Consider the following 72,089-nt stretch of genomic DNA (forward strand, 5'->3'; position numbering starts at 1 on the left):
AACACCTCTACATAGCTTATCTTCTTTCTTCCATTCATTTGGATCACATTCCCCATAAACTTGCAAATAAACTTCTAATAAACCCTAATTTGGGATCTATTCCTGAAAAATAATTCAAGTTGGTATAAGTGTTTTAGATTCTCTTTTCTAGGAACCTTGAGAAATAAAGTTAAACGTCATTCCTTCAATTTTACATGTAAAGAAAATAGTTCTAATAGCATTTGAGAAATATACCTATTTATAGGCTATGGATAATAAAAGATTTAGAAGGAATCTGACCAAAATGACATATAATATAAGCAGCAGAGGGGTCTTTAAGTAACACTGTCTTATCTAAAGCAAAGTTCTTTGGCCTGACTCTAATTCCTATTGAGGAATTTTTCTTTATTTGGTTTCCTTTATACTTGGAGTAGAAGAAAAAGGAAAAAAGAAAACTGGAAATGTAAAACAACCCTTCAGTCTACTTCCAAGAACATCTTGTGCAGCTCACAAGATAACATCTCCACCTAGTGTCATTTTAAGGATCCTACAGCAACTCCTTAAAAAATGATTAAACTTTTCAGACTAATACGTCTAACACAATTTTAGTTAGTTTAACCTTAAACATGTGTTATTTAGAATTAATTAATTGGAATTGAGGAGGCATCAGCATGAAAATTAAGAATGTAAGGAATCTTTTTCTTCAGAGAAATAAAAAGAGCAGCCACAAATAGTAATCAATATGATAGAACAATTATCATCCTTGTAGTTCCTGAAGTGGAGAAATGACATGTTTAAAAAAAAAAAAGCTAAGTAGGTGTATCCCATCAGTCTAGGTTTTCTGGTTGCTGTACTTTGAATGCATGCAGCCTATATAAATGAGATTGGTATTCATTGACTGAAAGGCAGAGAGTTTAGGGAAGAGTATTTGTTGAGCTTCTAGTATGCATTGAGTATTATGCCACTTGTTTCTGGACACACTTTGAGACAGTATAACATAGTGGTTTTGTCTGCAGGTTTCAGAGACAAACTGGGGCTACTTATCTGCTATATGACCTTGAGTAAACTACTTAAGCTCTGTGTGTCCCAGTTTCCCCAACTGAAACGTGGGGCTACAGGGGGCTAGCATGTTTGCCAAAGTTACTGGGAAAAATAAATGAACTAATATGTGAAAATCCCTTAAAGTTGTTTCTGGCACATAGTAAGTGCTCATTATTAACATCATCATTTAAACCTCATGAACCCCATTTTAAACTGGGGCTCAGAGAAGTTATTTCTCCAGGGTGTCATAATCACAAAATGGTAACATAGGGATATCAGCCCAGATCTGTATGACTCCAAAGTTCATTGCTCATTCCTCACTGTTGGAGTATGTTAAAAAAAAAAAAAAAAATTCGTTAGTGCCTCGAATATATGGAGACAACAAATTGAAATCACAAATTAGTGTAGAAGAAAGCAACACGAGGTTGGGAATTAGGGGGCCTGTGTTACTGTGTTAACTCAGTGGATTATTCTGGGCATCAAGTTCCTCCTTTGTTAAAGGAGAAGCTACATGATCTAGGTTCTTTTCCAGTTCTAATATTCCATGAATCTATGGAGTTGGTTCCTAAAGTCATCTTTTTCTTTCGTTGTCTGCCATATAAACCCAAGCTCTATCTTTAAAGGAGGCAAAATTCAGGGTTATTCGTGCAGAATGCGACACAACCGTATCCATGAAAGCTGGTTTTACACGAGTACAATCTGGTTCTTCAGCTCCACCACCGCCAAATCACTCTCCCAACTGATTAGCGGTAGAGTCCGACCTGTTACTACTAAGTCTCCGATTCAGCCCAACCTCTTGCGCACTTAAACTACTCAATCTTTACAAGTCTAGTCTATTGCAAATCCTCCTTTTCGGCTTATACCTCCCCACCCCCACCCCCACCCCCAAGTCCTTATTTAAAGAGGTCCATAGTTAGTATATATGACTGTCTTGGGTCAGACTAGCAGTTTAAGACTTGAAAACGCTGAGAAAAAGAACCTTTACAATGCATCCACATTCCCCCCAAGTAAGAGAACTACGGAAGTTCAAATCACAGCCCTTGTTTTTAAACGTCTCAACAAAACACGCAGGACCCTTTATTGGTATCAGTCTCTGCCCAACTGCGCCGACAACTGGCTCTTCTCGCTCCAATTGGCTAAAGCGTCTGTCACTCCAAGAGTTTTTTTCTCCCCTTCCAAGAGCCACCTTCGGATTTAAACCTTGGTCCCGCCCGCTCCCCCGCCCTCCCTCCCTGGGGCTGGTCACTGATTGGTCGAGGCGTCATTCCGCGTGGGCTGCCAAGGCCGCCAAGCGCTGCGCCAGCTAGGCGCGAGGACCGCGCGAGCTCCTCCACGTTGGCTCCCCTCCCCCCTGCGGCGACTACCGCTCCGACCGACTGGCTCCGAAACGGTGGCGGCGGTTTGTGGTCGTTGGTCCCAGGGATTTAGGACGAACATTTGAAGACTCGAGGGGTGAGGAAGGGATGGGGGCCGCGGGGACACTGCCAAACCGCTGGTAACGGCTGGAGACCCTGCCTCCTGGCTGCAGAAAGCCCTGTCCGACTCCCTGCCCCGGCAATTGCGCAGCGTGGACCCAAGCCCGGCGGGAGGCGGTGTTTGCGGGTTGCCCCAGCCCCGTCGAGCAGCGGGAGGGCAGGTGCCCTCGGCGTGGCTTCCCGCCCCAGGGGCATCTTTTGAGCAGACTAGTCCCGCCGTCGCCGCTCGCCCCGCGTGGCCCCGCAGGCAGTCCGGCCCCAGCCCCGCGGTCCCGTCGGGGCCCCTCTGCGGCTCCTTCCGTACGCGGCGCCCTGCCCTCTCTCCGCCTTATTTCCGCTCTCCCCCGCCGCCTTCCGGCCGCTTCCCATCCGCTTACCTCCATGTTCTTCTCCTAACACTCTTCTGTCGATCGCCGCAGGTCCAGGCCGCCCGCCTGACCTCCCGGCCGTGCAGCCGTTGTCGCGCCCGCGCGTCCCCTCTGGAGGCTTTGGGACGACTCCCTGGGCGTCCGACTGCTGGGTGAGGTTTGGCAATTACGTCGTTCTTTTCATCGAGTTGTAACGGGGATGAGCCTCGAAGTTTCTTCTCTGCCTTGGACTCTCTTCTGTTCCTCCCCAAGGGCTCTCTTGTGTGTCGCGTGTTGACAGTGGCGGGCTGCGGGTGGAGAGGGCGATACCGACCCCTCTCCCTCGCGACAAGCGGTGTGCAGCCATGGACGGTGTACACGCGCGAATACCCGCACAGTATCATCTTTGTTTCCTAACGCCAGATGATTTTAATTACTAAGTAAATAAAAATATTTTTTGGAGGTACCGGAAAGACCGCTGAACCTGGAGTCAGGAGACCTGGGGTTTCATCCTTGCATTGGTTTGAATTCTGAGATCCTTGTGAAGCTGCTTGGTTTATTTGGGCACCGTTGCTTCATATGTGAATTTAGTTTAGCTAATGTTGACGTTTCTTTAAGCTGTCTCTTTACATTCTTGATGAATACTCTATAGCCTTTATCGTATATGGTGATTCTAATATAGGCCAATATCATGGAACATCAGCAGGTGCTTTTAAAGACTTGCCTTCTTTTACACATCTGTACCACTTTGTGTTTGAGTATGATGCTATAGAACCAGGAAGCAGGATATGTTGCATGTATAAGTAGACTAACATATAAATAACATTCGCGTGTTAATAGAATTTTGCTAATTTAAATAATTAGAAGGTATTTTCCTTTGAAGAATCACTGCAGTGTATAGTTGAGTTCGACAAACTTCCATTTAGAGCTTTTCAGAATTAAAGTTCATCATGGGCTCTAATGATATATTCCTTTCCAGAGTACACATTAAAGATATTCTATTTTAAGAATAGCTTGTTTGCAATTATGTGCCATTATAGACATAAAGATTACTATTAGTGCTGCTGTTATTAAATATTAGCAGTGCCGTAATTAGCACTGCTTCAATTGCTAATTTTCACTTAAGAAGATGGAGTATTCAACTTGAACATAATTACCTAAGATTATAATACATATCAACACTTGAAATATAAAGTGAAATGTAAAGTATTATTTTATTGAAAAATAAGATGTAGCATTACTAGATATATAATGAGGTAAAAATTATTAGTAACAAGAATATGCCCAATTTGTGGACAGAAATTAAGCCTTATATTTTTAAGGGTGTCACTTTTGTTGTTAGGAAACTTAGACATGCTAGTTTAAGGAGGGTTTGGTGTAAAATCTGTCCAGATATGCATATTAATGCTGGGTGTTGTTTCTCATTTTATTACCTGAGAGTTGGTGAAGCACGAAAATGAGGGAAGAAAATATGATCTCTGTGTTCAAACTGTAACAGATTTCAGGTGACAGATTATAGAAAACCTTATGTAAGCAATAGTAATGCATAATTTTGTAGTAGTGTACAAGAATTTTGGTCCTATCATGGATAGCTTTATCCGAAGTTCAAAAAGCATATTACACTTTTGTATCCAAAGCACTATTGTAAAAATTTATTTTTAGTTACAATTATTTTTTAAAGTAGTTCAATTTTTAAGTCTTTTCTGAATTTAAACCTGCCCTCCACAGTATTGCTAGAGGTTGTGAGACACCTAGTACTAAAACTTTTTATACTTTATGTATTTAGCTTCTAGGAATAAAAATGTGCTCTCATTCTTTTATAAAAGTAATGGAATTGAACTAATCCATTTATATACCCTTTTAATGTTAGACTTACACATCCATACATTTTTGACTAATCCTTCTCATTTTTCCAACCATGTTCCTATAGTGCAGTCTGTCACTAAAATGAGTTGTTGCTAAAAAACCTCCATTGACCTGCTAACCGTGTACCATGTACCACACTCAGTAACAACTGAACAAGTGAGGAATTTAATGCCATGTAATTTAAGGGATGCCTTAAAGATCTAATGTGCTTTCTATAAATGTATTTTGATATTTTCAAAATTAATACTTTTTCACTATTGCATTCAGTTTTTAAAAATCCAAATAAAATTTATAAAATGTTCATTTTCACAACTTCATAAATTTTTACAGTAATTCTGAAGATGAAGTTTCAATTTAAGTAGTTTGAACACAACTGACAAGTTCCTTTAGATGAATGATTAATTTTCATTTATATTTTGCTAAAATTGTGCTTGTTATTTTTTCATTAATATATTTTCTATTTTGAAAGGCAGTAGGAATTTGAAATTTTATATTTTTGTTAACTTATTAAGATGTTTAATATTAATGAAGATATAGTTAGCATTTCAAGCTAAAGGCTTGGTTCAAATTGCTGCTTGAATATCTATCCTGTGATTGCCTATGCTATCTTGGACTTTTGCTTTATAGCTTAGTGGATTTTTTTTTTTTTTCTTTTTCTTCTACTTTTGAAACTGAGATGGAGAGGAATCTTTGAAAGTCCAAAGTTTAGGAAAAAAAGATTTAGCTGTGAAAGCTAGAGTTTATAGGGTACAACAACTTTTAATCTACCCTTCCCACTTTTTTTTTTTTTTTTTGCATAAACCATGTATGCCATTCTCATGCTCAGGACCCTCCTTCCTTTACTCAGATTCCTTGGGTCAGCAGGGTAGGAAGAAAGTTTGTAAAACACTTAGGACTGTGAATACACAGCTGAAAGTGGCAGAGGACTAATTGAGCCTTGGAGGCTTCAGTTGGTATGTCAGCTTTGTCATAATGTATTGGACTGCTATGCTTCCTTGGAATTTTGGTAATTCTCAGATTGATTCTGGAACATTTTGGAATGAATATAAAGATATTGTATGCCTGTTTTAGATTTGATTTATAATTCTCTGGTTGAGGTTCTTGAATTCTGGCTCTTTTAGAAATGTATTTTGGTTAAATTAAGTATGGTCTTCATGTTAGATATTTTTAAACTTTCTTAATTGTGACTTAGATATGTGTATATGTTACTTGTGTTTTGGAGACTTTAAGATAAGAACATACTCCTTTTTAAAGAGAGGGTAGGATTGGTGACTTTCCAGTATATCTTATACTTCTGTAATTTCAAGTTTTTATATTTTGATTGAGATTTCTTGAAATGTACTGAATATAATGTACGTTTCTAGTATTTCTTTAGTGAAAAGAGTCTTTAATGTGGAGTCTGGCCTATTGGGGGCTTTAGATAATGTCTTCAAAAATATAACTTCAGTGACATGGATTAACCCAAAATATATGTCTATAAAGTAATTGGAGGGGTGAGGTGAGTTGCAGAAATCAGCCATTTAGAGCAGGCTACGCATTACAGTAAAAAAAAAAAAAAAAAAAAGTCCAAGACTTCTTTGGATAAAATGGAAGCAGAAGCAGTATTTATCTATTATGTTTATAGGCAGTAAATTTCATGTGTAAGGTAGCATATTAAACTAGAGTCTTTTTTTCCTCATCCTTCTTCCTGCAGCCTGTTTTAAAAATGGAAATCTCACACTTTGCTTTTCTCCACATTGTATCAACATGATGTCTTTAGTGTAGTGGGCCAGTATGATGTCCTGTGGGATGTTTATTCCATTAAGGTTCCTGTAGACTAAATGATAGAAGAGAGCCAGAGTTTATAAATCTCTGAGGGCTTGAGCCTCAGGTCTTTTCAGTTACTAGTTTTGTGACCTTAAGCAAATTTCCTTACCTTACTTTTGATTTTCCAATGTATAAAATTGGAGGCGGTTTGAGGTCCACTTGCAATTATAATATTTTCTTACTGTAAAGTCTTCAGTGAAGGTATAATGGCAGAACATAGAATAAAAACCATCTTAAACGGAGAAAGGTAGTTATATCATTTAAAATGCTTTTGATTTTAAAGGAATGATAGTAGAAAAAAATTGTGTTTAAAGACAAAAGGTTGGTTAACTAATCTTTCTCTCATTAATGATTTTGATTGTCAAAGAGTAGCATCTCTTTTATAAGAATCTATTAATAATACATTGATTTATTTATTGGGATTTGATGTCACATTAATAAAATATATTCCTGAAGTGTAGTGTAAGGTACACAGCTGAATATACAGACTTAAGACTTTTCCCTTGATAAGACTTCTTTCCTACTTCTGCCATTTAGTAAATATATGAGGCCAGTAAATTAAAAGAATCTGAAAATTATATAAAGAGAAATGAGACGTTACTAGCCATGATGAAATGAACATGGAAGGAGGAATCGAGGAAAAGCTGAACAGCTTTTTACCTTTTCTGGAGATGGGTCTTTACAATGTAGCTTTATTATTTAAAACAAAAGTTCTTTAGGATATCACATATACCTGTTCTTCAAGTGTAAATACATTTTTAAAATGAATTATCAGTACCCAAATAATATTAATGGGTGGACATTCTGTTTTATTACAAGGATGACAGAATGTTGACTATTGAAGCCAATGTTGAATTCTGTTACTATTCACTGGTTAGACTAGGGCAGATTTAAGTTGTTTTTTTATTGTATTTGGAAAGATAGCTCTTAATTAAGCTTGGACATATGTGAAAGTTGTGTCTTGGAAGAGGGGGATAAGTTAGGTCATTTCATGTATGGAGCACCAGTTGGATTAGAGAGGAGGGTGGGAAGAACTGGTGGGTTAAACCTAAGAAGGTGAAATTCAGTATGACTCTAAAATCTGGTTACGTGATATAGTCTAGGACAGATTTGGGTTTTTTGGTTTTTGTTTGTTTTTTTGACAGTTTGCTTAATTTGAACTGTGAGTGTCATGCAGCTGTGTAAAACATGTAATCTTTCTCTGTACTGGTGGACTTTTCAGTCTTGGCCATCATGCTTTCAAAGGAAAAAGAGGATAGTGAGGGAACATGAAACTATACAAGAAGCAGTTAATACACCCATTTTTCCAAATGGCTCTATAGAAAGCTAATAGAGGTACTAAGGAAAGTTAGGGTATCATATTGAAATGTTTGGAAAACACTGAGTTAAACAAAGCTGAAAGGTTTGTTTAACTAAAACTTTTTGTGGGCTTAAATATGCTGGTGTTCCTTGTGATGCTCTTAAGAGGAAGGTATAGTGATTCTCAGATGTTTTTAGGCATTGAACACAATTTTGAGGCCTATTTGTTAATAACTCCTGGAATAATCATTTTAGGGACATCAATTTAGAAGATGTTGGGTTAAAGAAACTGATAATGTTTAGCCTAGAGAAGAGAAGAATCGTTTTTCAAATGCAGTTGTATGAAAGAGGCATGTTCAGTTTGGCCAGAAGAATAGAGTCAGAACCTATAGGTGAAAGTTACAAGGAAAGAGATTATGATCCATTAAAAGGAAGAACTTTCTTAAAGAGTTAGCCAAACTTACGTTGCTCTAGTGGATAGTGAGTCTGTTGTAAGAATTCAAGAATAAGATGGATGACTGCTCTGCAGCAATATTATAAAGAAGATGTAAACATCAGGTGGGTGGTTGAATTAGATGATTTTTAAGGTCTCTGATAAGTTTGAAATTATTTTATTAGGGGTTTTCCAAAAAGTTTTTGTTGATGGATTTTTTTTTTTTTTTTTTAAATTTTATAGCTACTTTTATTTTTATTTATTTATTTATTTTTGGCTGTGTTGGGTCTTCGTTTCTGTGCGAGGGCTTTCTCTAGTTGCGGCAAGTGGGGGCCACTCTTCATCGCGGTGCGGGGACCGCTCTTCATCGCGGTGCGCGGGCCTTTCACTATCGCGGCCCCTCCCGTTGCGGGGCACAGGCTCCAGACGCGCAGGCTCAGTAGTTGTGGCGCACGGGCCCAGCTGCTCCGCGGCATGTGGGATCTTCCCAGACCAGGGCTCGAACCCGTGTCCCCTGCATTAGCAGGCAGATTCTCAACCACTGCGCCACCAGGGAAGCCCTTGTTGATGGATTTTTTTTCCCTCTAAGTTTGTACAGTGTTGTGGTTTTTTTTTTTTTTTTAATTGTATTGTAGTTTTTCAAAGAAGGCATGAATAATTGATTAGTTATTTTAACCTTTTTTTTTAAACTATTCTGAAAAAAGTCTGGATTCAGGTACTGGTATTGCAGTTTATAAGTTATATGATCTCCAGCAAATTATATCACTCTTTGGAGATCTCAAATTATTAAATAACTAAAATGAGGGTAATATAAAGTAGGGGTTTAGGAGTCCAGTATTTAGGCAGACGGGTCTGTAATTTGCATATCTACCCTACAAGTGCTATGACTTTTGTCTCTCTTAGTCTTAGTTTATTTATTTTTAAAATGGAAAAGAATACTTACCTCACAGGGTAAGTACTAAATGAGATAATGTGTATAAAGTGCCTGTCGTCATGCAGAGTATATAATGTGGTAAATAAATGAGTGCAGAAATAAGCATAAAATGGAATTTCAGAAATTAGTAAAAGTAAAAGTGTAAAGTGATTTGTCAAAGGTCTGTTGACTGAGAAGTAGAACCCAGGTCCATTACTTTTAGTTAAACCACAATGTTTCTCCCTCCCTGTCTCATTCATTGAGAATTAAACATATGCCAGGGAATGTACATTGTGGTAGAGATATGGAAATAAAAGACTAGACCCTTCTAAAACCCTGTCGGGGGTCGGAGAGGAGGAGCGGTAGGGGTTGACAGCCCAGCACTCTGAGATGGTAGCAGTACAAAGGAATACAGTACCTAATTTAGTGTTGAGAAGGGAAGGTCGACAGGGTTTTTTTTAGAAAATATTAAGAGTGGGAAAGGCAAAGAAAGTGAGGAAGGACTGTGGGAGTAGCCTATGCAAAGGCTGGTATATGAGAACATGGCACATTTGCGAAATTGCAACTAGATAAGTGTTGTTGTTGACATATAGTAAGAAATGAAGTTGGAGAGGGGTAGGTGGGCCAGGTTAGGAAAGGACCTTTATGACTTTTCTAAAAAAGAGTTTATATTTTATCTTTACGGAAGAGTGGGAAATCCCTGAAAGGGCTTTCTGCTTTTAATAAAAGTAGCATACTCTTGATATTCACAGAAAAGTGACAAATTAAGGTCCCTTAACTCCTCATTCCTACTTACCAATGATAACTACTGTTAAAGTTCCTTGTAAATTTTTCCAAAATTGTATGCCTTAATTTTTGTATTCACAAGCATCTGTGAGTATATACATATATATCTTTAAACAAAACACACAGTTGATATATAGTAAAATGTATTGTTCTCCAACTTACTCTCATGTGATATTTCTTGAATATTTTTCCATATCAGCACACACAAATCTATGACATTCTTTAATAACTACATAACATTCCATTGTGTAGTTATACCATAATTTTTAAATCACTCCTCTATTGGTAGACAACTAGATAGTTTTTAGATTTTTTATTTTGCATACAATGTTTCAGTGAACATGCTTGTGCATATATCTTTATATACTTGTGCAACTATACCTGTAGGTTAATTTCTTAGTAATTGAATTACTGAGTATATGTACATTTTAGATTTTAATAAATATTAACAAATTTTCCTCAAAAAAATCATTACAATTTAATGCATACCTGCCCAAAGTGTATGAAGTTATGTTAAGAATTTTTTTGAATTTTCTGTTAGATTCTTCATCCAACAAATAATTACTGAGTACCTACTGTGTACCAAGCACTGTGGTGGGTAACAGGGAAAGTGTTCAAGGCAGGTGGGATCTCTGCTCTTATGCAGCCCAGAGTTTAAACCACAGAACGTCTGCAGGTATTTTGTTTGGTCTCTACAGTTTTTATTATTGTTTTTTAAATTGAATTTCCAGTTTTTTTTTAAACCCTGCAACATTTTGTTTTCAAGGAACTATGAATCTCTTGTAGAGATAATGCTCTCTGAAATGCAGGCTTAAAACATAGAAGGCACCTAACTGGGTGATGATGATGATATTACTCTTTCCTGGATTGTAAGTCCTTTTAAGGCAGGGTCTACACGTGAACTCTCTTTGTACTAAATTTTGGAAGGAACGTTAAAAGCCACATGGTCCAGCAATGCACCCTTTGTTTGAATCTCTCCATCATGTCCAACCTGTATTTGAATACTTCAATTTGGCGGGAAGATACCTTCTGTTCAGCCCTTTCCAACTTTGTGCAGTTCTCTCTGCTTAGTAGAACAATATAATAGCCAGGTGTTCCTTTTAAAATGAAAGATCATATTACCCTTGTGCTCAGAATCTCCAGTGGCTCCTCATTTACTCAGAATAAACCCTGAAGTCCTTCGGCACCTGACTTACAAGGTCTGTGGGATGTGGCAGCTTGTTACCTCGCTGACTTCATCTCCCACTGTTCTTCTCTTGGCTTTACCATACTGGTCCCCTTGCTGTACCTTATATGTGCCATGCATACTTCTACTCTTGGGCCTCTGTCCTCATTTTTCCATTTGTGTTGAATGTTCTTCCCAAATAACTGCAATGGCTAGGTTCCTCAATGTTATAGGGAGGCCTATGCTGGTTATCTGTTTAAAATTACACCCTGTCTTCTGCAAACCTCTTCCGCACCCATGTGCCCTATCTCTGTTCTTTTTCCCCCTACTGTTATCTTTTAACATATATTATTTACATATTACTTGTATTATCATTTGTTTTCCTTACTGGAGTATAAGCTGTACAAGGGAGGAATTTTGGTCTTTTACTTACTGATGTATCCCAGACATAAGGAATAGTGCCTGGCACACAGTTGGTCCTTAATAAACATTTCTTGAATAAATGAATAAATTTGAGTTTGCAGTCCCTGGTCAGCAGTTTGTTTTTTTATTGTTTTATTAATTTATTATACAACAGTATTATTTTATTAGAAATTACTATTAATTATATATTGTATTATATTAATTAGATAGTAAATACATTTATAGTGCTTATATGCAAAATACTATTTTAAGCACTTTATGCTTAATCCTGACAATAACTCTATGAAGTAGAAACTGTTACTATCTACCTTTTAGAGACAAACTGAGGCCAAACTTCCCCAAAGTCATAGCTAGTAAAGGGGAGGAACCAGGGTTCACATTTAAGCAGTCGTTTAGGTACCTGAATTTGCTCTCAATTATGACACCATGCTGCTCTTTTAATGTGAAGGAAATTAGCCTTTTATTATGTTGTGTTGCAGATCATTTTCCCTCTTTGTGATTTTCCATCTTAGTTTTGTGCTATTTTTTGCCTTCAAAATAGTTAATACTTAGGTAGTATAAATAATCTAGTAATATTTTTCTTTGAGGCTTTTTGTTTATTTTTTAGCAGGGCCTTCTTGACTCTAAGATTTAAAAAATAAATTTACCCATTTTTCCCCTTAGTTTTGATTTGTAGGAGAAGCTTAAAGTAGTCATATACATATTTTATATCATCTTGACAGCATTGTGGAGATTTTGTTTGTAAGAGACAAGGCTAAAACCTGGAACAATGGTTAGGAACCTAGCATAGTTGGCCCTCCGTATCCATGGTTCCACAGCTGCAGAGTCAACCAATCTTTGATCAAAAACATTTGAAAAAAGAAATTTCAGAAAGTTCCCCAAACTTGAATTTGCCAGGAATGCTGGCAACTATTTATATAGCATTTGCATTGTATTTACAACTGTTCATATACCATTTACATTTTATTAGGTGTTCTAGTAATCTAGAGATGATTTAAAGTATGTGGGAAGAGGTACATAGGTTATAGGCAACTACTATGCTATTTTATGAGACTTGAGCGTACGTGGGTTTCGGTATCTTTGGGAATCCCCTATGGATACTGAGTAATGAGGAACGACTATGCTAATTCAAGTAAGCGATAATTGAGAACAGGCTGTGGGGATAGACAGGAAAAGATTGATTTCAAGAAATATTTAGGTGGACACAAAGCACCAAGCTGATCTCCCTATGCTATGCATCTGCTTCCCACTAGCTATCTATTTTACATTTGGTAGTGTATATATGCTTGTAATCTCTATATGGCAGTTGCCTCTCGATGAGAACCAGTTCTTGCTGGTACATTTACCAAATGCATTTCATTTTTGAAAAGTAGAAATTAATTACGTGCTCCATCAGCTGAAGGAAAGGAGGTCAATTTATTTCGAAATGGTAGAATTTACATGGAAAAATTCAGCCAAAAGAAGTAAGAAATATGTATTGTAGGGTTACATTCAAGGTCTACAGTTGGTTCTACACGATGTTCATGTCTTTATTTTTACAGCATTCTTTTTTTTTCAGATTTTAAAAATTTTATGTTGCACATAATAGAGTTATTTCAAAGTTATTGAGAACTGTTAAATGTGATAAAAAATAAAAATTCTTTCCTTCAAAAGAAAAGAAAAAAAATATTTAGAAGGGAAAATATGCAGGTCTTTGTGACTGATAGCTGTGAGTCAAAGGAAGGACTCAGGGTTAAGTCCCAAGTTTCTGGTTGTGACAGTTTGGAGAAGGAGTAATACATACTCCTTGTGGTGCCGTTTATTGGTTGGATGGATGAATTGACGGAAGTCAGGTAAAACAGGAAGGAACATGTTTGGAAGATAAAATGACATTCAGTTCTGGATCTGTTGAATTCAGGATGCCAAATGAAAATCTCATTCTCAGTGCTCGTTAGGCAAACTCAGTAGGCAGTTTGATAAATGACTTTAATAGTAGTTTAATAAAGTAGTAGTTTATTAAGTTACTTTATAGTAGTTTAATAAAGAACACTGGGCTACTAAATTTAAAGCAATGAGGTAGATGGCAGGTAGAAGCTGTATGGATGCATGAGCTACTCTCCTGCCGTGTTCAGAATTACATCATTGGATGCAATAGGATTGCTTGGAAAGAAATTTAAAGACTGTAAAAAGATTGTGTGGGTGTGATGTGTATGATATGGATGTGTTTGTAGCTGTATTCCTCATCACTCAGAAAAACTCAGATATTTTAAAACTAGGAAGGACTTTGGAGGTCACCTAATTTTAGCTCTATCACTTTATAATTTCTGAATACTTTGTTACTACTTCTGCTTGCTTTTTTCTCCTCTAACTCCCTTTCAGTTACTTCTGTTTTCCCACTTTTGTTTTTGTTGTTCCCTTTCTCTTTTTCACTTTTGACTTCCTTTCTTTGTAGCTTAGGCCTTAAAAAGGTACTGCTTAATTGATCAGAGACATTAAGAGGTTTCCAGCTTCCACTGTAGGGAAGAACTTTGGGGGCAGGGCTACAGTGATAACCAAATGTAGCAGCCACAACTATCCTTGGTTTTTTGCTACTCAAAGAAATGCTTCATAGATTCCTCCTAGTGCTCCATGTCATAAACACTGCTTTTAAACTTTGCTTTAGGAGCTGCAACCATGAATGAAGAAAATACAGATGGAACAAATGGATACAGTAAAGTCCGAACTGGTACTCAGAATGAAGCAGCATTACTTGCTTTGATGGAAAAGACTGGATACAACATGGTTCAAGAAAATGGGCAAAGGAAGTTTGGTGGTCCGCCTCCAGGTGTGAATTTGTTTATGTTCAAAAAATTGAATCTTTAATGTAGTCATTTACATCAGGTATATATCTCCACAAGTATCCCAAACAATAGCTCTTTCCTTGTAACCGCTGTAAGACGTCAGCAATCATTTTTACTGTTGTGAGGGAAAAGAGGTAGATTATATGTGTTATGCATGTCTTTCCCTTACATTTTTTAACTCTCCTCTTGGTTTAAGAAGCAGTTGAGAAAGAAGTCAGGATTAGGTCAGTCAGGAAAGGGTACTCTAGCTATGAAAGGGGAGGTCATTTGGGGAGGAATGTGAGAGTAGTGAGTAGAGGAGTGCTGTTTATACTAGATGCAAACAGGTTATTGGATATAATGTTTTGCCTTTCTACCAATAGCCAGTACAATTTCCTTGCTCAAACCCTCCAATTAACTTTCTGTCAGACTTGAAAGAAAATCTTGGCCTCTGACTGCATTGATGGCTACCATTTTACTCCTCCCTCAAATATGCATTTCCAATACAGACCTGCATGCTCTGGTTGTTCTAATATAACTAATATAAAAAGCACTTGCTTTTCTTTTTTCTGATATATCCTCAAGGCTCATTCCCTCATTTCATTCAGGCTTTATTTTTCTCCATAGCACTTATTACTCGTCTCCTTTCTCTGCTGAATATAAGCTTCATGAGGGAAGGGGGCTTCTAGTTTGTTCACTGTTGTATCCCCAACACCTGTAATAGTGCATAGCACATAGAAGGCTCACAGTAAATTTGTGGAATGAATTACTGAATAGTGAACATAAATATCTTATTAGAATTTATTTGTCTGTTTATTTATTTTTGTCTTTCAGGTTGGGAAGGTCCACCTCCACCTAGAGGCTGTGAAGTTTTTGTAGGAAAAATACCTCGTGATATGTATGAAGATGAGTTAGTTCCTGTATTTGAAAGAGCTGGGAAGATATATGAATTTCGACTTATGATGGAATTTAGTGGTGAAAATCGAGGTTATGCTTTTGTGATGTATACTACAAAAGAAGAAGCCCAGTTAGCCATCAGAATTCTTAATAATTATGAGATTAGACCAGGGAAGTTTATTGGTGTGTGCGTAAGCCTGGATAATTGCAGATTATTTATTGGAGCTATTCCAAAGGAAAAGAAGAAGGAAGAAATCTTGGATGAAATGAAGAAAGTTACAGAAGGAGTTGTAGATGTCATTGTTTACCCAAGCGCAACTGATAAGACAAAAAATCGCGGTTTTGCATTTGTTGAATATGAATCTCACAGAGCTGCTGCTATGGCTAGACGAAAACTAATTCCAGGTAAACTTATACTTTTTCAAAGGTTATTTTTCTGTGTTAACCTTACTATACATATGGACAGACAACAGTACCTCATAGATCAATTTATGAAAATATGTAGTGCCCTTAAAGAGGAATGGAGATTGTTTAAGGAAGTAAAATAAATCAAGTGATTCCAAAAGACATGAAGCTGATCTTATGAGTCATTATTTATAATAATTTACTGATTTACTGAATGTATACATTTTAATTTAGCTGTTAATTGTTGTTGGATAAAAATACAAAGGACAGTACCTAATTCTTCTAATAAAGGTCCATCTTTGAAGTGGTTTTGTTCTTTTGACTCTTAAAATTAATTTCACCATAAGTTCTGGCTAGGTTTGCCTTAGTAAAAACTATTTTGTGAGTAGGAAACTAATGCTGACCAAATATATCGATATGTATTTGAGTTTCTGCTTCTTTGGAGAAACAGTTTTACTTAATTTTGACTTTTATTTTAATTGTCTTCAAATTAATTTATTCTTTTTTACAGGAACCTTCCAACTGTGGGGCCATACCATTCAGGTAGATTGGGCTGACCCAGAGAAAGAGGTTGATGAGGAAACCATGCAGAGAGTTAAAGTTCTCTATGTACGAAATTTAATGATCTCAACTACAGAGGAAACAATTAAAGTAGAATTCAGTAAATTCAAACCTGGTGCAGTTGAACGAGTAAAGAAACTTAGAGATTATGCTTTTGTTCATTTTTTCAACCGAGAAGATGCAGTGGCTGCTATGTCTGTTATGAATGGAAAATGCATTGATGGAGCAAGTATTGAGGTAACACTGGCAAAACCTGTAAATAAAGAAAACACTTGGAGACAGCATCTTAATGGTCAGATTAGCCCCAATTCAGAAAACCTGATTGTGTTTGCTAACAAAGAAGAGAGCCACCCCAAAACTCTAGGCAAGCCACCAACTCTTCCAGCTCGTCTCAATGGCCAGCATAGCCCAAGCCCCCCTGAAATTGAAAGATGCACTTATCCATTTTTTCCTGGAACAAAGCTTACTCCAATTAGTATGTATTCTTTAAAATCCAGTCATTTCAATTCTGCAGTAATGCATTTGGATTATTACTGCAACAAAAATAATTGGGCACCACCAGAATATTATTTATATTCAACAACAAGTCAAGATGGGAAAGTACTCTTGGTATATAAAATCATTATTCCTGCTATTGCAAATGGATCCCAGGGTTACTTCATGCCAGACAAACTCTGTACTACTCTGGAAGATGCGAAGGAACTGGCAGCCCAGTTTACATTACTTCATTTGGGTAAGTTTAAAAGAACTTTAAACAATATTGTAGAATATGAAATTAGGAAGTATTATTATAGATTATTTATAAATTCATTTTGTTTGAACTCAACATTAGTGGTGAGTATTTAACATAAATTTTACCTCAATTTTGTGAATTCATGGTAAATTTTGTTGAGACTTTTCTTTTGTATAAACTTCCTATATTTAGCTATTTAAACATTACTTACTTGGGGGGATCATTTAGTTTTGATTTACTTTAGAGTTCATGATCCTGTTTCATCAGTTTACTCTTTTTGTAATGACTAATCCTCATTTGAAATGATTTCTATATAAGTTACAAGATTTGTTACTTAAACCAATTTATAAGAGTGTTACTGGTGATACTTGGTGAAGTCTACACAATAATCTTTTTTTGAGGGCAGGGATAGGGAGTTGGTAAAATCAGAGGCATTTCAGATGGGTCATGTGTAGACACAACCTTATGCTCACCAATCTGGAAATCTGTCATTATTACTCATGAAAGGCAAAAAGCATCATTAAGAGATGTTTATGACCATTCTCTTTAATTTCATGCTTTAAAAAAAGTAAGTTTCTCTAATGCATTTGAGGGATAATTAAGACAAGCTTTGGACCATATGCTAACTAAATATTTGGCATTGTGAAGGAGGAGATGTAATACCACTCTGGTGTTTTCCTACTGCCTGTTTGTTACTGTGTTAACCTCTCCCCTCCCCCCGCACCAGTTTGTTTCATTTTTTAATGCAGCTATAGATTTCAGTTGGTTATTACTTCATGCTCAAAATAATATTTATTAGAAGAATATTGGCTTATTGAAAATTCCAATAGAAAGAAAAGGTCTCCTACTAAGGATTATACTTGTTCTTGATTTTAATTGTCAAAGTCATAGCTTAAATTGATTTGTTATATAGTTGCAGAATCATACTACTGAAGCTTATATCTATTTAAAATTGATATTCTCAAAGTTGTTAAGAAAAGGAAATTGAAAAGGAAAAACATTGTCAAAAGGGAGAGTAATTTTTATACACTATATAGACTTGCTTATCCATCATGGCCACTCCCATGGTATTATGATGAATATTTTTAGGAGATTCTGATTAAGAGGTGGAGTCAGAATTTTAGAGCTGAAGGGAGGGTTCCCTACAAGAAACTTTTCAGCAGTGTCCTCAATTATTAGTTTGGAATTTGGGAATTTTACAATCATCTAAGTTAATAAAGTCTTAGGTATGATTTCTGTTAATTTACAAAATAGAAATCCTTCCATTTTTCTTTTAATAAAGACAACTGAGTTAAAGATAAAATTAGGTGGATAGCAAATGATTAACATTAGGGTTCTTAGAGCAAATTGGATTAAATTATTCTTTTGGAGTGGAATATTAGGCATTCAGTTGCTGAGCAAGATACTTGTGTCTGATTTAACATGGTAATGCTGAAACATTTTATTTCTATATCCATTCATTTCCCTTACAAATTTAACTTAAATTTCCGAGATTCTTAAAACTGTTTTTAGTTTGTCAGATTTTCTATTTAAACATGGTTTACCCATCTGCTTATTTATTTATTTATTTATTTATTTATTTATTTATTTATTGGCTGTGTTGGGTCTTTGTTTCTGTGCGAGGGCTTTCTCTAGTTGCGGCGAGCGGGGGCCACTCTTCATCGCGGTGCGCGGGCCTCTCACTATTCGCGGCCTCTCTTGTTGTGGAGCACAGGCTCCAGACGCGCAGGCTCAGTAGCTGTGGCTCACGGGCTTAGTTGCTCCGCGGCATGTGGGATCTTCCCAGACCAGGGCTCGAACCCGTGTCCCCTGCATTGGCAGGCAGATTCTCAACCACTGCGCCATGAGGGAAGCCCTTACCCATCTGCTTTTAATTCGATTTTTAAGATGTTTTTTACTTGAGTCGTAGGGCCATAGTTAACTCCTATTCACCTGTAGTTCCCAAAGAAAACCCCTGTTCAGTTATAGCATTTCCAACTTGATTATGTTCATTAAGGATACAGTTAGCTTCAAGAATTGAAATTCTTAGAGGGCACAGACAGTTTGCTTTAGTCATTCTATTTCAGATTTTATAAACTTTATATCAGAAGTGCTTATAATAAAAAATTGAACAATTTGTGTTCTATATATTTTTTCAGTTTTAGTTCTTCATCAGAGGCAAAAGCTAAGATCCACATATAAGCCAAAAATTTCAATTAAATACTAGGGCTTGTAAACACAAGGCTCGAGGCCTTGTCTACAGACAGTACCACAAATATCGTTATTGTGATTGACTAGAAATATGAGTGAAGCTTGAGTTAAGAGGCAACTAAGCAGGAAAAGAGAGAGAATTCAAGGAAGTGGAAGAATCAGAGATCAGGGGTCTAGGAATCTTTGATAAGAAAGCAAGTATCAGATCTTCAGAGGTCATTAAAGTAGGGGCAGGAGCTATAGACAGCCAGGAAGTTACATATTGCCACAGGGCAGGTTAAGAATAGATTGAATATTGTTGGCAGTGTTTGGGCTTACCTTTTCCTTTTAATATTGGATCCTCTGGGTTTTAAAGAGCTGATGCCTTTTTATGTGCAGTTTCCTTTAGATAAAGGTTGTAGGGTTTTGCTGGATGGCTCAGGGTTGAGATCATTTGGTGGTAGTGATGTGTTTTTAGAGGGGAAGGGGTACTGTGTTACTGATATATCCTGCATGTTTCAAGCATTGGATTGTTTTGAGATCTTGAGAGGTTGCTACTGGTTCCTAGAGTCCCTTAAATGCAGTTCATTAGATCATCCTTTGCCTCTGTTTTCTTGAAGAATTTGAATCTAATTTTCTAGATAGTGAATTTAACTGCTATTTTAAGATGTTTTCTTTGGGTGTAGTATTTTTTTTTTTTTAATTTGCTTTGACACTCTTCTATTACCCTTTCAGTTTTGATGCTGTTTCGAGCATTACTATCAAATCTTACCTTAATGATCTTTTGCTATTGTATGTGATATAAACAGTCATTTACCTTTTTATTTCAGAGCTCTTTAAGAATGTGCTTTTACTATCCACATTGTTTTGGCATTACCACGGCCATTTTTCAAGTCTGAAAAATAAAAGAGAAAAAAATTAGACTTTATTTAGATAAATGACGATCATTGGTGTTGAGGAAAATAGAAGTTTTTTCCAAGGGAGAGCAGACATCTATATAAGTACTTAAACCCAGAGTACTTCTGGTGACCATTTAGTGCTCTTACTAGAATCCCAAATGTTCTCATTGCATAGTACCTTAAAATAAATTTTAAAAATATTTTTTTTGGTTCCATTTATAGCAAGCTTTATTTTAAGCAAAATATTTTAAGAAAAGGTGAAAACTGGGGTTAATGCCAAAATTACCCCCCCACACACACCTTTTTTTACTTCAAAGATAGAGACTGTCTCCATCTTCAAAATGTCAGAGAATAACCTCCCTAACCTCACTGGGAACTCAGCACCCAACCAGCAGGGTAAGAAATTATCTATCACCTGGTTATAGTAGGAAGCTGTAATAAATGGGATACTTACTGGGTTTAATGGGTAGAGTACAGACTTGGGGGCTAGGAGATAGGTTCTATACTAAATATTTGATGTATGGAAACATCTTAGGTCATTCAGTATCACACCTTTTTAAATAAGCCTTTTCTGTCTCATAATTTTGTATCTGTTTAATAATGGAGCAAACTATCAGTGTGAATAATCCTGCTTTTGCTAAAATTTTGCCTCTGTTTTGAATCTGGGCCTTCTAATATTGCCACTGCTTTCCCCTGGAGGATTCTTCACCATCTAGGAGATCAAAATCAAGGAGATAAAGGAAAGTCTTAGTTTTGAAGAAGAAAGTCCTGGAAAATATTTAGTAGAAGGAGGGAGGTAGCCTCAGTGTGTGTTCATAATTCATTTTGTTAAATAATTTATTAACAAATAACTGTAGGCAAGGCATTTCTTGTCTCATTTCTGTGTTTGTGTAATCCTGTTGCAAGTGGTAGTTTTTTACTTGAATGACCAGCTAAAACTTTTAAAACAGAGGTGAAGAACCTCTGTCACAAACGAGCTTGTGCCATTGATTTAATTTCATCTGACTTTTGTACTGTTGTTTTGGCCATGACTGATAAAATTTAATTAAAGAACAAATCTGTTTTGAATGCCTCTCATGTGTTAATTGTACTTTCCTAAGCAATCTGGAGCTAAAGATAAATAAAACATTGTTTTGGCTGTTAAGGAGTCACAGTCTGCTGAAGAAGGCAAAGACACAAACTCTAAGCATAGGTTATTTGGGGAGTACAGAGGAAGGGGACACCTCCCACCTGATCTGGGTTGTAAATCTTGAGGAGAGTTTATGGGCAGAAAGGGGCACAATATGAGCAAACACCTATTAGAAAAACAGCGTGATGGTGACTAAATGGCAAACAGTTCTGTATAGCATTTGCTTTGGTGATTTCAGTGAGATTTTAAGAATTAGAAATTGAGAAGATGTGGACTTTTAGTTAACTGAAATTTTATCAGTCCTGCTTTTTGAGACTTTGCAGATTTTTTTTTTTTTTTAGGACAACTGTGTTGACTGTGCTTGCTTTTTCTCTAAGTAATTTTTTTCTTAGATGAATCCATTCTGATTTGTGTGGACCATTTTATGTGTGAATATTCATTTTTTTATATCTTCTGTACTTTCTTCAGTATTCATTTTGTGTCTGACTTGCATATTGCTTCTCATATTTTGACTTTGTAATGACAAACATCATCAGAAACTTTAATTTTTTTCTCGTCATTGAGTGCTAAAATATTTAATATATATATATATATATATATATATTCTAAGCATGATAGCCATTGTGTTTGCTATCCCTTTAATATCATTTAAAGATTAGGGGATTAGGTTTTGATTTCTGTTATCACTTGTAAGTTGGTTGAAAGTTATTGAAATAGAAGACACAGCAGGATGAAGGTATACTATTCTGAGAAGTTTTAATCTGAAAAATAATTGGTGCTTTTTTCTTATGAGCTATCATTATTTCCAGATTGATGGGCAGAAATGCAAAAATAAAATTTTGATTTAAAAAATTTGCCAATAAATTGCTTTGAAACAAAGAGAAACCTCTAGTTTTTTTAAATTTAAGGAATAATTTTAGAAGACACTTAAGCTAAGTATAATATAATGGTTATATTATAGTGAAATTTTATTATAAATAATTAGAAGAAAAATAATACTTTTAGAAAGTTATTCTTTTCTTTCCAGTTTTAATTATAGATCTAACTTTTATACTGTTTCAAACTTACATTTTAAAGAACAAAAATAATTTGCTGAATTTGCTTTAAAATTCACCTAGTTATGTAGGATGAGCACGAGCATTTTATACATTGATTTGTTTTCATATGACCAAGTGGTGAGATGAAAATTCCATTAACTCAACTATGTTTCTTTGACCCTCTGAGAGGGCCCAGTGTTCATGAAAATGTGTTTCTATTCCTCTTGAAACTTACAGGTTTTTTTTCTGAAAGATCATCATCTGGTATTACTCATAATTCTTATCTTAGTAGCACTTGTATTAACGGACCATAATTGTTACGGAGTTGCTGCTGTGAGAAGCGAAGCTTAACAGAGTAATGAGTAGTCAAGTAAAAGTAAAAGAAGCTGTAGTCTCAGCTGCCAACAAATTGTGACCTTGAAATGGGCAATGAATCATTTACTCTTTGTGGACCTCAGTGCCTTCATCTCTAAAGTATCAGGGTTTTACTTGGTGACCTCTAAGGACATTTTTATCCCCCAAATTATGGTTTTGTTTAAAATATGATAAAAACTCTATGAAGTACCAAAAATAATACTTGAGTTTTTTTTGTGTGTGTACTGAGATAGATATTTGAATTAAAAATAGTTTAAAATCAAGAGCTACTTTTGTAGGAATTAACTCTTCTCAGTTTAATATTCCTTTCTTCATGTATAATAATTCAAAGCTTATATTTGTCCACTTCATAGCAGAACAACTAGATAAAAAAAAATGAGTCAGTTACCTGTTTCATTTTCATGATGACAAGTATTACTTTTTATTTCTTTCCCTGAATTTATCAATTAATTATAATCAAAACCAAGATTTTATAAAACAACCTAATTACTTAACAGTTCGGAAATTAGTTTTCTTTTTGTAAGAGAAAATCTAGGAAAATAATGATGCATATTAAAACATATCATGTGACCAGTATTTGTTCCATAGTTATGTTACTAACTGATGAATGTGATCATGTGATTTCATTTACTTTATACATTTATTTAGTCATGCTTGATCCTCTGTCCTACAATTTCTTAGTATCTTTGGTTAATACATTCCTAAAATATTTGTTCTAATACCCTAGTTTTAATAGTAGCTACTGCTGTTTAATTTATAAATTTAATGTATGATATTTTTATTTAATATTTTAAAAAATCATGGTTTGTAAATTTTCACCTATTGTATCAAAGGCCACACAATAAATTTTGCATGTGCATTCTTAGATGTCAGCAGCAATTCATAATTTGCCACATGATGTCCCCTAAAATATTTTTCAGTGTGGCTTTAGAAGGAATTTCAATGTTGTATTGATTTTTCTTTCCTCTAAGGCTTACTTATTTTGGGGGGTTTAGAATAGTGAAAAATCTATATGTAGAGGTTGCACTGTTGTGCCTTTATTTCTGTTTCCTGTTTAATATTTAGTAGACAGCAATTGCTTGTGCTATAGAATGAATGGACTAGTGAATGGAGACAGAAAATGTTTTGGAAAAATGGTTTTACTGTGATGAATTTATTCAAGTGATCATCTGTGCTTTTAACCATTTTAAGATTATTCAGTGTGAGTTGCTTCCAGGCCTTTTGGTTAAGATTAAATATAGTATCTACTTTTATTAGTTAATTTCAGATATATTATCTATCCTAGAGCAATTCATCCTCTGTCCTAGAAGGATACATCCTCTATCTAAGATCTGGTAGTGGGTTACCTCTAAGAGGAGTGCACGTCCCTCTGGAGATTCAAAACAAAAGCAAACAAAATTTTAAAAACTCTAATTAGAATCTCTAAATTGACAAAATGTTAATAACAACTTGGATTTTCTTGCCCTTAAATTTGTAATATTTGGTTAAAGATCTATTAGTTACATGTGGGCCATTCCTTACAGCAAGTGACATTTGAGCTGTAAAAATGGCCTGTATATTGATTTTTATATGTATATAATAATTAATATTTTAAGAAAATGATTTATTTGGCTAGCTGTATACCTTCCTGCATTGCTTTTAATAAATATAATCTTACATACCACCCTGATAATGATTTCTACTATTTATAACTTTATGTTAAAAAGCATATAGGAATGCAGTCATTAGAAAACATGTCTGTTGTAATTGTATTGCCTGATAATTTGATGAGTATATTCTGAACTCCCTCATTTCTTACATGTTTAAACAGTATAGCTTGATTTTTTTTTTTTAACTGATAGTTTTGAAGAAGGGAGTGCTTTTTTTTTTAATTTTTATTTATTTATTTATGGCTGTGTTGAGTCTTCGTTTCTGTGCGAGGGCTTTCTCCAGTTGTGGCAAGTGGGGGCCACTCTTCATCGCGATGCGCGGGCCTCTCTTGTTGCGGAGCACAGGCTCCAAACGCGCAGGCTCAGTAATTGTGGCTCACGGGCCTAGTTGCTCCGCGGCACGTGGGATCTTCCCAGACCAGGGCTCGAACCCGTGTCCCCTGCATTGGCAGGCAGATTCTCAACCACTGCGCCACCAGGGAAGCCCTAGCTTGATTTTTATACACAGATTAATCAAGAATAAACGTGAATAAATAAACATTGTAAACTAGGATGTACAACTCCAGCTTCTTTTATACAGTAGTTATGTTGACCTTCACTTTTTCTTTTGCATATTTGATTTCCTTTCGTTATATTTTCTAAGGATGTTATTTCTAGAGATACTTCACGCTTTTTTTTGTAATCCTGTTTTATAGGTGGATTGTTGTAAGACTACAAGCCCATGAAATTAATTTTTTTCTTGTTACCTTTGTTTCAGCATACATGTTCCAGTCTGCTTGTTTACTGGCCAGATTAGGGGGTAGACAGATTTACAGCAGATGTGTCGTATGTGTCTATGGCTTTTTCTTCTTCTGCTGCTATGTCAATTTTTGGTCCAAAGGTGACCAAATATGTAGTTCTAGATTTGTGAAAGTACAATTTCCCCCCAGTATCCAAGTTAGAGCGTTCCTGTGAAATCTTTTGTAGGCTGCAATGGCATAAAGCGAAGAAGCAGTTACCTTAGGACACATCTTGCTAACAGATGGACAAAATAAATCAAGGTAAAGCACAAATGCTCACAGACACAGTTCAAAGCTATGATGGCTTGATGCTGAGGCACTGATGTAGTTCTGGGGGAAGGATCTTGGCCATGCCAGTCTGGATGTTCAGGCTGCATGCTGCCTTTATAACGAATTTGCTACAAAACAAACCCTGAACGCTATTTTTGCTTTTTACCTTTTTTCATAGAAGGGAAAATCCTCTTTGGATTTCTTTTGGTTAGCAAAAACAGATACTAATGTATGGTGTAAAGTGAACTTTTGAAAAGTGGGGGATACCTGTATTGGATAATTTGGGGCACAGAATTTAAAAGGTTCCAAGTGAGCCATTATGATTCTTTGAAAAACAGTTTTAAAATTGTATTCTGCACTATAAAGTTATAATTTTTACCAAAAGCAAAATAATTCAAACAGAAATGTTTACTCATTTAAATGTCTCACTTGTGTGTATTAGGTGTCTACATATATTTCTTTGAGAGATCACAAATCAAGTTTCCTTGAGGGATTCCTAGGTGTAAAATTTAGATACATCAAGTATAGAAATAATGAAGACATCAAAGCATTGGAAAGTTAATTTCTCTTCTCTTAAGAACTAGAGGGAAAGAGGAGGTACTGAGCAAAAATAGGATTACTTACCCTGTGAAAGCACTCTTTTGGCTTCTGAGGGGGATTTACAAATATGATGAGATAGCTGTGATTGTTTTCCTTCTTTATTTCTTAAGTCTATGATTTACTGACTTAAGATTTTTAAGTACTTGTATTGAAATGCGTCTAGGATATCTGTGACTCTCTAGGATATCTGCTCTTTTTTACAATCATCTATTTCTCATTTGTGCACCAGTGTCTTTTTTAAACCTCACTTTTCCTGATTTTTAAAAATATTTGCATTTTTATTTATTTACTTGCTTATTTATTTTTATTTATTGTGGTTTATGCCACAAGCAGGGAGTGGCTTGTTACTGAACATGACTTGGGAAGGAGGATGAACAGCCTTTTTCCATCAGTCGTATTAGGTTTTGGCAAGTAGACTGATGTCAGCCAGTCTTTGATTTAAATTGGTAAATAAGGCAAATTTCATTGCCTTGAGATTTTATCTGAATTTTTAGGCAGTAATAATTTTTATTTTCAGTTCTTTTAGTCTGATGTTCTATTTTTAAAGTTTTTATATGAGAGGAAAAATTTCTATAGTCAACTAACAAATATTTATGTTTAGATATGAGGTATAAATAAATTGAAACTAAATAATTCAAATGTCGTTGCCTCATTTATCTAATTATATTTATCCTGGGATGCTCTTTAAATATGTAGTTCATTAATTCAGGGAATTTACATACATTCTAAAGCCCTATTATAAAATCCAGGTTAGGAGTAAGATTGAAAGATGTTCAACTTCTCCTCAGCTCAGTTTCTTTTTGGGGAGAGATAGCATTGTCTCATATTGATGGGGCAGGCTGACCTAAGCAAAATATTAATCTTACCTTTATCTTTTTTTTTTGCTTGTGATGGGCTATCCACTGTAGTCCCTGCTTCACTCCCTGAAAGATATGAGGTGGCTTATTAAAAATAAGTAAAATACGAAAAGATTCAAATCTTACATTGAAGGAATTGAGGCAATGGGAAATTATGAGTAGGAAAATAAAGCCAAGCAAAACTAAACAATATATTGTTTAGGGATGAAGGAATATATGACAAAACTATAAAGGAAATTAAGAGAATGGTTAACACTTAAAAATTAGGATCATGATTACTTTAAGGACTAAAAGGAGAAGTTGGAAAGGATACAAGAGAGACTTCTAAAGTATTGATAATCTTCTGTTTCTACACCTGAGTGGTGTGTGCATGTTTTTATTTTTAAAATTACGTTGACTGTACATCTATATTTTATACATTCCTCTGTTTGTATAACATACTTTTATAATAAAATAAATAAGGTGACAAAGAATGAAAGTCAGCCAACCAACCAATAGTAAAAACCTGAATTATTTTGTCAAAACCAGAATGAGAGTCATTCTACTCTAGAGATTGTCAGATTAACATACATACCCTGGAAACAATATGGGTTTAAATTGTGCTGGTCTACTAATATGTGGAGTTTTTTCAGCAGTAAATGCTACAGTACTATGAGATCCAAGGTTGGTTGAATCTGCAGGTGCAGAGGGCTGACTGTAAGTTATATGCGAATTTTCAACTGCTCAGAGGCTCAGCACCCAACCTCTGCATTGTTCAAGGGTCAGCTGTAACTCAAGGCAAAATTGGAAAGTTATGTAGTATTCAGACCAAATAATTTTATTCTGCTCAGCCTATACCTGGAATGTTTTGTTTGCTTTTGGGCACCAGCATTTAATTAAACATTGACAACTAAGGAAGACTTAGAAACTCTGTAATAAGAAGTTGGGACAGTGAACAACTGAAGTATGTAGGTCTGTTTAGTCTGTAAATATTAATGCAGTATTTACAGGAGGAATATGATTGCTGTCTTCAAATGCTTGAAGAGCTGTCACATTGAAGAGAGACTTCAATATGAAGCTCCAGGGGTTGGAATTAAGTCTAATAGAGGAAAGTTTCAGGGAGGTAGATTATGATTGAATATAATGCAGAACCATGTAAGCTTTTAAACTACTAAAAGCTCTGTACAAAAAGAAAAAAACCTTTACTTTTTTAACATTTATTTTAGAATTTCAATTTTTTAATTGAAGTATAGTTGACTTACAATATTATATTAGTTTCAGGTGTACAGCATAGTAATTTGATATTTTTATAGATTATACTCCATGCTAAACTGTTAGAAAATGCTGCTATATTCCCTGTGCTATGCATTACACTTTTTTAAACTTATTTGTTTTATACCTAGTAGTTTGCGCCTCTTAAACCTGTTTACATTGTTAAGTACATGTATGGAGGCAAAGCAAGATTCTTTACTAGACTATTTTAACTCAGAATTATCTTCTTTAACACCACGTGGAGTGTATTAACCTTGTTATTTTGATGCCCTCTGAAAAATTTGCCCTTTTGCACACTTTGATTTTAGAAAGTTTATTTTTAGAATCCTTATTCTTGTCATATGAATAATCTTTTTGTTATTATTCAGTCCTGTAGGCTTAATTATTTTCATTTTCAGTTTATTAGCTGGCTGATGGTTAATCCTTGTTAGCATATATGTTCATGCAACAAATATGTATTGAACACTGTGCTTTATATGAAGTCCTGAGGATCACTGTAGTGAATCAGACACAGTTGCTGCCTTCATAGAGTTTACATTGTATTGAAGGAGACAGTTATTCAGTTACAGTTCTGATAAACACTCTAAAGAAGTATGAGGTGTTATGAGAAAATATAATTGCATGACCTGACCTAATCTGAGATGAGAGGGTCAGGAAATAGTACATTGCATTTTAGAAAGAATTACAGCAAAAGGAAGTTCAGTACTTTAAATTTAGTATAGTGTACAGGCCACATTGAATAAAAGAGCATGGCATTCAGAGCCAGATTTCCTGGATTCACATCCCAGCTTCATTACCTACTTGGAAAAGTTACTTTAACCTGTCAGTACTTCAGTTTCCTCATCTGAATGTTAACAGTATTTATCTCATAGGGTAATTATATATATTAAATGAGTTAAAATTGTAAAGGGCCTACAGCAGTACCTTTTATATTAAAATATGCTATATAAGTATCGAAGAATAATACTTATTCAGAAAACAAATCCAAGACAACAGATTTTTCCAATTATTTATAATAATGAATTTTATTAGTAATAATAATAGTTAAGATTCTTTGAGCACTTACTGTATGTTAGGTACTGTGCTAAATGCCTTTACATGATACTACATTATTCTGTCAATTCTTTGAGGTACTATAGATATTATTTTAATGTCTTCACTTTCTTTTTTCTAACAAATGAAGAAACCAAGGCTTCAGTAGATTGAATAATTTGCCTAGGATCCCCCAGTTGGCTAAGAGGCTGTGCTCTTAACTGCTCTTCTTTGTTAACTTCACATGATCCCAGTGAAAAACTGACCTTGGCTAGTGTTAAACATTTGATAACAGACTGTGAACTTGTGGAATATTATTGGCAAGTTATTCTTCTAAAACTCAAAATATAGTGTAATGGGCTTTTGTTTCATACTTTATCTCCTTTTCAGAGACAGTTTTATCTCCACTAGTCCAACAAGCCCATATACCGGACCACTCCAGGTAGTGTGGACCTAGGACATCTGTCTGAATCCTGGAAGAATCATTCTGAGCTACAAAGACCTTGCAAACATATCTTGTTTACATTGTAGCTTTGAGATTTTTAAGTTTACTCTAGGATTAGCATTGCCAGCTGATGGTATATGTGTCAGGGTGGCAGAAGATATGTGTCTTTTTCCTCCATCAGATGCTAGACAGAATTTCAAATAGGCAAAGTTTGTTTACATCTATTTCATGGTCTCTTGTTGCTTGGTATTCTCATTTTACTTTTTGATTATACTCCAAACGTCTTATTTTGTAATTCAGCTACATAATTTATCACTCCAGTTATGTCTGATTATTCTTTTTCATTGTTATTTCCTTGCTCAGGAACCTACAGTGGCTTGCTATTGTAATGTAATAAAGTCCTCTCAACTCCACATTCTCCTGTTCAGGATGCTCTATTGTTTGGCCCCATCTTACCTAACCATAGATAATACCTCTTGCTTTGATTATCTGAACTTGCCATGCTCATTGGTGTTTCCAAGCTTTTCCTAGTGCTGCTCACTCTACTTGGAATATTATTCTACTTTTATCTACTTTATCTGTTATACAAAGCTTTTCTTGGACATTGTAACTGAGAATGATTTGTTCTTTATAATATTACTCAACAGTTTAGTAATTTTTATATTACTGTTTATTTACTATTATAAAGTTTTGATCCATTAGGATTATAAAGCCAGGGGACTTTGTACATATATTTTTTTTAATTGTTGTTATTATGTCCTTCATTTATTATAGGTCAGTACTATCTCCTCCTTTAATACTCAGCATGTGGTGCTTTTCAAATAATTGAGAGTGATCTACATTCTGTAAGATTAAAAGATAAAATTCTGAGGAAAGATTAAGTTTGGCTGTGCTTTGAACAGAAAGAAGAAAGGATTAAAAAAGAAATATCTGAGATATAGAGTTGGTAGGTGCAGACACACAATCAAATTATGAATGGTGCTTAACAGGATGATATATATTTATATCTCACTGAAGTAGAAATGAACAGTAAATAATTTTTAAAAGGCTGATAAAGTTTTAAAATAGTGAAACCTTTGAAATATAGACTGAGTCGTGGGTTATTTTGAATATGTTATATGTTATGAACATATTGAATATGTAGATATGTATTGTGTGTGTGTGTGTATGTATATATATGAATGAAATTTGGATATTGGAAGAACAGGAGAGTATGGTTGTAGTAGTTGCTTTTAAACTATCTGAGAAAAACTTCATGTTTTTATCTCTGTCAACAAAATGTAGTATAGAATATAATGGATTGTATTATGTACAATATTATTATTATTTTAATGAACATTATGATAGCTTCCTAAGTTCATTATGTAATCCACAGTTCTATTTAGTGCCATTTGTTAGGACTTCACAAGTGGAAAATAATTGGCAATAGCTTATTGTGTATTATTTCTAAACTTAGTTTATATTAGCATTGCATTTCTTCATTCTTCTACACAGGTATAGACCTAGGAGATGGAGTTGTTTCAGTTTAGTTTCCTAAAGGCAGGAAAAGCCCTGAAAATTCAGGATGCTAATATAGCAGTCTTATTTGGAATATACTGGAATCCTGTGCATTTAGTCATTTTCTATTTTCAGAAGAAGAAATAGCAGTATGACACATCCGAGAGTCTGAAAAACAGCTTTTCATCTTCATACCATTTACTATAAAATGTATATGGAAATCTTCTTCAAACTGAAACCAGTAAAATCTTCAAAGATACAGAATATACTTGTAACATTTAGTTTTAAGTGACTTTTTAAAATAAATTTATTTATTTATTTATTTTATTTATTTTATGGCTGTGTTGGGTTTTTGTTGCTGTGCGCGGGCTTCTCATTGTCGTGGCTTCTCTTGTTGCGGAGCACGGGCTTTAGGCGCGCAGGCTTCAGTAGTTGTGGCTTGTGGGCTCTAGAGCGCAGGCTCAGTAGTTGTGGCACACGGGCTTAGTTGCTCCGTGGCATGTGGGATCTTCCCGGACCAGGGCTCAAACCCGTGTCCCCTGCACTGGCAGGTGGATTCTTAACCACTGCGCCACCAGGGAAGCCCTTAAGTGACTTTTAAAACTTTTCATCACATCTTTATAGAACAAGTCATAGTTCTACAGTGTCATGTCTTCATGAGTATAATGAAAATTAGAATCCTAATTAGTGGAAATTATACGTAGTTTATCTTTCTTTTGACTCTTATTCCTACATAGCAGAAGAGTAAAATAACATATCCAATTATTTCAGTTTTCAGAAAACAAGATCCTGTCTCTGACCTTTGAAGTTTAATGTATCCTGTTCTTATTCTTGACTTTCAATATACCTTTTCTTTTCCTGGCCCCTTTCTGTGCCTTGATTACTGAATAATCTCATTCAAAATAATTTATCAGAATATATCAGTCTTTTTTTTAAAGGAATGACACTAATAAATGGCAAATTAAACTGGGCTAAAGCACCAGTAGTAACCTTGTGTTTGATATTAAATTGAGGTTCTGCTGATAGGTTTTCACCATCTCTTCTGTGTATTTATTAACAGAAGTGTAATTGTCCTATATCAGTAATTGAAATCCCAGCATTTTTTTCCTGTTGAACTTGATTTCATTTAACTTAAAGATTAACAGAAAACTAATTCTTAAAACTCCAGGTCCAGGTGGTAGTCTGTGAAGGCATTTTGGAAGGAAGACTTGTTCCATATTTAATAGTAATTCCATTTAGCATCTCTACTGAAAATCACCATTATAGTTTTTTAAAATTACTTTGAATCATTTTTCTTTTATATGTTATTCTGTATTGATAGTAACTTTATTAAGTGGTTTAATTTTTTATAATTATAAATGATCAACTTCTCTTTATGTGTATGTTCTAATTCCTCTTTTTTATAACTTACTACATTACATACAAACAGAAAAGTGCACAATTCATAACTGAAAGCTTTGTGAATTGCCACAGAGGGACCACATCAGTGTAACCACTAGGTGAAGACATAAAATATCAATACCCTAGAAGCCTCCTTTGTACTCCCGCTCAGATATTACTCTCTTTGTTCCCAAGGAAACCAGTCTTCTGACTACTTCTGTTTTTGAAATTTGTACAAAATTTTGTAAACTTTTGTCTGGCTTATTTTGACATTATGTTTATGAGATTGGCCCATGTTGTTGCATGTAGCAGTACTGTTCATTCACTCTTATCGATGTAAGGATTCAATCGAAATCAAAGAATTTATTTGCTATTTCTGTTGTTAGAAATTTGAGTACTTTCGGTTTGGGCTGTTTGAGATAATGATGCTGTGAAGATTCTTGTACATGGTGTTTTTGCATGTATTTCTGTTGAATACATAAGAGTGAAAGTGGTAGGTCATATTTTTAAAACTTGAGTAGATAATGCCAAACAGTTTTCCAAAGTGATTATACCAATTTACACTTTATTAGCAGCACATGGGTTTCAGTTGTTGCATACATATCCCTGCCAATACCTTGGGTATTATCAGTCTTTTAATATTGAATATTCTGGTTAGTATATATTGCTGTCTCGTTGAGATAATAACTTCTGTATCACTATTTAGTAATGATAGTGAGCATCTTTTAATAGGGTTATAGGGCATTAAGATATCCTCTTGATGAAGTGTCTCTTGATTTAAGTCTCTTGTCCCTTTATTGTATTGGGTCATCTGGTTTTTTTCTTTATTACTTAAGATACAAGCCCTTTGTTGGAGATATACTTTAACAGATACCTTCTTCCACTTGTGGCTTACCTTTTACTCTCTTCATGATACTCTTTGAAAAAAACAGAAGTTGTTAATTTTAGTGTGGTTCAATTTATCAGTCTTTAAAGTTAGTACTGTTTGTACCCTGCTTAAGAAATCTTCGCTTACCTTGAAGTGATAAAATAGTCTCCTGTATTATCTTTTGGAAACTTTTTTTTATCTTTCAAATTTAGTGAGGTTGTGAAGTATATATTGTATGTATGTGTGTGTACACACATACACATACCTATATACACATACCTGTGTATAAGTCTTACTATACATTCAGTATTCTCTTCCATTGATCGATTTTATTACAGTGTGTTAATTTTGAAAATCTTAATAGTTGGTAGAGAATATCTTCCCAACGTTTTTCTCCATAATTATCTTGACTCATCACAGCCCTTATATTTCCACATGAATTTTAGAATCAGATTGTAAATTTTTACCAAAAAAATCCTACTGAGAATTTGATTGGAATTGAATTGAACCTGTGGCTCAATTTGTGAAGAAATGACATTTTTATAGTATTGGGCCTTCTGATCCATGAAAATTATAGATCTATCCATTTATTTAGACTTTCTTTAATTTCTCTAAACATTCAGTAGCTTGTAAATATTTGTGTAAATATCTCCTACATTTTTTATTAGATTTATTCCTAGGTATTTAATGTTTTTCAATGCCATTGTAAAAGGTGCCTTTTCTATTTTTGATTGTTCCTGATTATATAAATACAATTTATTTTTTATGTATTGAATAAAACATTTGAGTATAATGGTTTGTTTTGGCTCTACATTATTTAAAATTTTTCTACATACACAGTCATATCAATTGCAAATAATGAGAAATTTTTTCTTCCTTTCTACCCTTATACTTTTCTTTTTTCTCTTGCCTTATTGCACTGGCTAGAACCACTTGTCCAGTCTTGAATACAAATAATGATAGAAGGCATCCTTGTATACTTTCAATATTTCTCCATTAAGGTATGATGTTTGCTGTGGTTTTTATTATAGAAGCCCTTTATCACAGTAAGAATAGTCCCTTCGAGTCCCTTCCTAGTTTTTTAAGAGGTTTTATCACAAATGGGTGATGAATTTTTTCTGTATCTATTTAGATAATTATATCATTTTGTCTATTATTCTTTTAATGTGGTGAATTGCATTGATTGATGTTTGAATGTGACATCAGTCTTGCATTTCTGAAATAAACCCAGTTTGGTCATGGTACATTATCCTTTTTATGTACTATTGATGAATTTGATTTTTGATACTTTCTTTAGGATTTTATGTCTATGTTCATTCATAAGATTGGCCCATACTTTTCCTCATAGAAACATTAGGAAGTTTTTTCTCTTTTACCATTCTATGGGAGAGTTTGTTTAAGATTGGTGTTGTATATTTTTTGGATATGTGGAATATCATTTAAGAAGCCATCTTAGTTTAGAGTTTTCAGCCTTTCTTTTATTACATTGTATGCATTTCCAGGCTACAAATTGATCTCTTAAGTATGGTTATAGCTGCATCACATACGTTTTGATGTACTTTATTTTTATCATCATCTTTTTGAAAATATTTGGATTTCTTTTCATGAGTATAAATTTCTAAACATATGAAGATTCTTGTAGTTATATTTTTTTATTTTACTATGATTGGAAAGTATATTATGTATCATTTCAGTCCTTTGTCTTGTTTTTTAATGACCAATTAAAGTAAATATTTCATGCCTGCTTAAAAAGGATGTGTTTGCAGTTGTTAATTGCTGTGTATTAGTTTGCTAGGGTTGCTGTGGCAAAGTACCACAATCTGGATGGCTTCAGCAACAGAAATTTATTCTCCCACAGTTCTGGAGGCTAGAAATCAGAAATCAAGGTGTTGATGGGGCCATGTTCCCTCTGAAGCTGGTAGCGGAGAATTTCCTTGCCACTTTTAGCTTCTAGTGTTTGCCAGTAGCCCTTTAGTTCATTGGCTTATAGATGCATTATTCCAATCTCTGCCTGTGTTGGATATGGTTATCTTCTCCCTGTGTGTCTCTGTGTCTTTACGTGGCATTCTCTTCTCTGTGTTTCTCTATTCCTATAAGGATATCAATCATAGTAGAATTAGGGTCTGCCCTACTCCAGTATGACCTCATCTTAACTAATTACATTTGCAGTTACCCTATTTCCAAATAAGGTCACATTCTGAGGTACTAGGGGTTAGGACTTCAATATATCTTTCTGGGCACACAGTTCAACTCTTAATATAAATTAGGCCAAGTTTACTAATTGTATGTAAATTTCTTTATCTTTCATGTTTTTTTGGCCTGCTTATTCTATTACTATGAGAGGGTCATGAAAATCACCTACTATGACTACAAATTTATCTTTTCCTCCTTTTGGTTCTGTCAGTTTTTGCTTTTTATATTTTGAGGTTGTGTATTAGGTGCATAGAAATCTAGAATTGTTATATTTTTCTGGTGAAGTGTACCTTTTATTATTATACTGTGTCATTCTATCTCTATCATGCATTGCTGCCTTAAAGAATACTTTTTCTGATATTAACATAGACTTACAAGCTTTCTTTTGATTAGGGTTGCATGCATATATTTTTCTATATTTTAACTTTTACTTTCCCTGTATCTTAGTCTTAAGATGAGCCCAATATATGGTTAGGTTTTTTTTTTTTTTTTTAATTAATTAATTAACTTATTTTATGGCTGTGTTGGGTCTTCGTTTCTGTGCGAGGGCTTTCTCTAGTTGTGGCAAGCGGGGGCCACTCTTCATCGCGGTGCGCGGGCCTCTCACTATCGCGGCCTCTCTTGTTGCGGAGCACAGGCTCCAGACGCGCAGGCTCAGTAATTATGGCTCACGGGCCCAGCCGCTCCGCGGCATGTGGGATCTTCCCAGACCAGGGCTCGAACCCGTATCCCCTGCATTGGCAGGCGGATTCTCAACCACTGCGCCACCAGGGAAGCCCTATGGTTAGGTTTTGTTGTTGTTGCTGAAGTTTGTTTTTGTTGAAAGTCTGTGTTTTGAGTTTGCTCAGCTTGAACTGAATATACTTATTGAAATGCATAGAATTAAGTCTGTTGTCTTGCCATTTGCTTTCTATTCCTTGTTCTGTGTCCCTATTCTATTTCCCTTTTCTCCTTTCTTGCCTTCTTTTGATGGATTATTTATTTGCCCTTTTCTCTCTTCTTCTTTTAGCTGTATTAGTCATAGAGTCTTTATTATCCTTTTAGTTATTACCCTGTAGACTCCAACATGTATTCTTAACTCACTGAAATCTAATATTAATTAGTGCTTTTATTCCATTCCAGACAATGCAAGGACCTTAGTACACTCTAACTTTTTAAATTTTCTCTTCCAGTTTTGTGTAGTGTCTTGATATTTCTGTATGTCTTTAACTTATATGTTTTAACTCCCCACATACCTAATTATAATTTTTAGTTAATATAGATAAGTATTCATTTACCATTTATATATCATTTCCTTTGCTCTTTATTTCCTCCTATGCGTCAACTATGATTATTTCTTTATTCTGCTCAAAGAACATTCATTTGTGTTTTCTTTGGTATGAATACACCTATGACAGGTTACCTCAGTTTTGTTTGCCTGAATATGTCTTTAATTCACCTGCCTTTTGAAAGGGTATTTTTACTAGATCAGCAGTTACTTTCCTTTAATTCTTTGAGGTTATTAATTCCACTCACTGTCTTCTGGCTTCTGTTGTTTCTGTTGAGAAGTCAGCTATAATTTGCTTATTACTCCTTTATTGTAAACCTCCCCACCCCCCAGCTACTTTTAATATTTTCTCTTGTGATTTTCACAAGTGTTACTGTGATAGACTTATGTGTAGTTTTCTTAGTTTTTATCTTAACTGGGACTTTCACCACTTCTAAAATCTGTGGATCAGTGTTTTTCACTTGTTTTAGAAAGTTCTAAGTGGTTCTGTTTTCATATATTGCTTTTGTCCCATTTTGTCTATCCTTTCTATATGGTACTCCAGTTATACATTTCTTAGACCGTTTTACTGTATCCCGTTTATCTACTATGTTCTTTCTGTTCTTTTCCATTCTTTTGTATGTTTAGTTTGCATATTTTCTTCAGACCTATCTTTTGGTTCATGAATTCTTTTTTTCATCTGTGTCTAACATGATAAAACCATTATTTGAATTTATTTCTCAGTTCTAAAATTTCATTTGACTTTTTTTTATGATTTTCACTTTCCCTCCAAAATTTTCAGGTTTGTTTTTTATTTCCTTGAGTATATTAGTCATAATTATTTTAATATCTAGTTCTGAAAACTTTATCTACATTTCCTGTAGATCTGTTACTGTTGACTTCTGTTTCTTGTGCTTTTAGGTCACATTGTTTTATCTCTTTATTTGATTGGTTCTTTTCTGAATTCCAGATATTGTATATGAAAAAATGTGGAGATAATTTGAAAGCGAACATGCTGTTAACTTTATTCAGAGAGGATTTATTTTTGCTTCAGAAAGGTGACCAAAGGACTGGCAATCCCAGATTGTCTTAATCCAGGCAGGGATTGAGAAGGTTTGAATTTAGTCATCATTAAAGTTGGTCTACTTCTGGTTCAGTTTTATTCACGGTTCCAGACTTGCCTCATCAGTAGCTCCTCAGTTCCAGTTTTTGTCCTCTTATGCTCAGAAATTTGTCTGTCTCTTGCCATCTTCCCTTGCCTTTCAGATTCTTTAGAATTGGCCAATCCTCCTAGGCAAAACACACCTCCAGAAGATGTGCACACCTCTTTGGGTTTCTTGTCTAAGATCACAGTCCCACAGTTCTTCAGTCTTGGCCATTCTCAGTGCTTTCATGTAGGTAGTTTTGCTTTTAATAATTGTCTAGGTGTTCTAGTTCTCACTGGGGGGGTTGATTAAATTACCTGTTTTGTTATGTAAAAATCAGAAAATATTGTGACTATTTTTTCTGCTGAGTTATCTTCAAGATGGGTATTTAAAAATCTGTAGTTTTATGTGGATCATCAAACATTTTTCATTTGTTCATACTCTAATGCAGTTTCTTAGCATAGCTTTGGATATACATTCCTATGAAGAGAGATCCACCAAAATGGATGGATGTCCAGAGTTGTACTATATATGGCTAAACTAGGCTTCTAAAGTTTAGCTGTTAATAAGCCAAATATTTTTTATGGTTTGTATTATTTTGACCATTTATTTCTTTTTAAGGTGGAAAGAAAGGATATTGATATTTTTCAAATTCACTTAGATTCTTTGGCTATCTGCTTATCAAAAATTGGGCAATCTCAGTTGTTTTTAAAATCCTTTTCTTATTTTATTGGTAGAGTAGTACTTCTTGGAAAAACCAACTAATAAGGACTTAATTTGTATAGAAAGATATGTTTTTTCTGTTAATGTATTAACTCATAATTTTCATTCCAAAATCAAAGTACTGTTCTCTTTGTTCATCTTTGCAGAACTTCAGAAATAACTATCACTTTTTTCTTTTCCTCTAAATTTATTTTCATATTTACTGATCAAATAGTTTTTACCTAAAGTTATCAAGGATTCCATGCACTTCCAAGATAAGGGGTAACAACAATCTAAAGACTCAATTATTTTCTGTCTTCACTGCTTACAGACAGGGAACACAATCTCTTCAGCCTGGACCTATGTAGAAGAATTTGGAGAAAATAAACAGGTAAGAAAAAGTCTCTTAGGAATATTAAGTGATATATTTAATTTCCAGAAAGCCAGTTATAAATTATTCTTCTTATGGTTTTAAGAAGAAATATTTAAAATTGTTCAATGAAACCTTGTGAAAATTTTTAATTATTATAGCTTTGTTAATTATAGATGCATTAAGCAAAGTTTTAAAAAGTTAAACTGACTTCTATGTTTCAGGTCTTCTGAAAACTTTTAACATGCTAGTGTGTACATTGTGAACCACCAGGATGGCAAACAGTATTAAGGTAGATGTAGTTGGAATGAGTGTATTATAAAGTAGATTACCCAGAATTTCTCAGACTTATTTGAAAATGAAACTCTAGTTTTTTCAAACTTACTAAACCAAAATTATTATTGATACAATTTAGAATAAAAGTTATGTTTATTAGGATTCACTGTTTAGTTTTTCCTACATGGTACTGAGAAGGATAAGTTTTAGTAGGAAGCTAAAGGTAGTTTATAGTTTGAGTAAAGATTATTACTATCCAAACTCCTTTTTACATGTAGAGGCAAAAAGAATGTTGTAGTTCCCTGGGTAGTAATCCATGTGTTCTTGAGTAGGTTACAATCCTAGTTTGCTATAGCTTGGATCATAATTTTCCCTCTCATAGGCTGCTCTTTTATTCCTCTTTCCAAAATGGTATAGAAACTAGCATTAAAAGGAATTTGACATAATTCAATCTCTTAATACAAAGGTAGCAAACTGGAAGCTCTTGATATGATTTGTTTGGTCTCTTCAGTTTTTTGAAAGGAAAGCAACTGGGTTTCATTTCAGTACAAATAGCTGGACAGCATTTGTTTTATATTTGGTCCTTTTTGAGTTCTTCTTTTGTTTGTTACATCTTGGCCTCTGAAGGCATTTGAGTTTGTAATTGCTGTGTTTAATGTATTTTAAGAATTTTTCTGATTTGTTTTTAATGTTTTCCCATTATATAGTATCCCTATTAAAAGTTCTTCCCAAACTGATTTGCCAAGTTGTTGAGTGAAATAACTGTTTCTATGGTCAAGTTTGGGAAGAACCATGTACTATGTATACTCCCCTTGGAAATCATAATGCATGTTAGCATCCTGAATAATTGTAGTAGCAATTTGTTTAGCTGTTAAACCCATCTTTCCTAAAATTTTTCCAATGTTTTTTGGCCTAAGGGATTCTTGTTTTGACAGGGTACTTGAATTGTGTGCGATGTCATTTGAGAAACATTTAAACTAACCTACAGAAACACTTGGGATTTCTTTATAACTTTTTTGAGGTATAATTGAAATACAATGAAATGCACATATTTAAAGTGTACACTTTGGTCAGTTTTGCTTTATGTATAAGTCTGTGAAATGACACCATAATCAAGAAAATAAACATTTCTATCACCTCTACTATAATCCATTCCTCCTTCTACTCTCTTTCCCAGGCAACCACTGAACTGATTACTGTCACTATAGTGACATTAGTTTGCATTTTCTAGGATTTCAAACCCTTGTTTTTGAAGGTTTAAATTATAATCTTTAGAGATAATTTAGAATGAAACGGCTGTAATTTCTTAAAAATAAAAGTACTGATATCTGACAAAGTATATGTTTATGATTGTTATACAATATCAAAGTTTCAGAGTAAGAATTTAAAATCCAAATCACTCTTTCAAAATTATATGGGAAAATACGTTGTAAATTAAAAAAATAATTTAGTTGAAAACAGAAATAGATGATTTTTCCCCCAAAATTGAATCTGAAAAATATAATCATCTAGTAAAATCAGAGAACTAATTAATTAGAACCTTATAAGGAAACAGTTATAGACAATAATTTTCTTATCCAGCCACCTGTTACTAAGATTATCATACTCAAACCCTCCTATAAATCATCTTAAAACAGAAATAGTGGCCTGAGTTACCCTGTGGGCCTAGTCTTAGAAAAAATATTGGTCATTGCACGTCTACTTTTTGCCCTTTGCTGTCAGTCACCTGATAGGAAAAATTAAGTAGACAATAAAAATACTTTTTAAAAATTGAATTGAAGTAGGGAAAGTAAATGAAGTAAGAATGCCAGTAAATTTGATAATACTAGTGTATTCCAGCCAAAAGTATCACTTAAAAATTTATAGTTAATGATTTTTAAATATTTCATAGGTTATAAGTTGCTTAATAATTACCAACTCTGAAAATTCTTTCCTCTGCCTTATAGTTAGCTCTTGGTCTTCTGTACTAGGAGAAAGTACAAAATAATAAATGATAAATGTTAATAATATTCTAATACAGATGATTTTTGTAAATCTCTGTCTTTGTATGTATAATAAATACTGTTACCAAAAACTTGTTTTGCAGATGAAATTCAGTGGTTCAGTAAAAGAAGGTTATTGAGTTATTATAGTTATGGCTCTTGGAATGTTAGAAATTGAAATAGTAAATAGTAAATAGTAAAATGAAATAGTAAAATAGTAAAATGAAATTTTACTATTTTAGTAGTAAAATGTAGTAAAATAGTAAAATGAAATAGTAAAATAGTAAAATGAATTTTTTTCAAAAATTTTAATAAAGATCTCACAGAAATCTAAAGAAATGCTTAAAATATGTATTAAAGTGGGAAATGTATTTCATAGGTCAAAATATCAGGTGCTTCACCCTTATACATTGCTGTTGGGAGTGTTAAAATGGTACAGCTGCCTTGGAAAATATTTGGCAATACCTCAGAAAGTTAAACATAGAGTTTACCATATGACCCAGCAATTCCATTCCTAGTTATTTACTCAAGAGAATTGAAGACATATGTCCACACAAAATCTTGTGCATATTATTCCTTAGCGACATTATTCCTAACGGCCAAACGGTGGAAGCAACCTGGATGTCCATTGACTAATGAATGGATAAACAAAATGCAGTATCTCCATACAGTGGTTATAAAAAGGAATGAAGTTCTGATACATACTACATGGATGAACCTTGAAAACATTATGCTAAGAAGCCAGTTAAAAAAGACCACATAAATTATGATTCCTTTTATATGAAAAATCCAGAATAGGCAAATCTATAGAAACAGAAAAATTAGTGGTTGCTGGGTCTGGCGGAGAGGGAATGGGGGGCGATTGCTAGATTGTGCAGAGTTTCTGTTGAGGGTGATGAAAATGTTCTGGATAGTGGAGTTTGGTTGCACAACTTTGTGAATATACTAAAAACCACTGAATTGTACACTTTAAAAAGGTGCATCAAAAAGAGAGGGGGTGGGTGTGAAGGTAGAACTCAGAGCTAACAAGGAAAAGTAAAAAACCAATTATGAAGAATTTACTTTCTAATGGAAAATCAGTTTAAAGAATATCTGGTCAGAAACAAACTAAAAGAAAAAGATTAGTATGAGAAGACACTTTCAACTGAACTCACTTTAAAGTCTCTATTAAGGGTTTCCCTCTCCATATGAAACAAAAGCAGCTAGAGAATCTGTGATGTTCGGTCAAGAGGTGTAAGAGAATTAGAAACAAAAAAGGGACAAACAAGAAGAGAGTAAATCAGTATATATCTATTGCTTAGTTTTCACTGAGGAACATATTGGTGGTATTCGTCTCTTGTGCTGGACAGAGAAAGGTAGGAGACCAAATTATAATCGCTGCAGAGGCGGGACTGGCAAGCAGGTGATGAATGTGCTGCCAGGCTCTGCTCTTGCGCCCATGTCAGATGTGGCACTACAGTTACTACTCACTTTCTTGCTCATTCCAGACACAGCTTCAGAATCTTTTGGAACCCACAGTCCTTTTAGCGATTACTGCTTAATTAGAATTGGCACTTAAGGTTAAGCCTATTTACTAGTCTTAATATAGGTCAAAGTTATTCTGTAAAAATGTATCCATTCAACATATAAATATGAAATTTTAGAGGATTTGATCAAAATGTTATCTCTAATAATTATATTAAAGCGTTATATTAGAGCAAGTTACTCTCATACGTTTTTTATTTTTGTGCAGAAGGGTCTTTTCTTCAAATGAAGTGTTACATAAAAGTTTAGCACATAAAGCAAGGGAGTGCAGAGCTGTGTGAGTTGAAGTGGGAAGTGTGGGCGTGGGTAGGCTCAAGCAGAAGCCAGGTAGCTTAGAGCGCCCTCTACTTTATTTCTCTCCCCCTACGCACAACAACCTTTTTTTTTTTTTTTTTTTTTTGGCTGTGTTGGGTCCTCGTTTCTGTGCGAGGGCTTTCTCTAGTTGTGGCAAGTGGGGGCCACTCTTCATCGCGGTGCGCGGGCCTCTCACTATCGTGGCCTCTCTTCTTGCGGAGCACAGGCTCCAGACGCGCAGGCTCAGTAATTGTGGCTCACGGGCCCAGTTGCTCTGCGGCATGTGGGATCTTCCCAGACCAGGGCTTGAACCCGTGTCCCCTGCATTGGCAGGCAGATTCTCAACCACTGCGCCACCAGAGAAGCACCACAACAACCTTTTGAAACGCTTTCTCTCAACCCAGTTTTGAGAAGATTGCCAGAGTAAAAAAGCTTAATCAAGTGGAAATAATACTTTCCTAGGAACTGGGAAGCCTAATTTTTAATTTGTTTTTTTCTCAATTTAACTGTGGGAATATGGAACAGTCACTTAATCAACCATCTTTTGTCTGTAATATTCTTCAGTGAAAGAGGTGGTTTGAATTAGAGATTTCCGAGGACTCAACCTATTACTATTTAATATTTTGATTTAGAGAATCTAATTAGTCAAAAACTTTATTGATATCAACGGTAAAAAGACAAAACTAGTAAGAATGATCAAAAGGCTTGAACAGGGCTTCCCTGGTGGCGCAGTGGTTGAGAATCTGCCTGCTAATGCAGGGGACACGGGTTCGAGCCCTGGTCTGGGAAGATCCCACATGCCGCGGAGCAGCTGGGCCCATGAGCCACAGCTACTGAACCTGCATATCTGGAGCCTGTGCTCCGCAACAAGAGAGGCCACGATAGTGAGAGGCCCGCGCACCGCGATGAAGAGTGGCCCCCGCTTGCCGCAACTAGTGAAAGCCCTCGCACAGAAACGAAGACCAAACACAGCCAAATAAATAAATAAATAAAATTAAAAAAAAAAAGGCTTGAGCAGATACTTTACTAAAGAAGATGTTCAAATGGTCACTAAACACATTATTAGTCATAAGGGAAATCCAAATTAAAGCCAAAATGAGATACCATTCATATCACTGGAATAGCGATGATTAAAAACACTGGCAATAACAAATGTTGGTGAGCGTTTGGAGCAACTGGAGCTCTCATATTTTATTGATGTGAGTGTAAAAATAGTCAGAGTGCACTGTTCGGCAGTATCTATCTCTAACCTACCACCCAGCAATTCTACTCTTACTTATTTACCCCAAAGAAATGAAAATATGTATCCACAAAAGGACTTGTATAAGAATGTGCATAACAGCTTTATCCATAATAGTCAAAATTTAGAAACAACCTAAATCTTTATCAACAGGTGAGTGTGAGCAGATAAAGAAATTGTGGTATATTCATTCAATGGTATACTACTGAACAATAAAAAGGAACAAGCTACTGATATATACAATATGAATGAATCTTAGAAATTATGTTGAGAGAAGACTTTAAAAAATACTTTAAGAATACATTTTATATGAAGTCCAAGAACAGTCAAAACTAAGCTATAGTGATAGAAATCAGAAAGTGGTTGCCTCCAACAGAAGGGCTCTTTTTTTTTTTTTTTTTTATTGTTAGCATTTAACAAGTTAGCACTTTTTTTACCCCCAAATTGTAATGCCTAATAGTCGTATTTTTCAGGATATATATAATTACTGGATTTATTTATTTATGGCTACATTGGGTCTTCGTTGCTGCGCTCCAGCTTTTTTTTTTTTTTTTTTTTTTTTTTTTTATGGCTGTGTTGGGTCTTCGTTTCTGTGCGAGGGCTTTCTCTAGTTGCGGCAACCAGAAGGGCTCTTGACTGGAATGGATAATGGGAACTTCTAGATTGATGGACATGTTTTATATCTTGCTTTGGGTGTTGGTTACATAGGTTTATACAGTTATCAGAACTCACTGAAATGAACACATAGGATGTATGCATTTTATTGTATGTAAATTGTACCTCAGTTTAAAAAGTGTTAATTAAGACAGTTGAATAATTCTCAGTGTAAAACTTAAATTCTGAAATTGGCTCTGTATCATTCCCTTAAGAAGAGGGGGAAAGGGGAGTAATATCCCAGTCTGAGGCAGAAACAGTGGGATTGAAGAGCTAAGGATGTTCATTGGGAAGAAAAAGCAGGGGTGGGCAAGTAAGTATATGTTAGGAATTTTAATTCATTTGTTAATTTGTTAATCAGTGATGTTTTCTGATTTTTATTGTCTGTGATATGTAAGTTGTATGTTAGGGGAAAACATGGTTCATCTAGGTTTATCTCACAGTTATTGTCTCAAGTTTGACATGTATTATATTTTCTAATCACCCAGATTTTTCCCAAATATATTTAGATTCTTAAATTGTAAAAATTTATTTTTGAAATGCTTATAAACATCTGAAGCTTTTCATTTCCTAATCTTTGTAGTATTAGGGGGAAATTTTTTTTCTTGATTTATCCTCTATGAATAAAGTCATCAAAGTGAACTTTTAATATGATACTTTAGTCTCCTTAAAAATGTGAGAATAAAACAGTCCGTTAGGGTATTTGTAAATTGAAGGTTTACATCAGGGGAATATCAGAAATACAAATTTTCAGACCTGATAAGCACTCTGCTAGTAGCCAGTTGTCTGTCTATCTTCTTTGTGAAATCTTCTCCTGAAGATCTCTTTTTTATCCACATTTCATGAATGGGCTGCATTAGATCTTAAATGGATATAAACCCAAAGTGAAGGTGATTTCTCTGAAAACTACATTTCCCCACACACAGAAGTATAACTATTTAAAGACCTGTTCTTCTAAATCATGTTGTCTATACCACACTGTTAAAATTTGAAAGAGCTAGTTATATATACCTGCTTAATAAGGAATTTATTGTATTTGCGTGATAACGTTTAGAAGGAGAGAATCAGAACTTTTTTTTTTAGCAATTATTTGAATTATCAGGAACACTAAGGTTTTTGTTTATACTCAATGCCATAACGCTTCAGGCAAAGTGGATCCATTAAGAGAAGAAAAAAAGTTCTCTAATACCTAGAGTTATCCTACTTTTGGATATTAGAAAAGCAAATGGTGTCAAAGTCATTCCTTATCCAGTTTCAAAATACTGAAAATATTTTGAACTGTATGCCTTGAATGTATTTATGTCTTCTTGGAACAAACTGCTTTTATTGATCTTATGGTACCATTAATAAAAATAAAAAGGTTATAAAATTATTCTAATTAGAGTTTTACAGGCTAGAAATTAAACCTATATTTAACTGATTTTTATTTTTTCCATTTTTTTTCTTAACTAGGTCCTTTCTGATGTTGCTTGAACTTATTCTCCTGCAGTTGATCTCATTCCTGTTGGCTTAATATTAAGTCCCATGACAATACTAAGTTAACATTCATTTTTAGGCCTCATTTATAGCACCAGGAAAATATAGAAAAACTTTACCTGTGCATTAGATGACCTAATTTCTTCTGTTCCTAGAAACACCATACCTTTTATAAATAATCACTTCATAGTCATTTTCACACCCTTGGCTTACTCTACACCAAAGAACATAGTTGAGTTTTTGGAAAGTACAGGATTTACAAATTTGGTCTTTAGTACTCACACACATCTATAAACATTATAACTAATGAAGCAGGAAATTATTGATACATAAGATGAATGTTTATTGTGGAACAGTAGTATTTCAAATGTTGGTTTCTAAAGAAATAATTTGGTTTAATTTTTGGATTTTTCTGTACTGTAAGTTGATAATGGTTTCTTGAAGTTTATTTTATAAAGGTGATTCATTTTACTGTTTTATGGTACCAGTAGGATTCTAATGTTAAATTGGTTTGTGGGGTTGTATAAATGTTTACATTAGTATTTAAATAATGAAATATTAGACAGTTTTTGCAGTCCAGGGGTAAATATGTCTGCTGGTTTGATACCTAATACAGTTTCAAAAAAGAAGCAAATATGAATTCACTGTTTTATATCTTTTCTTCTTGGACGATCCCGTAGTGTCAGTACCAGATTTAAAAGGAGCTTCCTTGTGGATAGAGCAAGAGAAATCAGAGGTTCTCTTTTTCGGTGATCATAAAGACACAAAACAATTAATAGATATCCAAGAATGCATTCTAGTAAGATCTCTGAAGCATTGTGTCAGTGAAAGTTTACGTAATACTGACTGATGAAATTATCAGGATTTGCAATGCAGTGAATGCTGAAACAGTCTTTACCAGCAATATAAGATTATCAGGATTTTGAATGTTAGAACATTATGTTAAACTGTGATTATAGTTTTAATGCTTTGTTTCTTTGAATTAAATTTGTAACCATAAAGATGTGAAGCATAATTGTTACGTATTTATTTACAGACTACAATTTCCGTCGCAGCTCAATAAATAGTCTTTCCCCTGTTAGTGCTACCCTCTCTTCTGGGCCTCCCAGCCTGCTTCCTTACACTTCAAGGCCTTATTCTTATCCAAGCTATCCCTTGTCACCAACAGTATCACTTGCTAATGGCAGCCATGTTGGACAGCGGCTATATATCTCCAATCAGGCCTCATTCTTCTGAAGAAAATATTATAAACAGGGGTATGAAAGTTTCCTTGTAAAACATGCAAATTAAAATACTGTTTTATTTTAGAATCGGGTTTGTACATTTGGTTTTAAAATGATAATTATATATTTATTTCAACATAGTAAATATCAGTCACAATTCAGAATAACCTCCCATTGTAAAACTTTTAAAAATGCTAAGTTTAAAAAGTTACTTAGTGATTTCTCTTGATAAAGTTATAACAAACTGCTGTTCTTTTTAAACTTTTGGGATTTTAAATAACTTCTGATTCCTGAGTGGTCAGTAGAACCCAGAAGTTTACATTAAATTTTTTCATTATACCTTTGCTAAATAGAGTTTCTCAAGTATTAAAGCACTTGCAGACAATGGTTACACTAGATTTGATTACCAAGGATCACTATCTGTATTAGCGATTAGAACAATTATATAAACAGAAGCATCTAACTATTATGTAGAAAGAAATGAAGGGCAAAAAGATTAAGACGCAGATTTTGTGCAGTACTAAAGAAAAAGCAATCTACCATTGTGGTCCTTGAAAATAACTATAAATATTTTAGTTAATTGTTTGTTGTAGAAATACATTATAATTTTGCTGTTAATGTATTTAAGGTTTTTATAGTTATGCTCCATTTGTGTTTTTGATATTCACTGTATAGTTCTTTGAGTAATAAGTGTTACGGTTTTTAATGTTGAAATCATGTGTTAATTTTTGTACTTGAATTCAAGTTCTTTGACATTAAATATACGATGCTTCTAATATGCACGTGTTTCACTTTTGTTTATTAGTATGCACAAAAAAATTAGCTCTCACAATCGCCTTGACCTTCTGAGAACGATTTCCCCTACTTGGTATACATAGGCTCAGTGTCTTCATTGGGACCAAAGCAAAGGATACTGCAGAAAGAAAATTAATAGTTTTGTGAAACGTAACCAAAGTCCTTTTCAGGGACCAATAGAAATACTTTGTTCATGAACCCAGTGACGTTTCCTTCACTTTTTAATGAATAATTAATGAATCCAGGTCATTTGGACTGTTTAATAGTTTAGCATCTATTTTACATCTGTAATCAGTTTCTAATGGCGGTTTGCATAATTTATAGAGACAAAAATCTTTCCTCTTAGAATACCAGACATTAACTTTATTGATCAACTCATTGTATGGGGTATAGGGTTTTCATTAATAGAATATGAAATAGTTGCATATATTTCTTCTACTAAAGTTTTTTCTAGCAGAAGTTATTGGAGAGTAAATTAGTTTCTTTTTTCATCCTCTAAAGAAAGATCATTCCATCTAACTATACGTAATACTTTCCAGGTTACTGCCTTAGATCTTCTAATTTAAATGAGCATAGACATTATACTTAACTAGCATTAATTTTTTTCTGACATCTGATTTTACAGTTTTAACTCCCGTGACTCACATGTTCATATCACTCCTTCAGCAAACATAACGAGTATTTATTTCATTAGCTACTGTGGAAATACCCTTGGGATGCAGAGGTGACTCAGATTGCAAACCAGAAGATAAACAGACAACTTAGTTTTTCATAGAAACATTTGGAATGGCCCAAATAATAATAATTACAAGTTCCCACATAACTTTTTCACTTAAAATATTACACAGTTGACCCTTGAACAATATGGGTTTGAACTGCACAGGTCCACTTAATACATGGATTATTTTTTCAATAAATACGTACTCTAGTAGTACACCATCCATGGTTGGTTGAATCAGCCAGTATGGAACCATGGGTGCTAGAGGGTGGGCACCCCCAACCCCTGCATTCTTCAAGGGTCAATTGTATATCGCAAACAATTCAGAGAGCTTACTGACCACATAGTGTATTTGGAGGTCCATAGTTATATGGTGGGAAACGTATAAGCTTTGGCATCAGGTTTGATTACCACTTCTGCCAAGTAACAGCTCTTTGAACTTGTACACATTTTTTAATCTCTCTGAGCCATACTTTCAAATCTGTATAATCATGATATAAATAAACCTTATAATGTTAAAGGTAAAACACTTGCTAAGTAGAAGGCACTCAAATGGTAGACTATATTGTTTAGGTATAATTATATAAAGAATATAGTAGTCATTTATTTGTACTGGTTTTTCATTCCTTCTGCCCCCTTCAACCAGAAATATATAAATCAGTGCGTTCATATCAAGCACTGTCTCTTTCTATGATGTTATGGTTGAGCAGTTTTATTCATACTGCATATGAAATTTCATTTGACTTGTGAACATAGCTACTAATTATTTGCTGCATTAATTCTTGTAGCACAGGCTCTATAATAAGCTATCGACCACAGCCATTATTGGTAAGTTTCTTAGCTATATCATGCAGCTCATTGGGCAGGGAAACACTTCTAAAGACAGCCCTTTATCAAATTCTTTGTACAATTTTGTGCCAGGGGCTGTGGCTGAGATGTTCTACTAAGTAGCCATGATCCCTTGGCTTGCATAAAATCCCTTGTAAGCAGAAAGAAAGGTTATGCAGAAAGTTTAACCTTACCTCTCTTTAGTTTTTCTTTTACAATATTGGAGTGGGAAAGTTTTCCCTAACTATGACTCAAAATCTAGAGGCCATAATAGAAAAATTTGGTAAGTCCAATTTAAAAAGGAAAGCCTGTGTGGCAAGAAAGTGCCGTGGGTCGTGTCAAAAGACAAATGATGAACTTGAACAATAATGGCAAATTGTTTCACAAAGGGCTAATCTCTAATGTTTCTAAATTTCAATAAAAAGATCATCCACTCAAGAGGAAAATGCACAAAATGTATGAAGGCAGATGACAGATGGCCCTTAAATGTATGAAAAGGTGCTTTATCTCACTCATAAGAAAAATGCAAACTAAAAACTCAGATTTGCAGAAATTCAAAAGGTTGTTAAACCTTTGGAGGCATTGAAGGAAATGAGCATTCTCATACATTGCTGGTGGGATTATAAACTGGTGTAGAGAACAATTTGGCAGCTATCATCCAAAATTACAAATACTTAAATCTTTTGATCCAGCAATCCTACTTCTGGGATATACTTGCATATGTGTGCGAAATGGTATGTGTAAAACACTATTCATTGAAATAGTTTTTTAACCCAAATACCCATCATTAGGGGACTGATTAAGTAAAATAATAAATTTATTGGTGCATAATAAAAGGTTGTACAAAAGAATAAGAATACTCTTTATTCCTAATATAGAACGAGAGATGTGAAAAAAGCAAGTTTCCGAAATATGTGTGTAAGATCCTATGATGTATTTTGGGTAAAGAGGGAGAAAACATTTGTATGTGCTTATATATTTGCACACCAAACTGTGGAAGGATTACAAAAATCTAAATGATTATGAGGAAAGCATACAAGATCACACTTTAAAAGTTTCCTTTACTTCAGACACAGTGCTATGATAAATCTATCTATCTATCTATCTATCTATCTATCTAACCTATATTTTATCTAAATTTCTTTTAACTAAAAAGACATATCTGTTCTCAGAAACAAAATGAAGATCTTTAGTGAACCATATCCAAACAAAAACACATTAGGAAAAACTACACTGATGTATTTACTGAGTGACCAGAAGTTAATGGGTTTTGAGTAGGGATCTAGGGCAAAATAAACACATGTGGTAAATGCAGCAATGCAATCAGCTATTCACTTCACCAATTTTGACTCAATGGGTTTAACATACTTGAAATGTGTCACTAATTATTATGTGTGCGTGAAGCATGTATAATCTCTGATAGTAAAAACAATGAAGACCTCTAAGATTTGAAACAAAGTTGTGTTATTTTAGGCAAATAATTCTCCTCCTTCTGGAAAACAGGTCTTAGCTCTTGATTTGGCTTAATAGAGACTGACCCGCATGAACTGGGTGTTACTTTATCACCACGTACAAGTCCAGCAGCACCACCATCAAGTGGAAATGGCATATCACAGTCTAAAGAACTTTGTGCTATACTGCCGTCCTTTGCTCAATCTTTTGTATTATGGGGATTCCTGAAGTCGGTTGGCTAAGGGGAAACATTTTGGAAATAATGGAACTCACCAAAACCCAAATCTCTTTACACATCCTCTGTAAACTATACAGAACAACCAAAAGCAAATAAAGCCACACATGATCCACACCTTTCGCACAGCTAGAGAACACTACAATTTGCAAACTACTCATAAGGAAAAATAAATATGGATAACAAATTCCAGAAGTGTTTTATTTTATTATTGAGATGTATTTTACATATAACACTATATTCGTTTCAGGTTTATAACAATGATTAAATATTTGTATATAAAAATAAATCTTAACATCCATCACCACACATACTTACAAGTTTTTCTAGTAATGAGGACTTTTAAGATCTATTCTTTTAGCAATTTTCAATGTACAATACAGTATTATTAACTATAGTCACCATGCTGTACATTACATCTCATGACTTATTTTTTCCTTTTTTAAATTTTTTATTTTTTACACTTTAAAGGAGTATAATTGCTTTATAGTGTTGTGTTTCTGCTATACAACAAAGTGAGTCAGCTATATGTATACATATATCCGTGTATCCCCTCCCTCTTGAGACTCCCTCCCACCCTCCCTACCACTCTAGGTCATCACAAAGCTTTGAGCTGATCCCCCTGTGCTATGCAGCAACTTCCCACTAGCCATCCATTTTACATTTGGTAGTGTATATATGTCAATGCTCCTCTCTCACTTCGTCCCAGCTTCCCCTTCCCCACGTGTGTCCTCAAGTCAGTTCTCTACGTCTGTGTCTTTATTCCTGCATGCCACTAGGTTCATCAGTACCAGTTTTTTAGATTCCACATATATGCGTTAGCATATGGTATTTGTTTTTCTTTTTCTGACTTCACTCTGTATGACAGACTCTAGGTCCATCCACCTCACTACAAATAATTCAATTTCGTTCCTTTTTATGGCTGAATAATATTCCATTGTATATATGTGGCACATCTTCTATATCCATTCATCTGTCGATGGGCATTTAGGTTGCTTCCATGTCCTGGCGATTATAAATAGTGCTGCAGTGAACATTGTGATACATGACTCTTTTTGAATTATGGTTTTCTCAGGGTATATGCCCAGCAGTGGGATTGCTGGGTCGTATGGTAGTTCTATTTTTAGTTTTTTACAGAACCTCCATAGTGTTCTCCATAGTGGCTGTATCAATTTACATTCCCACCAACAGTGCAGGAGCATTCCATTTTCTGCACACCCTCTCCAGCATTTATTGTTTCTAGATTAATTGATGATGACCATTCTGACCGGTGTGAGGTGATACCTCATTGTGGTTTGATTTGCATTGCTCTAATGATTAGTGATGTTGAGCATCTTTTCATGTATTGGTTGGCAAACTGTATGTCTTCTTTGGAGAAATGTCTATTTAGGTCTTCTGCCCATTTTTGGATTGGGTTGTTTGTTTTTTTGATATTGAGCTGCATGAACTGCTTGTAAATTTTGGAGATTAATCCATTGTCAGTTGCTTCATCTGCAAATATTTTCTCCCATTCTGACGGCTTTTTGTCTTGTTATGGTTTCCTTTGCTGTGCAGAAGTTTTAAGTTTAATTAGATCCCATTTGTTTATTTTTCTTTTTATTTCCATTACTCTAGGAAGTGGGTCAGAAGGATATTGCTGTGATTTATCATAGAGTGTTCTGCCTATGTTCTCCTCTAAGAGTTTTATAGTGTCTGGCCTTCCATTTAGGTCTTTAATCCATTTTGATTTTATTTTTTTGTATGGTGTTAGGGAGTGTTCTAATTTCATTCTTTTACATGTAGCTGTCCAGTTTTCCCAGCACCAATTATTGAAGAGGCTGTCTTTTCTCCACTGTATATTCTTGCCTCCTTTATCAAAGATAAGGTGACCGTATGTGTGTGGGTTTATCTCTGGGCTTTCTATCCTGTTCCATTGATCTATATTTCTGTTTTTGTGCCAGTACCATACTGTCTTGATTACTGTAACTTTGTAGTACAGTCTGAAGGCAGGGAGCCTGATTCCTCCAGCTCCATTTTTCTTTCTCAAGATTCCTTTGGCTATTCGGGGTCTTTTGTGTTTCCATACAAAGTGTGAAATTTTTTGTTCTAATTCTGTGAAAAATGCCAGTGGTAGTTTGAGAGGGATTGCGTTGAATCTGTAGATTGCTTTGGGTAGTAGAGTCATTTTCACAATGTTTTTTCTTCCCATCCAAGATCATGGTGTATCTCTCCATCTACTTGTATCATCTTTATTTTCTTTCATAAGTGTCTTATAATTTTCTGCATACAGGTCTTTTGTCTCCCTAGGTAGGTTTATTCCTAGATATTTTATTCTTTTTGTTGCAATGGTAAATGGGAGTGTTTTCTTAATTTCATTTTCAAGTGTTTCATCATTAGTATATAGGAATGCAAGAGATTTCTGTGCATTAATTCTGTATTCTGCTACTTTACCAAATTCATTGATTAGCTCTAGTAGTTTTCTGGTAGCATCTTTAGGATTCTCTATGTATATTATCATGTCATCTGCAAACAGTGACAGCTTTACTTCTTCTTTTCTGATTTGGATTCCTTTTATTTGTTTTTCTTCTCTGATTGCTGTGGCTAAAGCTTCCAAAACTATGTTGAATAATAGTGGTGAGAGTGGGCAACCTTGTGTTGTTCCTTATCTTAGTGGAAATGGTTTCAGTTTTTCACCATTGAGGATGATGTTTGCTTTGGGTTTGTCATATATGTCCTTTATTATGTTGAGGAAAGTTCCCTGTATGCCTACCTTCTGGAGAGTTTTTCTCATAACTGGGTGTTGAATTTTGTCAAAAGCTTTCTCTTCATCTATTGAGATGATCATATGGTTTTCTCCTTCAATTTGTTAACATGGTGTATCACATTGATTTTTTGCATGTATTGAAGAATCCTTGAATTCTTGGGATAAACCCCACTTGATCATAGTGTATGATCCTTTTAATGTGCTGTTGGATTCTGTTTGCTAGTATTTTGTTGAGGATTTTTGCATCTATGTTCATTGGTGATACTGGCCTGTAGTTTTCTTTTTTGTGACATCTTTGTCTGGTTTTGGTATCAGGGTGATGGTGACCTCGTAGAATGAGTTTGGGAATGTTCCTGCCTCTGCTATGTTTTGGAAGAGTGTGAGAAGGAAAGGTGTTAGCTCTTCTCTAAATGTTTGATAGAATTCACTTGTGAAGCTATCTGGCTCTGGGCTTTTGTCTGTTGGAAGATTTTTAATCACAGTTTCAATTTTAGGACTTGTGATTGGTCTTTCATATTTTCTATTTCTTCCTGGTTCAGTCTTGGAAGGTTGTGCTTTTCTAAGAATTTGTCCATTTCTTCTAGGTTGTCCTTTTTATTGACATATAGTTGCTTGTAGTAGTCTCTCATGATTCTTTGTATTTCTGTGGTGTCAGTTGTTTCTTCTCCTTTTTCATTTCTAATTCTATTGATTTGAGTCTTCTTCCCTTTTTTGCTGATGAATCTGGCTAATGGTTATCAATTTTATCTTCTCAAAGAACCAGCTTTTAGTTTTATTGGTCTTTGCTGTTGTTTTCTTCACTTCTTTTTTCATTTGTTTCTGATCTGATCTTTATGGTTTCTTTCCTTCTGCTAACTTTGGGTTTTGTTGTTGTTTTTCTTCTTCTTTCTCTAATGCTTTAGGTATCAGGTTAGGTTGGTTATTGGAGATTTTTCTTGTTTCTTGAGGTAGGATTGTATTGCTATAAACTTCCCTCTTAGAACTGCTTTCCCTGCATCCCATAGGTTTTGGGTTGTCATGTTTTCATTGTCATTTGTTTCTAGGTATTTTTTGATTTCCTCTTTGATTTCTTCAGTGATCTCTTGATTGTTTAGTGGCGTATTGTTTAGCCTCCATGTGTTTGTATTTTTTACAGGTTTTTTTCCTGTAATTGATATGTAGCCTCAGAGAATTGTGGTCAGAAAAGATTCTTGATATGATTTCAATTTTCTTAAATTTACTGAGGCTAGATTTGTGACCCAAGATATGATCTATCCTGGAGAATGTTCCGTGTGCACTTAAGAAGAAAGTGTATTCTGTTGTTTTTGGATGGAATGTCTATAAATATCAATTAAGTCCATCTGGTCTAATGTGTCATTTAAAGCTTGTTTTTCCTTGTTTATTTTCTGTCTGGATGATCTGTCCATTGGTGTAAGTGGGGTGTTAAAGTCCCCTACTGTTATTGTGTTGCTGTTGCTTTCCCCTTTTATGGCTGTTAGCGTTTGCCTTATGTATTTATTAACCTGCTCCTATGTTGGGTGCATAGATATTTACAATTGTTATATCTTCTTGGATTTATTCCTTGATCATTATGTAGTGTCCTTTCTTGTCTCTTGTCTTTATTTTAAAGTCTATTTTGTTTGATATGAGTATTGCTACTCCAGCTTTCTTTTGATTTCCATTTGCATGGAATATCTTTTTCCATCCCCTAACTTTCAGTCTGTATGTGTCCCTATGTCCCTGTGTCTGAAGTGGGTCTCTTGTAGACATCATATATATTGGTCTTGTTTTTGCATCCGTTCAGCCAGTCTGTGTCTTTTGGTTGGAGCATTCAATCCATTTACATTTAAGGTAATTATCGATATGTATGTTCCTATTACCATTTTCTTAATTGTTTGGGGTTTGTTTTTGTAGGTCTTTTGTTTCCTGCCTAGAGAAGTTCCTTGAGCATTTGTTGTAAAGCTGGTTTGATGGTGCTGAATTCTCTTAACTTTTGCTTGTCTATAAAGCTTTTGATTTCTCCATCGAATCTGAATGAGATCCTTGCTGGGTAGAGTAATCATGGTTGTAGATTTTTCCCTTTCATCACTTTAAATATATCTTGCCACTCCCTTGTGGCCTGTAGAGTTTCTGTTGAAAGGTCAGTTTATCACCCTGTGTGGATTCCCTTGTATGTTATTTGTTGCTTTTTCCTTGCTGCTTTTAATATTTTTTCTTTGTGTTTAATTTTTGTTAGTTTGATTAATACGTGTCTGTGCATGTTTCTCCTTGGGTTTATCCTGTATGGGACTCTTTGAGTTTCCTGGGCTTGATTGACTATTTCCTTTCCCATGTTAGGGGAAGTTTTCAACTATAATCTCTTTAAATATTTTCTCAGACACTTTCTTTTTTTCTTATCCTTCTGGGATGCCTATAATTCGAGTGTCAGTGTGCTTAATGTTGTCCCAGAGGTCTCTGATATTGTCCTCCATTCTTCTCATTCTTTTTTCTTTATTCTGCTCTGAAGCAGTTATTTCCACCATTCTATCTTTCAGCTCACTTATCCGTTTTTCTGCCTCAGTTATTCTGCTATTGATTCCTTCTAGAATATTTTTAATTTCAGTTATTGTGTTGTTCATTACTGTTTGTTTGCTCTTTAGTTCTTCTAGGTCCTTGTTAAACATTTCTTGTATTTTCTCCATTCTATTTCCGAGATTTTGGATCATCTTTACTATCAATACTCTGAATTCTTTTTCAGGTGGTTTGCCTATTTCCTCTTCATTTATTTTGTCTTGTGGTTTTTTATCTTGCTCCTTTGCCTGCAAGATATTTCTCTGTCTTCTCATTTTGTCTAACTTACAGTATTTGAGGTCTCCTTTCCCTAGGTTTTGGGGTCATAGTTCCTCTTGCTTCTGTTCTCTGCCCTCGGTGGTGAGCTTTGTCCAGTGGATTGCATAGGCTTCCTGATGGGAGAGACTGGTGCCTGCGTTCTGTTGGGTGGAGCTGAGTCTTTTACCTCTGATGAGCAGGGCTATTTCAGGTGGTGTGTTTTGGGGTGTCTGTGAGCTTAGTATGACTTTAGGTAGTCTGTGTGCTGATGGGTTGTTTTGTGTTCCTGTCTTGTTTGTCATTTGGTGTGAGGCGTCCAGCACTGGGGTTGCTGGCAGTTGGGTGGAGCCAGGTCTTGGATTCAGAAAGAGGCCTTTGTGAGAGCTCTCAGTGATTAACCTTCCCTTGGGCCGGGAATTCTCTAGTGGTCCAGCATCCTGGACTCGGTGCTCCCACCCCAGAGCCTCAGGCCCGATTTCCTGTCAAGGAACTAAGACCCCGTGAATTGCTCATCCCAGCAGTAGAGGGTATTAAAAAAAAAAAAAAGTCTAACAAAACCCCAGACAAATGGTAAAAAGTAAAATCAAACAAATAAAAACAGAAACAAGGAAACACACACAGAAGAAACAAAAACAGAACCAAATAAAACAAAAATCAAGAGAACAACCAGACAAAGTAAAGAACCGCAGAACGAAATTAAACAATTAAAAAGAAAACTGACAGAAACAAACCGAAAAACAAAACCAAAGCAGAGTGCCAACTGAAGAATGAAGCAAAGAAACAAAACAAACCAACAAAAATGATTTAAAAAAAGAAAGAGAAAACGAGAAAGGGGAAAGAAGACAGATCAACAGAAAAGCAATGTAGAAAAAGAAATATAAAAAAATAAAATAGAACATATATTAAAGAAAAATAAAAGACAAACAAAACCCCAGAGAAATGGTAAAAACAAAGTCAAACAAACAAAAACAGAAGCAAGGAAACACACACACATGCAAAAGAAACAAAAACAGAACCAGATAAAACAAAAAGCAAGAGAACAACAAGACAAATTGAATAACTCAAAAATTAAATCAAACAATTAGGATCAAAACTAACAAATATATAAAACGTAAAAACAAAACCAAAGCAGTGTGCCAACTGAAGAATAAAGCAAGGAAACAGAACAAACCGATAAAAATGATTTAAAAGAATAATAGTAAAATAAAATAGAATGGTAAAAAACACAGGACAACAGAAGAGAAAAGTAGAAATGGAAATATAAAAAAATAAATAAAAGATATATTAAAGAAAGAAGAAAAAAATAAGGAAAAGAACACAGAACAACAGAAAAGCAAAGTAAAAATTGAAAGATATAAAAAAATAAAATAAAAAATTTGTTATAAAACACGAAGATCCCAAAAGACTAAAAAAAAAAACTAAAACAACTACAAACAAACAAACAAAAGAAAGAAAAAAAACCCCAAACAAGCCAGAACCAATGACAGAATGAATCAAAACATAATAAAATTAAAAGTAATAATTATGTTTCCCTGGGGTCTCAGCTGTAAGTGTCCTGGCACATGCTATGAGACACAGCCCCCCTCTGCCTCCCCAAGAGCCCCTCCTCTGCCTCTGGGCTGGTCTCTGGACCTGCTGTGGGCATTGTGGGGACCACTTAGACTCTGATCTGGCCCAATTCCTGCATGTGTTTGCCCCCAAAGTCCACAGCTGCCAGAGCTAGACTGCTTTCATTTGTGGGAACACTCATTGTCTACTCAGATATTCCATAGATGCAGGGTCTACCTAGCTGATTGTGAGGATTAAATCTGCAGCTTGTACAGCTTATGGAAATATTTTTGATCTCCTTCCTCAGTCGCCCCGTCCCTGGGGTTCTGCTTGGTTTTATCCCCACCTCTGCATGTGGTTCACCCACAGGAGTCTTGTCCTGAGGCTTCCTTGGAGCTCTTGGATCTGCCCCAGTGAGGACTGGGTGCAGAGGTGGTATGACTGCTTGGATTGCAGCAGCCCTGCTGGCATCAAATGCGCAGGGAATCTGGCTGCCAGGGGTGCAAGAGATATGGCCCTAGTGAGGGCCTTTTCTGGTGCCTGACATATGGTGCATGAGGGCCGGCCCTGGGAGGGTTTTTTTTTTTAATTGCCCTGCAGCCAGAGTGTGAGTGCCAGCCTTGAGGGGGCTTTTATTATTGCTTGTCAGCCAGCACACAAGAGCCTGCCCTGAGATGGCTTCTTGTATTGTCCATCAGCAGGCGCCGGCAAGTGGAGAAAGAGAGGCTACAATAGTGGTTCCTCCCCCTGCATGTGACTCAGCAATAGTGCCCTGCTTCCATGGCTATCTGGTCTTCCTCTGTAGGAATTCCCTGCTGCAGATTTCCTCCCTCCCATCCCCTCAGTCCATCTTCCCACAGCCAACAACAGTTCTTGCTCCAGGCCTGTTCTCCAATCCCCATGCTCCAGCTCTCAGCCCCCTTGCACACCTGTGAACACACGTCCCAGTCTGGAGCATGTACAGCTGCAGTACGGACCGTCTGTGTATTTCTCACTCTGTCTCGTCTGCCATAGATCGGCCACTTCACCCTCTTCCAACAGCCTCAAATGCTTCCCTTCTGTCCCCGGAGAGGGTGTTTCCCCTTCAGAGAGGGGTTTTCCCCAAATTCGGGAATCTCTCCTCTGCTTCAGCTCCCCCATGCCAGGGTGCAGGTTCTGTCCTGCTTCCTCTCCTCCTCCTTATCCCTTCTTTTTTTTTTTTTTTTTGTCCTACCCAGTTATGCAGGGATGTTTATAGTCCTTTCTGGTGTCCAAGATCTTCTGCTAGTTTTCAGCCAGTGTCCTGTGAGAATTGTTGCATCTATAGATGCTTCTGATGCATCTGTGGAGAGAGATGAATTCCATGTCCTCCTACTCCTCCACCATCTTAACTCCTCTGACTTATTTATTTTATAGCTGGAATTTTGTATTTTTTTTACCCCCTTTACTCATTTTGCCAACTCCCAGCCCCTCGGATTTGCACTCTGTACCTATGAGTTCAGATTTTTTGTTTTTTGCTCTTAGGTTTCACACATAAGATCATACAGTATTTGTCTTTCTGTTTAACTTACTTCACTTAGCATAATGCCCTCAATGTCCATCCATGTGGTCACAAATGGCAAAATTTCCTTTTTTATGGCTGAATAATTTTCCATTGTATATATGTACCATATTTCTTATCCATTCATCCATTGTAGGACACTTAGATTGTTTTTCTGTCTTGGCTTTTTAAATAATGCTACAGTGAACATAGGGTGCAGATATCTTTTTCAGATAGTGATTTTATTTCCTTCAGATAAATACCCAGAAGTGGACTTGCTGGATCATATGGTAGTTCTATTTTTAATTTTTTGAGGAACCTCCGTACTGTGTTGCATAGTGGCTGCATCAATCTACACTCACACCAACAATGCACAAGTGTTTCCTTTTCTCCACATCCTTGCCAACACTTGTTATTTCTTGTCTTTTTGATAATAGCCATTTTAACAGGATGAGGTGATACTTCATTGTGGTTTTCATTTGTTCTTCCCTCATGATTGGTTATATTAAGCATCTTTTCATGTGCTTGTTGAAAATATGTATGTGTTCCTTGGGAAAAATGGCTATTTTGCCCATTTTTAATTGGATTGTTTTTTTGCAGTTGAGTTATGTGTGTTCTTTATATATTTTGGATATTAACCACTTATTAGATATATGATTTGCAAATATTTTCTCCCATTTTGTAGGTTGCTTTTTCATTTTGTTGATGATTTCCTTTGCTGTGCAGATGCTTTTTACTTTGATGTAATCCCACTGTTTATTTTTGCTTTTGTTGCCTTTGCTTTTTTTTTTTTTTTTTAAATAAATTTATTTATTTTATTTTTAGCTGTGTTGGGTCTTCATTTCTGTGCGAGGGCTTTCCCTAGTTGCGGCGAGCGGGGGCCACTCTTCATCGCGGTGTGCAGGCCTCTCACTGTCGCGGCCTCTCTTGTTGCGGAGCACAGGCTCCAGACGCGCAGGCTCAGTAATTGTGGCTCACAGGCCCAATTGCTCTGCGGCATGTGGGATCTTCCCAGACCAGGGCTCGAACCCGTGTCCCCTGCATAGGCAGGCAGATTCTCAACCACTGCGCCACCAGGGAAGCCCGCCTTTGCTTTTTAAACAGTCATCACCAAGACTGATATCAAGAAGCCTACTGCCTATAATTCCTTCTAGGGGTTTTAGAGTTTCAGATCTTACATTCAAGTCTTTAATTCATTTTGATTTAATTTTTTTGTATGGTGTAAGATAGGGGTCCAGTTTTATTCTTTTGCATGTAGCTCTCCAGTTTTCCCAACAACATTTATTGAAGAGACTGTCTTTCCCCCATTGTATATTCTTGGCTCTTTTGTTGTAAATTGATTGTCCATATATTTGTGAGTTTACTTCCAGGCTCTTTATTCTGTTCCATTGGTCTACGTGTCTATTTTTTTACCAGTGCCATATTGTTTTGATCATTATAGTTTTGTAATATAGTTTGAAATCAGGAAGCCTGATGCCTCCAGCTTTGTTCTTCCAGTAGAGTTATTTTTTGAGTTCTTGATGCAAACCTTTGTGGAGGACAAGGGATGTGTTAAGGGGTCTAGAAAACTGTAGAAAAGGAAATGGGAGAAGAAAGCTTAATGTAAGCTAACAGTCCACCTCAACTGTGAAAATAGTGGGGAAAAAGTCCTGGTATATACAAGCAGTCTCTTCTTGGAGAAGAAAGTCAAAAGGAACTGGGACATGCCCTTTGGATTCTGGATAGGGAAGGGGAAAAAATGCAAAAGGTGAGATTCAGGATTCTGCAAGACAAATGAGAACCACAAGAGAAAAGGGAGCATACAACCCTTATCACCCACAAAAAAAATCCATTTAAAAAATTGTACTTTACTACACTGAGAGCAGACAGCATTTTTAAACATAGAATCTTATGAACCATTCCAAATTGCCAAGCCTATCTGGTGAAATGAGTAGACAAAAGCAGTCTACTTCTTTACAAAGCCACTATAAAAAGAAGACAGAAATGAGAACACATCTCAACTGATGAAAATTTCCTGAAAAAAAAAAAACACTAAATAACAGAAAACAATGACACAATACACTAAACTGAAATATCCTCAAACAAGAATTTGGCAATGTGAGAAAAAACAAAACCAAAAAGCACCTTAGGCACTCGTGAAATATCCTTCTGAGGCTTCTTGAGGAATCTACTAAAGAGTGATCTTTCAACAAAGATATGACTAGGGAAACTTTAGGAAAAGAAATGATGGTGAGCATTTCATTAATTGTAGATCTAAGACTAAAAGGTGGGGCTAAGGGTGGGAATATACATAAATGTTGTTATAACAAAGTAGAAATAATGCAACTAAAAGTGGGAGAAGGGAAAGATGAAGGTGGAATAAGCTCTTTGTTTTGTAATTGGTCGGTAGCACTCAAAGGATTCCTTTAATGACTGACAAACCAGATTGTAAAATGTCAAATAAGAAAACAGGGACTAAAAAGCTTTATAAAAGATATAAGTAAAAAGGTTACCACAAGGGACTGGCCAAGATAGAAGAGTGGAAAGACCCTGAGCTCAACTCCCCTCATAAGCACACCAAAATCACAACTATTTGCAGGAGAACCATAGATGAAAAAGACCAGAACCTAACAGAAAAGATCTTCTACAACTAAAGACATAAAGAAGGAACCACAATGAGACCAGTAGGCAGGGTGGACTCGTGATATAGTCAAGTCTCACAACCCTGGGTGGGTGACCCAAAAACTGGAGAACAATTATATTGTAGAGGCTCAGACTGGGGATCCAACACTGAGTAGATGAGCCCTCAGACATTTGGCTTTGAAGGTCAGTGGGGCTTAATTTCAAGAGTTCCACAGGACTGGAGGAAATAGAGACTTCACTCTTAAAGGTGCACACAAAATCTCACATGCTCTGGGACCCAGGCCAAAAGCAATAATTTGATAGGAGGCTGGACCAGACCTACCTGCTGGTCTTGGAGAGTCTCCAAGAGAGGTGGGGGGTGACTGCAGCTCACTCCAAGGGCACAGACATTGACAGCAGCCATTCACAGGAGTTCCTTCTACTGTGTGGATGATGGTGCAGGTGGGTGTCATTGCAGAATCCTCCCTCTAGCTCATTAACTCCATCCAATAGCCTGTAGGCACCAGTGCTGGGACACCTCAGGGCAAGCAACTAACTGGGAGAGGACACAGCCCTACCCATCAGCACACAGGCTGTCTTAAGACCACCTGAGCCCACAGCTGCCTCTGGACATGGCCCTACCAGCCAGAGAGCCCAGGACCTAGCTCCACCCATCAGGGGGCAGAAACCAGATACAAGGAAACCAAAAGCCCACAGCAGGTGAGACCCTGCCCTGGGGCCAACTGGACCCCAGCCCTGCCCAATAGCAGGCCAACACAAGCTTCAGGACACCCTGGACCCTGTACCCAATGGTGTCAGGAATGGTCCCCCAACCAACCAGTGATCTGACACCAGCTCTGGGATTCCTAGGCCCTGGAGCCAGACTCCATGAGCCTGTTCTGCCTGCCAGTAGTCCAACACTAAACCTGGGGTCCCCTGGGGTTCTGCAGTCTGCTGCCTTGTGACCCAGCCCCACCAAAAAGCACCTGGCAGCTTCTGCACAAAGCAGGGTCTGGCAGTCAACCAGACCAGGGACCAGTCAAGCCTACAAGACTGCCACAACAGAAGAACCCGCTTAGCCCTCATAAGAGGAACCCCTAAAGCATATAGCTTGGGTGACAAGAGGGGAGTGTGCTGCTGGGATGCATAGGATGTCTCCTACAGAAAACCACTTTTCCAGAGTTGGGAAACATAACTAACCTACCAGATACATAAAACTACAAACACCAACTTAGGCAAAATGAGGCAACAGAGGAGTATGTTCCAGGTGAAGGAACAAGATAAAACCTCAGAAGAAGAACTAAGTGAAGTGGAAATAGTCAATCTACCTGAGTAGAGTTCAGGGTAGTGATCATAAAGATGACCAAAGGACTCGTGAGAAGAATGGATGCACAGAGCAAGAAGTTAGCAGTTTTTAACAAAGAATTAGAAAATATAAAGAACAACCAAACAGAGATGAAGAATACAATTAGTGAAATGAAAAATACACAAGAAGGAATCAACAGTAGACTAAATGATTATAGAGGAATGGATCAGCAAACTGGAAGACTGAGTAGTGGAAATCACTGATGCTGGACAGAAAAAAAGGAAAAAGAATGAGAACAGTTTAAGAGACCTCTGGGACAACATCAAACTCACTAATATTCGCATTATAGGGGTCCCAGGAGCAGAGAGAGAGAAAGGGCCTGATCAAAAGAAAGAAAGGGCCTGATCAAAACCAAAAGAAAGCTGGAGTAGCAATACTTATATCAGACAAAACAGACTTTAAAATAAAGACTGTTACAAGAGACAAAGAAGGACACTACATAATGATCAAAGGGTCAATCCAAGAAGATATAACAATTGCAAATATATATGCACCCAACATAGGAGCACCAAAATACATAAATAAAATATTAACAGATATAAAGGGAGAAATCAACAGTAACACAATAATAGTAGGAGAATTTAACACCCCACTTAAATCAATGGACAGATCATCCAGAGAGAAAATTAATAAGGAAACACTGACCTTCAATGACACATTAGACTAGATGGACTTGATATTTGTAGAGCATTCCATCTGAAAGCAGCAGAATAAGCATTCTTTTCACGTGCACATGGAACATTCTCTAGGTGAGATCACATACTGGGCCACAAAACAAACCTCAGTCAATTTAAGAAAACTGAAATCATATCAAGCATCTTTCTTGACCACAACACCATGAGACTAGAAATCAACTACTAAAAAAAAAAAAAACCTGCAAAAAACACAAACATGTGGAGGCTAAAGAATATGCTACTAAACAACCAATGGCTCATTGAAGAAATCAAAGAGGAAATCAAAAAATACCTAGAGACAAATGAAAACAAAAACACTATGATCTAAAACCTATGGGATTTATTCTCTATCCCCTAATATTTCTTCATAACAGTTATCACCACCTGACATTTTATGTATTTGTTTGTTCAACTGCCTTTCTGTCCCCATGAAAATGTGAGCTTCATGATAGCATCATTTTTTTTTCTATTTTGTTCCCTATTTATCTGAAGTATCTAAAATAGTTCCTGGCATATATTCACTCTCAACATATCTTTTAATGGATTTAATGATTAAGTTCACAAAAGTAGGAAACACTGAAAGAGAAAACACAAAAGTGGTCTAAGAAAACCCACACTTGCCTCTATTTCTAACACTTTGGTTCAGAAGCTCCTTTGTTTTTCAGTCAATGAAAAAGTAAGACATACAGAAATGTGCACAAATCAGACATGTATAGCTCAATGAATTATAACAAAATGAATATACCATCTTACCAGCACACAGGGCAAGAAATAGAACATCATCAGAGTTCGCAATATGGCCCTCCCAATCACTCACCCCCTTCTTCTTCCTCAAAGGTAACCAGAAAACTGACTTCTAACCCCATCAATAGTTTTACCTGTTCTTGAACTATGCATAAATGGAATAATTTCATTTGTATTCTTTGTGTCTTGCCCCTTTCACTTAATATTAGATTTGTGAGATTCATCCATGTTGTTATATGGAACAACACTTCCTTCTTTTTTGTAGCTGTATGGGATTCCACTTTATGAATGGTCCACAACTTACTTTCTACTGTTGATGAACATCTGGGCGTTTCCAATTTGGAGCCATTGCTACTGACACTGTTATGAACATTCCAGTACATACCTTTAGGTGAACATATGTATTTGGGAGGGTGGGCTGTATATCTAGGAAAATAATAGCTGAGTCTTAGCGTATGTATATGTTCAATTTTAATAAATACTACCAAAAAGTTTTCAAAAAACAAAAAAAACCCATGGGATGCAGCAAAAGCAGTTCTAAGAGGGAAATTTATAGCAATACAATCTTACTGCAGGAAACAAGAAAAACCTTAAATAAACAACATAACCTTACACCTAAAGCAACTAGAGAAAGAAGAACAAACAAAACACAAAGTTAGTAGAAGGAAAGAAATCATAAAGATCAGAGAAGAAGTAAAAGAGAGACTACAAAAAAAAAGAGAAAAGATCAATGAAACTGAAGGCTGGTTCTTTGAAAAGATAAACAGAATTAATCAACCTTTAGTCAGACTCATCAAAAGAAAAAAAAGGGAGATGGCCCAATCAGAAATGAAAAAGAAGTTACATCCAACACCACAGAAATAGAAAAGCTCATAAGAGACCACTACAAACAATAATATGCCAATAAAATGGACTACCTAGAAAAAAAGGGCAAATTATTAGAAATGTACAATCTACCAAGACTGAACTGGAAAGAAATAGAAAATAAGAACAGACCAATTACCAGTACTGAAATTGAATCTGTGATTTAAAAACTTCCAACAAACAGAAGTCCAGGACCAGATGGCTTCACAGATGAATTCCACCAAACATTTAGAGAAGAGTTAACGCATATACTTCTCAAATTATTCCAAAAAAACTGCAGATAAAGGAATCCTTCTGAACTCATTCTATGAGGCCACCATCACCCTGATATCAAAACCGACAAAGATATCACAAAAAAGAAAATTACAGGCCAATATCACTGATGAACATAGACACAAAAATCCTCAACAAAATACTAGCAAACCAAATTCAACAATACATTAAAAGGATAATACACAATGATCAAGTGTGATTTATCCCAGGGATGCAAGCATTTTTCAATATCTGCAAATCAATCAATTAACAAATCAAAGAATAAAAACTATATGATCATCTCAACAGATGCAGAAAAATCTTCTGACAAAATTCAACATCCATTTATGATAAAAAACTCTCCAGAAAATGGGCATAGAGGAAGCATAATTCAGCATAATAAAGGCCATATATGACAAACCCACAGCTAACATCACACTCAATGGTGTAAAGCTTAAAGCCTTTACTCTAAGATCAGGAATAAAATAAGGATGCCCACTCTTTCCACTTTTATTCAGCATAGTATTGCTGATAGCCACAGCAATCAGACTAAATAAATAAATAAATAAATAAATAAATAATAAATGGAATCCAAATTGGGAAGGAAGAAGAAAAACTGTCATTGTTTTCAGGTGACATGATACTATACATAGAAAATCCTAAAGGTGCCATCAGAAAACTACTAGAGCTTATCAATCAATTTAGTAAAGTTGCAGGGTACAAAATTAATATGCAGAAATCAGATGAATTTCTATACATCAACAACAAATTTTCAGAAAAAAGAAATTAAGGCAACAATCCCATTTATCACTGCATCAAAAAGAATAAAATACGTAGAAATAGACCTACCTAAGGAGGTAAAAATCTGTATTCAGAAAAATATAAGACATTGATGAAAGAAATTGAAGACCACACAAACAGATGGAAAAATAGATTGTATTCTTGGACTGGAAGAATTAATATTGTTAAAATAACCATACTACCCAAGGCAATCTACAGATTCAATGCAATACCTATCAAAATACCAATGGCATTTTTCACAGAACTAAAACAATTTTAAAATTTGTATAGAAACACAAAAGACCCTGAATAGCCAAAACAATCTTGAGAAAAAAGAACAGAACTGGAGGAATCATGCTCCCTGACTTCGGACTATATTACAAAGCTACAGTAATCAAAACAGTATGGTACTGGCACAAAAACAACACCGACATCAATGGAACAGAATAGAGCGGCCAAAAATATACCCACACACTAAAGGCCAGTTAATCTATGACAAAGGAGGGAAGAATATACAATGGAGAAAAGACAGTCTCTTCAGTAAGTGGTGTTGTGAAAACTGTACAACTACATGTCAAAGAATACAATTAGAACATTCTCTAACATCATATACAAAAATAAACTCAAAATGGATTGAAGACCAAAATGTAAGACAGGAGTTCATAAAACTCTTAGAAGAAAACTCAGGCAGCACACTCTTTGACATAAATCATAGCAATATTTTTTTTGAATCTATCCCCTAAAGCAAAGGAAATAAAAGTAAAAATAAACAAATGAGACCTAACTAAACTTAAAAGCTTTTGCATAGCAAAGGAAACCATTGACAAATCAAAAAGACAACCTACTAAATGGCAGAAAATATTTGCAAATGATATAACCAATAAGGAGTTAATATCCAAAATATAGAAACAGCTCATACAACTCAACATCAAATAAACAAACAACCCAATTAAAAAATGGGCAGAAGACTTGAATAGATGTTTCTCCAAAGAGGACATGCAGATGGCCAACAGGCACTGAAAATATGCGCAACATTGCTCATCATTAGGGAAATGCAAATAAAACCACAATGAAATATCACCTCACATCTGTCAGAATGGCTATCATCAAAAAGAACACAAATGACAAATGTCGGCGAGGATGTGGCAAAAAGGAAATCCTTGTACACTGTTGGCTGAATGTAAGAGAACACAAATGACAAATGTCGGCGAGGATGTGGCAAAAAGGAAATCCTTGTACACGGTTGAATGTAAGTTGGTGCCGCAATTGTTGAAAACAGTATGCAAGTTTCTCAAAAAACTAAAAATAGAACTACTATATGACCCAACAATTCTACTCCTGGGTATATATCAATAAAAACCCCACTTATTAGAAAAGATATGCACCCCAATGTTCATAGCAGCATTGTTTACAATAGACAAGCTGTGGAAGCAACCTAAGTGTCCATCAACAGAAGAATGTGTAAAAAAGATGTATATATGGATATATATACCAATAAAATACACAGCTATAAAAAATAATAAAATTTTGCCATTTGCAAAACAACAACATGGATGCAACTGGAGGGCATTATGCTAAGTGAAATAAGTCAGACTGGGAAAGACAAATACTGTATGATACCATTTATATGTGGAACCTAAAAAATACAACAAACTAGTGAATATAACAAAAAAGAGCAGACTCACAGATATAGAGATCAAACTAATGGGTACCAGTGGGGAGAGGCAAGAGGGGAGGTGCCAAACAGGGGTAGGGGATTAAGAGGTACAAACTAGTATGTATAAAATAAGCTACAAAGATATGTTGCACAACACAGGGAATATGGCCTATATTTTATAATATATATAAATGAAGTATAACCTTTAAAAATTGTGAATCACTATATTATATACCTGTAACATACAATATTGTACATCAACTGTACTTCAATAAAAAAATGTGACTGCCAGAGCACAAATGCAAGCCTTCTACAATATTAAAAGAATCAAAAAAGAAGAAGGAAAAGCTACCTGTAGAGACAAAAACAATAAATATAACAATACACATAGTAATTATATCATAAAATAATAAGGTAGTTGTGAATGGGTTTGCTTCAGATTGGCTCACAAAACAGGTTTCAACTCTATGATCTATATAAGAGACAGACATAAAACAAAGCAATTACAGAGGCAGAATACAAAGGGACGGCAAGTGTATACCAGGCAAATGGAAATAAAAGTACATATGTACAACTCTATTCATTGCAGCACAATTTGTAATTGCAAAATGTGGCAAACAACTTAAATAGTCATAATAAGAAATTGGTTGAATACATTGGCACTTCCACACCATGGAGTACTATGCAATTATAAAGAAAGAAAAAATGCTATGAACTGATATGGAGTGATTTCCAGGATATACTGTAGGTGAAATAAACAAATTATGAGAGTATAACATATGCTACATTTTGAGGATGATGAAAGAAATGGCCTCTATGTGAACCAGTGATTCATATCCACACCTGAATTCACTTTCTGTAAGCATTTCAGCCCCAGCTCCTGCTTAGCCAAGACATGGTGTTAAATAAGGTTGGAGAGAATTATACCAAGGTCAAAGCCAAGCCAAGTAATCACCTGCTGTGTCAAGTCCTTAGGCCAAAAAAGGCTCTTATAGATAAAACACAAATTTCAGTTGCTTCATTATTTCAGTAGAGGTCTCATGACTAGCTGGAAAGAGGATCACCAGGGATAATAACCCAGGGAGAATTATTTATATTCAATTAAACAAACATTTATGGAACACATCCTGTGTGCTGAATTCTAGAAAGATGCACATGAATATTGTCCCTGACCTGAAGGAAATCTCAATATTGTAGAGGAGATAAACATATAAAGAAATAAAATATGACATGGTGTGGCCAGATAATTTTAAGAAGCATCTGGATAGATGTTACTGGAACTGAATTCTAGGGTCATGTAGTAAAAACACAAGGTTAGTCTGGTGTCCAGAATATTAGGAAACTTTATGGTTCTTCTGTTGTCCAATATGTCATAGGTGTAGGTGATAAGGTATTTCAGATCAACATAAAGTTTTAAAAATGTTTATATAGCTTAGTCTCTCCACATTTAAACATTCTTCACAATCACCTTTTATACCATGATACTGACATTCCAAAATAATAGAAGGCATTCTCAGGAAAGATTGGAGCAGTAGGCTTCAAGTCACCTTTCACCCCTAATTTGAGGATCTCATGTATTCAATATATAGACCCTTTATATTTATTCATTCAGCAGCTATTTATTTTATGCCTACTTTTTCCTGTTGTAATTAGTGTTGGGTTTACAGTAATTACTTGTACATTGTCCCTCTTCTCTTGGAGCTGATATAATTAGGCAATACTGATCAACCAAATATATAAAAGCCCCCTCTAGGTCAAAGCTTCTAGATTACTTGATAACAGAGATATTACTAAGAACCACAAGTGTACAGGCCAATATTCAGTCCTCAATAAATAAAACAAACATCGGGATGTCATGAAATCCTGGAAAGCACAAATGTTAAGGTAAAACACCTCAGCTCTGATTACGTAACCATGGACAATACAAAAGGGCTCTTCAGAATGTTCTTCAACAATAGGTAATGCTTAAAAGGCAACATTCATAGGCTCCTCAAGGAAAGGGTGGCTTGCCTTTTGCCACTTCTCCAGGATTCAGAAAGGGCTTGGCTCACAACAGGCAATAGATTGACAAAAAAATGACTTAAAGAAAACCAACGGTAAAAAAAATTAAAAGAACTATACTTGATGTAAGCAGACAGGGAGGCAGAGACTGCTGGATTTTTTTAAAGAACTCAAACATACTGAAAGGCTTGTAACAATGTCCACTTACTATTCTGAAAAAAAATAATTACAAAATCTTATGTAAAGCTCTAAGGATGAGCATACTGTTTGGTCATGATCAGCTGTGAGATACATTGCAAGTCACTTGTTATTACTAATAAAGTAATGAAGTAAATAGTTCATTTCTTCAAAAAAAAGGCAACATTCAGACAACTTTGGAGAGAGGAATGCAAACCAAATTGTCATCCACTGAAGGCTCTTTGACTTTTGAACTAGTATCTTATGCCAATTTCTCTTGAGTTGCTTCTTTCTGGCCTTTTAAATTCTCCAATACAGTCACTGAAATAGTACATAATGATTAATGATCTTGGGTGCCACACAGATAATTCTGGATAATATGCTGTGTGAACTAAGGAAAATTGCTCTCTAAGCAGAGAAGAGGGCACGGTCTTCCAGGGAGAAAAATAGTATACACAACGATGCATTGTGAGGCAGCATTATGTATGTAGAGAATTTCGTGTATTAAATTCCTTTTCACTTGAAATATCTAGAATGGTTTCTATGTCCTGTACTGGCAGGATGGGGAGTATATCTCTTGCTGTCTTTAGTATGGAGCACCCATTTCTACTAAGTTGCTGGTTACCTTAATCACTTACTTAGTATCTGAAATTTTAATTTTTGGGGAGGAGTAAGCTGTCAGATTGAAACCTGCATAGGTCAATGTAGATGAAATGTCAAATATATCTAGGAAAAATGCTTAAAAATTTGGAAAAGAAATATCATTAGATCCTACCTCACATGATTCATTAAAACAAAAAACTAAGTGGATGAAGAAATAAAATGTTAAAAGTTTAATACATAAATAGGTTCACTCTGA

General features: G+C 35.3%; 1 protein-coding gene across 2 annotated transcripts; it reads left to right on the forward strand.

The window, feature by feature from the left end:
- Positions 1–2,340: 2,340 nt before the first annotated feature.
- Positions 2,341–48,263, forward strand: RBM46 (RNA binding motif protein 46). Of its 2 annotated transcripts, XM_036853275.1 has the most exons (6): positions 2,341–2,472; positions 14,175–14,336; positions 15,166–15,633; positions 16,145–16,927; positions 38,782–38,841; positions 46,243–46,961. In XM_036853275.1, the coding sequence occupies exons 2-5, from the start codon at positions 14,186–14,188 to the stop codon at positions 38,835–38,837; spliced, it is 1,458 nt and encodes a 485-aa protein (XP_036709170.1). In that variant the 5' UTR covers positions 2,341–2,472; positions 14,175–14,185; the 3' UTR covers positions 38,838–38,841; positions 46,243–46,961. The 2 variants fall into 2 exon arrangements, with proteins under 2 accessions (XP_036709170.1, XP_036709169.1); XM_036853274.1 differs by lacking the exons at positions 38,782–38,841; positions 46,243–46,961 and adding an exon at positions 47,303–48,263.
- Positions 48,264–72,089: the final 23,826 nt, after the last annotated feature.

The sequence above is a fragment of the Balaenoptera musculus genome, chromosome 5 (genome assembly GCF_009873245.2).
Source record: "Balaenoptera musculus isolate JJ_BM4_2016_0621 chromosome 5, mBalMus1.pri.v3, whole genome shotgun sequence".
NCBI classification, from domain to species: domain Eukaryota; kingdom Metazoa; phylum Chordata; class Mammalia; order Artiodactyla; family Balaenopteridae; genus Balaenoptera; species Balaenoptera musculus.

Coding starts and splice junctions, on each gene's coding strand:
- RBM46 (XM_036853274.1), top strand. CDS start 14,186: ATGAATGAAGAAAATACAGATGGAACAAATGGATACAGTAAAGTCCGA. Junction 15,634..16,144: donor TAGACGAAAACTAATTCCAG/GTAAACTTATAC, acceptor TCTTTTTTACAG/GAACCTTCCAACTGTGGGGC. Junction 16,928..47,302: donor GTTTACATTACTTCATTTGG/GTAAGTTTAAAA, acceptor ATTTATTTACAG/ACTACAATTTCCGTCGCAGC.